At 34.7% G+C, this 72,089-nt stretch overlaps 1 protein-coding gene across 1 annotated transcript; it reads right to left on the bottom strand.

Annotated features, from left to right (window-relative positions):
* Positions 1-29,292: 29,292 nt before the first annotated feature.
* LOC149954646 (Na(+)/citrate cotransporter-like) lies at positions 29,293-58,773 on the bottom strand. The gene is made up of 9 exons (XM_090165280.1): positions 58,594-58,773; positions 58,185-58,300; positions 41,618-41,770; positions 41,436-41,558; positions 40,701-40,775; positions 32,504-32,681; positions 31,888-32,049; positions 30,178-30,315; positions 29,293-30,111 (listed from the first exon to the last, which is right to left on the bottom strand). Exons 1-9 carry the CDS (start codon positions 58,771-58,773, stop codon positions 29,977-29,979), a joined length of 1,260 nt encoding a protein of 419 aa, XP_090021406.1. The 3' UTR covers positions 29,293-29,976.
* Between the last annotated feature and the right edge of the window lie 13,316 nt (positions 58,774-72,089).

The raw sequence follows: 72,089 nt of genomic DNA, 5'->3' as shown, positions 1-72,089 counted from the left end.
TTTTAGATAAACCGACAGATAAGAAGAGATGGTGGGAAAAGTTATATGTTATCCTCCTATAGTGTGTTTTGTAGAAGTTTACAAGAAAACAAGATGATCAAAGACACGATAAAATTCCCGATGAAAATATGATTTTTTGCATGTTATAAAATTGCTGTATCTACACACCTTGACGACGTTTACCTCGCATAGTTTTTGCATTGTATTCTACACAAATTTATCCACGAGATAATTCAAAAATTACGTGCATTCACTTGCACTCTTTTACAAAAAAAGCCATTTTAAAATGCCACATTTTGATGAAATTTGAAGCTTTATATTCAATTTTAAGCGGTTGTATTTATGATAGACTTACCAAACTTTCAAGTAACGTCTATGACCACCCTGAACACAAATTCCGCTAACAAATCCTGAAAAATTCCATAAAGAAAACGTTTGGCCTCCTGATGTCACTTAGAAAAAAATGATAAATGTTTTCAGATTCTACGCACAAAATCACATAAGAATATATAATGTTATGTTACATTTTATCGGTATTTAATTTTGGCCGCAAAAAGTCGATTTTAAAACACTGTGCAGCGTAATGATGCTCACTCTTACGATAAGGGTCCCATGAGCCGGTCTCCTCAAAGTGTTGACCATAGCCTTCCCAATTACTCAACTTCTTAAATGTCGTAAACCCCGGCGACACCAAGACACCGAAGATAACACACACAGAAAATAAAATACAATAAGTATCTCAGAACTTCGAAAATTGGCAATCCTCAATTCGGAATAATTATAAAAATTACGGCAATGAGAGAAGGGGTTAATGGGCCCCCGATGGAATAAACGAATAGGGACGGGCCTCACTCTATCCCAAAAGAAGATACGGCGAAATGAAAGGAGATATAAGATCACGCAGGGGGAACTTGGGCTACCTATTGCCACAAGGTCACCTTTGCCGCACCGAAGATATACGGGAATATCTGGGAAATTACTAAACAAAATTATATTTTAATGAAATTTGTGCTATCATGCAAAATTCTTTAGAGCATACTTTAAATTTTTAGTGGTACTTAGATAAAATTGATTTCGGTTATGATTCCTAAGAGTTCCTAATTTATGAAGATATGGATACCTACGTTGTTAGCTATTATCCCGAGCATCCCAGTCCCGTTATCCGGTCCACCAACTGAACCAACATTTGCCAAGCCTTCCGCAATATTTGAAATATATCTATAAATTATTTCATTAAATAAAAATTACTTAAGGTGTTCTATTTCATTTTTTCTTGAAACATATATAGCTTGTCTTTCAACAAACAGATGGGACACAAATAATTGTAAAACTAATAATCAGCAGATAGGCCTATATCAAAGGCACTTACGAGGAGTGTACCCGAGGTGTAAATCACCGATTTTGATGAAACTCGGGGGGTATGTAGACCTTGGGGTAACATGAATTTCCACCAAGGGAAAAGTTACGCTGGGCTTCCGTTTTGCTATGGCAACCGAAAATGTTTTTGACAACATAAAATGAAAAATCTACATTTAAAAAAGCATGGGATTTTCTCGGTTTCACAGGGGGGTACCCTGTGAAAATTTTGGAAAACCAAAAATAAAAATAAAAATTTAAATTTCAACTAAAATGCTAAATTTGAACAATTTTGGGTGAAATTCATCAAGTAGCCCCCTTGTGAAACCGAGAAAATCCTATGCTTTTTAAATGTAGATTTTTTCATTTTATTTTGTCAAATACATTTTTGGTTGCCATAGCAAAACGGAAGCCCAGCGTAACTTTTCCCTTGGTGAAAATTCATGTTACCCCAAGGTCTACATACGCCCCGAGTTTCATCAAAATCGGTGATTAACACCTCGGGTACACTCCTCGTTAGTCATCGACTACATTTTGATGGCAATAGCTTAGGTAACTGGTGTATACTACTTAGAACGGTGTCAGCAATCTATTCAAGCTACTCAAGCGTAAAGGTGCCTACACTAACGATTCCCGTTAAGCTCCTTAAAGTTAACCGGAACTAAGTTTTATTGAAAGGGGAAACCAAAGAATTCGGGTATAAGCCACTGTAATCAGTGAAGGGAGCGCTTGCAAACTCAACGCAGAATAAAGTTGCTCTACAATTGTTTTCTAATACCACAGCCATAGATCCCTGCTCCTCTAGCTGCTAGGCCAAAGGGCTAAACCTTTCGCCTCAGAGAGGGGGGTGGCCCGCTGGTGATTGAGAATGAAATTCTCAATCACCAGAAGGACACAAAGCTGTAGCTTGGCTCCCGCCGTTCCCCCGTTCCCGCCGTTCACCCGCGCCTCTCCCCCATCTCAATCACCAGAATTTCTAATCACCAGATTCTCCCGTTCCTCCCTTAATCACCAGAATTTCTAATCACCAGAAGGACACAAAGCTGTAGCTTGGCTCCCGCCGTTCCCCCGTTCCCGCCGTTCACCCGCGCCTCTCCCCCATCTCAATCACCAGATTCTCCCGTTCCTCCCTTAATCACCAGAATTTCTAATCACCAGAAGGACACAAAGCTGTAGCTTGGCTCCCGCCATTCCCCCGTTCCCGCCGTTCACCCGCGCCTCTCCCCCATCTCAATCACCAGAATTTCTAATCACCAGATTCTCGTTCACCCGCTCTCCCGTTCCTCCCTTAATCACCAGAATTTCTAATCACCAGATTCTCGTTCACCCGCTCCCCCGTTCCTCCCTTAATCACCAGAATTTCTAATCACCAGATTCTCTCTCTCGTTCACCAGCTCCTTTCCCCCATTGCTATCCCCATTCACTGGCTCCTTTCCCCCTTCCAACCCTCCGCATTCTCCAAAATCAGTTTTCCTCGTGCAGATATTTGGAGATTAGATGTTACCCGTTTGCTTTTCCCCAATCACCAGAAATTATTTCCGCTTCCAAACCCTTTTAATTTCTAGGATATAAGCAATAATAACAAGTTATTTAAATTAAATTACAGTACCCAAAATTGGACCGCCAGTTTATTATTCTTTTTAGGGGAATCTCTATGGGAGTTTAACATTACAATAAAGCTAAAAGGTCCAGTTTGGGGTACATTTGGTCTGAAATGGGGTACATAGGGCCGAAAATGGTGACTTTGGTCGTTTTCAGGGTACATTTGGTAAATTTTGGTCCATTTTTGGGTACATCAGAATTGCAGTTGGAAAGACGAAGAGCCGTAATTTTTTCCACCCTTCCCTAAACTCCATAAATTTATCGCTATAATTCCGAAACTCTATAATTTCTTTATCGCTTCCGAACCCCCTTAATTTCTAGAATATAATTAATAAGGACAAGTTATTTAAATTTAATTTTTTATTTTAGAACTTTTGTTTACATGATTGTGTAAAACAGGTTCTAATATTAGACCGACAATATAAATAACGCGTTTAAATCGTAATTTATCTATATAATTGTAATTAATTCGACATTTAAAGGGTTGAAACGAATTACCTTCAGCAACTTGTATAAATAATTTAATTAAAAGTTCTAACTCACGTATTTGTAGTATCTAACAGCAGTACCATTTATCACAAGAGGGACAGTCACAATCGCCGTCTTCTTCTTCAGGTACAGGTGAGATGTATTTGTCAGCGACCGTAGTTGCTTTTGGCGTCGGTGGAATGTCCCATTCTAGCGAGATGTACTTTTTTTCCGATGGTGAATTATCCCTCGACGGACAGTGTGGAAATAATCTGGCATGTTCCCATTCTGGTACGTCTCCTGATTTCCATCCTTCTAATACGCCATGGCATTTGTAGCATCTGACTGCGTCGTCTTGTTGAATATAGTAGAATCCAGCCTTCGCTAGTTGCTCCTAAGTGACGTGCGGATTTTTCCAGTGACGAAACGTTTCAAGTCGATACACTTCAATGTCCATAGCTGATCTAGACCAAATACGTTCTATAGTTTCAAATGATACATTCTCTAAGCCTACATTTACCCCTAAGTCTACTAAACCTAATTTTATCAATATGGTTAAATTTCTACGCTAAAATTCTCAATATAAACGCTTTTTTCAATATGCAAATTGTTTTAAATATGTCTAAAAATATAGTCTATTACAAAGAAAAAATAGTTACTTACTTTACTGGTATAAATCCTTTGGCGAGCTGTAGAAAAGACTGAGCGATCCGTCAGCAGGTCTTTACTCGTCAATGCGCCGTAGAGAAATGACGCACGGAAGATTAATTTATTCCTATCTTGTTGAGAATAATTCATCACGTGATCTAAACTTCAAATAACCCTCAAATTCTATTGGCTGTCTCTCTCTGACAGTTTAAACTGCCTCTAATGATTGACGGCACATATTAACCCACTTGAGTATTTTGAAAAAACCCTTTGCTACTCGAAGGAGAGTTTTGGAAATACCACGTTGACGATATCAAAATCGAGCTCTCACTTGAAAATGTTTACGGAAAACAATCCTCTTGTAAAATTGAGTTACGTAGAAGATTGCTAAAAAATGGCTAAGTGTTATGTTTTTTTCAATAATGAGTCTTATTTTTTACATTTTAAAGTATTTATTAAGAGTGAAAAATCCCATGACTACACTGACGGCATATCTTAAGTACCGGTGGAAAAAAATCCATTGCTCAAAGTTCAGTTATCTTATTAAACGTGCGCGTGCACAGAAAAATGAACGAGTCACGTGATAGTAACTTAATTTCTACGCTAATCTTACCCCTACTAGGCCTAATTTCTGTCTAATACATTTCCAATATATATATATAAAAGAATGCCTAAAAATTTCATTTTAAATATAATAAAATAGCCTAGCTGATTATTATTATTATAACTTACTTTTCAGCGTGACCTTCAATGACTATTCCCAATGCTAAGACTCTTTATTGAGATAACGAAAACTGTAACTAAGAATTGATTCCCATGACTACCCTGACGGCATATCTTAAGTACCAGTGGAAAAAAATCCATTGCTCAAAGTTCAGTTATCTTATTAATCGGGTGCGCGCGCACAGAAAATGAAAGTCACGTGAGAATTGGTACGTCACTGAAAATAGTGGAAGTGTCATCACTAGAGTTCTTTTATCAATATATTTAATTAAGGATTATTTCAAAGTTTAGATGGCGCCATGGTTCTCAAAGCAGTGATATTAAAAGATCTCAACGGGTGGAATTGGAGAAACGCTAAAAATATTCTCGACATATTCATTCTCCCTGAGTATAAATAAATAAATAAATAAATACATTCTTGGCATAGTAGTAGGATTTTAAGAAAAAAATTAAATACGGAAAATCAATTATTTTATTTTAAAGGTTTTGTGATTTCTCACCAAACAATTTCAACATCTTCAATGTAGGCTATCACATCAGGGGCATCTCAAAAATCTTTTTCCTCTGATCTCCTAGTTTCTGCCTCTGTCTTTAGTATTTATAAATATTTTCCTATCCATAAACCATTTCCTAACTGGTGGACTTTGATAACACTAACATTTTACTTATAATAATATGCTGAAATACATTTTCCAATACGCAAAAAATTAAAGCTAGACCTAAAAACCTGTAAAGTGTAAATAGTTAAGACTAAATTTCTAAGCCTAGCCCATGAAAGTACATTTTCCGTAAATCATATCCTAACATGAATGCATTTGTTATGAATAAATGTTTTTTTTAAATATGCTAATTAATTTCGTAAACAAGCATAAATTTTAGTTCGCCCTTCCTCCAAAATATCTAATAGAGCTAGTACATTCTCGATAAATATACATGTTCTTGGGGATAAGAGACGTTTTTTATCAAAGTAAGCCAAGTTTAAAGCTTATTGTCAATGGTTCCATAACAAAAACCACATTGTAACGTGATAATGGCTGCTCACTAATCCCAATTCCATGTGAAACTCTTTTAGTTTCTTTTGAGTTTCAAAATAGGGTTTTAGAAATAGATTTTTCCTATTTCATTAAATATAAGTATTAAAATTAGAATTGCTTCATTAAATTATGCATTTGTACTGTACTGTACACAATACCTGCATTTGAAATTGTATAACATTAAAACACAGTTTTAAAAAAAAATATATCAAGGTTTTCAATTCAGTTAAAAATAATTATATTAGATGTATTGTGTTTATATTTTTAACTTAATTGCATTGATGTTTTAAAAGCAAACCTCGGGCCTAAGAAACAGGCAAAGTGTAAATTGCTAAGACTAAATTTCTAACTCTAATAATGTGTAAATCAATTATACAATTATCTATTCATAAGTGTTAGAGACTTTATTACAATGAAATAAAACCATGTAGAAATGTATATGATATAAATTTAAGAAAACTCAAACATTCGACAGACATAACTTTTCTGTTTTAAATCAACAATTTTATTATTCTTTCTTATCATTTTTTTATACAACCATTTGTTTTTATATAGATAACCTGAGGACGGCTATAATATGAACATATACCTAAAAAAAATCGGGGATTAAACAAAAACAACCTTAAGTTTACTATTTTTATATATTCACACGTCCTCAATTATGCAAATTTTATATTAACATTTCTACTATACATATTTCATAATTAATATTTATATAAATAATTATTTTTTATATAAAATCGTACAATTCTATCAGAACTTAAACCGGAAGATTCAGGCATATAATTTCCAAAAACACAAACTACATTTGGAGTACTAATATTTATACTCACACAATTATATTTCGTACTAACAATTTCACCATCTTTTAAACTTTCAAATACTGCCAAGTGTTCGTCGCATATTTTTGTACTTCTCAAGGTGTTAAAGAAAAAGTGGTTCACACCAGAGCAAACTTTTTTCAATTGAAAAAGCATTTCACTCCCCGAAACTGTCACTTGCTGACAATGTACAAAATTGGGCTTACGGGATTTCAAGTAATTTAACATCCACGATTTTCCTTCATTTCCATCTTTTCCTATTACAAATATTATTTTTCTGTCTGAGAGAATTAAATGTTCCAATAAACGTTTCTGCCATGGTCTAAGTTCTATATCTTTGTTTATTCGTTTAGGGGTTTTCATTTGTTCCACCCAAGCACTTGTCAAATTTCCAAAGAGATGCGATGGTAGTCCAGATCGAGCAACGGCTTCTGCGCGGACTCGTTGTTTATCAATTTCCGCTTCAACTTTGCCTAAGTTTACTTTGTGTGGGCTTAGACTGCAACGTCTAATATGTCGACTCAGTTGTGATTTAAACGATTTATTGCACGTTGTACACGATGTACGTTTACATTTATGGGTTCTTAATCTATAGCTACGTATTCGTTTCTCGCAACTTGGACACTGAATATATTTGTTTCGACCCAATTTGAATATATTCAAAGGAGACAAACACGTACGTTTTACTCGAACCGAGTTTATTCATAAACTGTTATCGATTTTTGTGGGATCTCCGTCTATAAAGTATAAAATGTGGGTTCTGAGGGTAGAAATAATATTATAATTTTGATTTTCTTCCAAGTTAAGTGTTTCAGATAACGTTTACTTATTCAACACCTTCATTCCATTTTTTTTTACATTAATTTGATATAACCTTGTATCTTCCAACAATTCAGTTTTATGCTATGTACAATTCCCTTATTCATTACATCATTCCAAATTTAGCCTAATTCATACACAGGCGTTGATCTTCTGAAATGGATATTCCAATAAAAACCTTTTCTTATATCATCGCTTCTAATTAATCTGAATGTTGTCAATATAAAAAACATCATATGTTTTATTTAAATATAAAGAATAAACACTGGTAAGGTTAAGTTTAGAGTGAAATGTAATAATTAAGTAAATAAGCATAAATTTTAGATAGCCTTTCCTCCAAAATATCTAATAGCTCTAGTACATTCTCCATAAATATACAAGTTCTTGTGAATAAGAGACGTTTTTTTATCAAATAATCATAGATTTAAAACTTTGCTCAACGAAAAACTAAACGATAAATAATGTACAATTTATTAAATAACGAGAAAATGTCTTATGGTTATAAAAAAATAAAACAAGCAATTAATTAATCATTAAAAGTAAATTATTATCAATTTGATGATTGTTTAAGGATATCGATTATGATCAATGTTTGTACTACAGTGTTCATATCCGAAATGAAGTTAAATGAAATAATTAAGTAAACAAGCATAAATTTTAGATCGCCCTTCCTCCAAAATGTCCAATAGAGCTAGTACATTCTCGATAAATATACATGTTCTTGGGGAATAAGAGACGTTTTTTTTCAAAGTAAGCCAAGTTTAAAGCTTATTGTCATTGGTTCCATAACAAAAACCACATTATAACGTAATAATGGTTACCTCTATCTGTAAACTTATCAAGATAAGAAATGACATATAACTAGATAATTATGTATTAAATTTTTTAATAAGTTAAGAATCATTAATGTTAGTTGGTCTATATATATATATATCTCTCTCTCTAAAAGAAATCTTATTGTAATAAGCTTAAAAATTTAGGAATAAACTTATATTATAGGATGAAGAAAAGTCAATAGACATTTATTTGTAAATTATTCGCATATTTATTTATTTATTTATTTATAAAACGAACTACAGTTCGGTCTCTGGGAGGCTTAGGGTAATGACAGCATCCCATGAAGTCGAACTCCATGCACTCCTCCTGTCGTCGGCTGCTCTTTGACCCTCTTCTTCCACAGTACGTACAACGAAGATGGGGCGGGAAATCCGTTATCAGATGCCCGGGGATGTGTTTGGTATAGACATTACCATGACGAAAAATTACACTCCTTTGATAATGCTCGCACTCTCTGCCCCAGCAAAAGAAGAGTCCTCCGCCTCTTACTCTCAATTCTTCTGTACATTCGCCACAATGAAAGCAAATATACGTGTATTTGGTCTTTTTTATGGTCAAATAGCCCAGTATGGAACTGCCAGATGATAGTCAGACGTTGAGACGCGGGTGGCCCCCGTGCCCCAGCGACCGCGCCCTCGCCGTGATGGTGCCCCGAGCCCCCCCGTCGACGTCTGAAATGTGAAATGGGGCACCGACGGGGCTGGCGCGGACACTGGGGCACGGGCGCCACCCGCGTCTCAACGTCTGACTATCATCTGGCAGTTCCATACTAGGCTATTTGACCATAAAAAGACCAAATACACGTATATTTGAACATTTCCTTGACTACATGACTGAAAAATTGTTTAAAGGTCCATCTACTTGGTTACAAAATTTGTTAAATACTTGGCATTAAGGCCATCTAAATTAAAGTTAGAAGAAGCTAGACAAAGAGAAATTGTTCTGAAAAATAAAATTAAAGATATAAAAACTAACCAATAGTTTTTCGAATACCAAATAATTCGACGTATTTGTTTTTGAAATAACTAAATAGTTTGCATATTTGTCAAAAAAAAACTAAAAAAGTAATTGAAATAACTGTTAATTTTACTTGCAATAGTAAAATACTAAACCAAATGTATAATTTATATTTTATTTTATTTTATTTAATAAATTTAAACTATAATACTAAACTTTTTCAAAAAAACTTTGACAAACAAAATTTAAAATACACATTTTTAAAATTTAACTACACCAGCTCCAAGTCAGCAGTATAATTTATGGTAGAATTAAAAATTAATACCATGAATTTAAATTTGAATTAATTTATGTAAAATTTGCCTTTAGAAAAAAATTTTATTTTTTCTATTTGTATAGTAAATGGACCATATTTCCATATATGTAAAATTTGCCTTTTTTCTATATTTTATTTTTTCTATTTGTATAGTAAATGGACCATATTTCCATAAAATTGGCATCCGGAGAAGAGTACGTCGGTACGACAACCGAATCTATGATTTGCTTTCATTGTGGCGAATGTACAGAAGAATTGAGAGTAAGAGGCGGAGGACTCTTCTTTTGCTGGGGCAGAGAGTGCGAGCATTATCAAAGGAGTGTAATTTTTCGTCATGGTAATGTCTATACCAAACACATCCCCGGGCATCTGATAACGGATTTCCCGCCCCATCTTCGTTGTACGTACTGTGGAAGAAGAGGGTCAAAGAGCAGCCGACGACAGGAGGAGTGCATGGAGTTCGACTTCATGGGATGCTGTCATTACCCTAAGCCTCCCAGAGACCGAACTGTAGTTCGTTTTATAAATAAATAAATAAATAAAATTGCGAATAATTTACAAATAAATGTCTATTGACTTTTCTTCATCCTATAATATAAGTTTATTCCTAAATTTTTAAGCTTATTACAATAAGATTTCTTTAAGAGAGAGAGAGAGATATATATATATAGACCAACTAACATTAATGATTCTTAACTTATTAAAAAATTTAATACATAATTATCTAGTTATATGTCATTTCTTATCTTGATAAGTTTACAGATAGAGGTAACCATTATTACGTTATAATGTGGTTTTTGTTATGGAACCAATGACAATAAGCTTTAAACTTGGCTTACTTTGAAAAAAAACGTCTCTTATTCCCCAAGAACATGTATATTTATCGAGAATGTACTAGCTCTATTGGACATTTTGGAGGAAGGGCGATCTAAAATTTATGCTTGTTTACTTAATTATTTCATTTAACTTCATTTCGGATATGAACACTGTAGAACAAACATTGATCATAATCGATATCCTTAAACAATCATCAAATTGATAATAATTTACTTTTAATGATTAATTAATTGCTTGTTTTATTTTTTTATTACCATAAGACATTTTCTCGTTATTTAATAAATTGTACATTATTTATCGTTATTTAGTTTTTCGTTGAGCAAAGTTTTTAGTCTATGATTATTTGATAAAAAAACGTCTCTTATTCACAAGAACTTGTATATTTATCGAGAATGTACTAGAGCTATTAGATATTTTGGAGGAAAGGCTATCTAAAATTTATGCTTATTTACTTAATTATTACATTTCACTCTAAACTTAACCTTACCAGTGTTTATTCTTTATATTTAAATAAAACATATGATGTTTTTTATATTGACAACATTCAGATTAATTAGAAGCGATGATATAAGAAAAGGTTTTTATTGGAATATCCATTTCAGAAGATCAACGCCTGTGTATGAATTAGGCTAAATTTGGAATGATGTAATGAATAAGGGAATTGTACATAGCATAAAACTGAATTGTTGGAAGATACAAGGTTATATCAAATTAATGTAAAAAAAAATGGAATGAAGGTGTTGAATAAGTAAACGTTATCTGAAACACTTAACTTGGAAGAAAATCAAAATTATAATATTATTTCTACCCTCAGAACCCACATTTTATACTTTATAGACGGAGATCCCACAAAAATCGATAACAGTTTATGAATAAACTCGGTTCGAGTAAAACGTACGTGTTTGTCTCCTTTGAATATATTCAAATTGGGTCGAAACAAATATATTCAGTGTCCAAGTTGCGAGAAACGAATACGTAGCTATAGATTAAGAACCCATAAATGTAAACGTACATCGTGTACAACGTGCAATAAATCGTTTAAATCACAACTGAGTCGACATATTAGACGTTGCAGTCTAAGCCCACACAAAGTAAACTTAGGCAAAGTTGAAGCGGAAATTGATAAACAACGAGTCCGCGCAGAAGCCGTTGCTCGATCTGGACTACCATCGCATCTCTTTGGAAATTTGACAAGTGCTTGGGTGGAACAAATGAAAACCCCTAAACGAATAAACAAAGATATAGAACTTAGACCATGGCAGAAACGTTTATTGGAACATTTAATTCTCTCAGACAGAAAAATAATATTTGTAATAGGAAAAGATGGAAATGAAGGAAAATCGTGGATGTTAAATTACTTGAAATCCCGTAAGCCCAATTTTGTACATTGTCAGCAAGTGACAGTTTCGGGGAGTGAAATGCTTTTTCAATTGAAAAAAGTTTGCTCTGGTGTGAACCACTTTTTCTTTAACACCTTGAGAAGTACAAAAATATGCGACGAACACTTGGCAGTATTTGAAAGTTTAAAAGATGGTGAAATTGTTAGTACGAAATATAATTGTGTGAGTATAAATATTAGTACTCCAAATGTAGTTTGTGTTTTTGGAAATTATATGCCTGAATCTTCCGGTTTAAGTTCTGATAGAATTGTACGATTTTATATAAAAAATAATTATTTATATAAATATTAATTATGAAATATGTATAGTAGAAATGTTAATATAAAATTTGCATAATTGAGGACGTGTGAATATATAAAAATAGTAAACTTAAGGTTGTTTTTGTTTAATCCCCGATTTTTTTTAGGTATATGTTCATATTATAGCCGTCCTCAGGTTATCTATATAAAAACAAATGGTTGTATAAAAAAATGATAAGAAAGAATAATAAAATTGTTGATTTAAAACAGAAAAGTTATGTCTGTCGAATGTTTGAGTTTTCTTAAATTTATATCATATACATTTCTACATGGTTTTATTTCATTGTAATAAAGTCTCTAACACTTATGAATAGATAATTGTATAATTGATTTACACATTATTAGAGTTAGAAATTTAGTCTTAGCAATTTACACTTTGCCTGTTTCTTAGGCCCGAGGTTTGCTTTTAAAACATCAATGCAATTAAGTTAAAAATATAAACACAATACATCTAATATAATTATTTTTAACTGAATTGAAAACCTTGATATATTTTTTTTTAAAACTGTGTTTTAATGTTATACAATTTCAAATGCAGGTATTGTGTACAGTACAGTACAAATGCATAATTTAATGAAGCAATTCTAATTTTAATACTTATATTTAATGAAATAGGAAAAATCTATTTCTAAAACCCTATTTTGAAACTCAAAAGAAACTAAAAGAGTTTCACATGGAATTGGGATTAGTGAGCAGCCATTATCACGTTACAATGTGGTTTTTGTTATGGAACCATTGACAATAAGCTTTAAACTTGGCTTACTTTGATAAAAAACGTCTCTTATCCCCAAGAACATGTATATTTATCGAGAATGTACTAGCTCTATTAGATATTTTGGAGGAAGGGCGAACTAAAATTTATGCTTGTTTACGAAATTAATTAGCATATTTAAAAAAAACATTTATTCATAACAAATGCATTCATGTTAGGATATGATTTACGGAAAATGTACTTTCATGGGCTAGGCTTAGAAATTTAGTCTTAACTATTTACACTTTACAGGTTTTTAGGTCTAGCTTTAATTTTTTGCGTATTGGAAAATGTATTTCAGCATATTATTATAAGTAAAATGTTAGTGTTATCAAAGTCCACCAGTTAGGAAATGGTTTATGGATAGGAAAATATTTATAAATACTAAAGACAGAGGCATAAACTAGGAGATCAGAGGAAAAAGATTTTTGAGATGCCCCTGATGTGATAGCCTACATTGAAGATGTTGAAATTGTTTGGTGAGAAATCACAAAACCTTTAAAATAAAATAATTGATTTTCCGTATTTAATTTTTTTCTTAAAATCCTACTACTACGCCAAGAATGTATTTATTTATTTATTTATTTATACTCAGGGAGAATGAATATGTCGAGAATATTTTTAGCGTTTCTCCAATTCCACCCGTTGAGATCTTTTAATATCACTGCTTTGAGAACCATGGCGCCATCTAAACTTTGAAATAATCCTTAATTAAATATATTGATAAAAGAACTCTAGTGATGACACTTCCACTATTTTCAGTGACGTACCGATTCTCACGTGACTTTCATTTTCTGTGCGCGCGCACCCGATTAATAAGATAACTGAACTTTGAGCAATGGATTTTTTTCCACTGGTACTTAAGATATGCCGTCAGGGTAGTCATGGGAATCAATTCTTAGTTACAGTTTTCGTTATCTCAATAAAGAGTCTTAGCATTGGGAATAGTCATTGAAGGTCACGCTGAAAAGTAAGTTATAATAATAATAATCAGCTAGGCTATTTTATTATATTTAAAATGAAATTTTTAGGCATTCTTTTATATATATATATTGGAAATGTATTAGACAGAAATTAGGCCTAGTAGGGTAAGATTAGCGTAGAAATTAAGTTACTATCACGTGACTCGTTCATTTTTCTGTGCACGCGCACGTTTAATAAGATAACTGATTTTTGAGCAATGGATTTTTTTCCACCGGTACTTAAGATATGCCGTCAGTGTAGTCATGGGATTTTTCACTCTTAATAAATACTTTAAAATGTAAAAAATAAGACTCATTATTGAAAAAAACATAACAATTAGCCATTTTTTAGCAATCTTCTACGAAACTCAATTTTCCAAGAGGATTGTTTTCCGTAAACATTTTCAAGTGAGAGCTCGATTTTGATATCGTCAACGTGGTATTTCCAAAACTCTCCTTCGAGTAGCAAAGGGTTTTTTCCAAATACTCAAGTGGGTTAATATGTGCCGTCAATCATTAGAGGCAGTTTAAACTGTCAGAGAGAGACAGCCAATAGAATTTGAGGGTTATTTGAAGTTTAGATCACGTGATGAATTATTCTCAACAAGATAGGAATAAATTAATCTTCCTTGCGTCATTTCTCTACGGCGCATTGACGAGTAAAGACCTGCTGACGGATCGCTCAGTCTTTTTTACAGCTCGCCAAAGGATTTATACCAGTAAAGTAAGTAACTATTTTTACTTTGTAATAGACTATATTTTTAGACATATTTAAAACAATTTGCATATTGAAAAAAGCGTTTATATTGAGAATTTTAGCGTAGAAATTTAACCATATTGATAAAATTAGGTTTAGTAGACTTAGGGGTAAATGTAGGCTTAGAGAATGTATCATTTGAAACTATAGAACGTATTTGGTCTAGATCAGCTATGGACATTGAAGTGTATCGACTTGAAACGTTTCGTCACTGGAAAAATCCGCACGTCACTAAGGAGCAACTAGCGAAGGTTGGATTCTACTATATTCAACAAGACGACGCAGTCAGATGCTACAAATGTCATGGCGTATTAGAAGGATGGAAATCAGGAGACGTACCAGAATGGGAACATGCCAGATTATTTCCACACTGTCCGTCGAGGGATAATTCACCATCGGAAAAAAAGTACATCTCGCTAGAATGGGACATTCCACCGACGCCAAAAGCAACTACGGTCGCTGACAAATACATCTCACCTGTACCTGAAGAAGAAGACGGCGATTGTGACTGTCCCTCTTGTGATAAATGGTACTGCTGTTAGACACTACAAATACGTGAGTTAGAACTTTTAATTAAATTATTTATACAAGTTGCTGAAGGTAGTTCGTTTCAACCCTTTAAATGTCGAATTAATTACAATTATATAGATAAATTACGATTTAAACGCGTTATTTATATTGTCGGTCTAATATTAGAACCTGTTTTACGCAATCATGTAAACAAAAGTTCTAAAATAAAAAAATTAAATTTAAATAACTTGTCCTTATTAATTATATTCTAGAAATTAAGGGGGTTCGGAAGCGATAAAGAAATTATAGAGTTTCGGAATTATAGCGATAAATATATGGAGATTAGGGAAGGGTGGAAAAAATTACGGCTCTTCGTCTTTCCAACTGCAATTCTGATGTACCCAAAAATGGACCAAAATGGACCAAATGTACCCTGAAAACGACCAAAGTCACCATTTTCGGCCCTATGTACCCCATTTCAGACCAAATGTACCCCAAACTGGACCTTTTAGCTTTATTGTAATGTTAAACTCCCATAGAGATTCCCCTAAAAAGAATAATAAACTGGCGGTCCAATTTTGGGTACTGTTATTTAATTTAAATAACTTGTTATTATTGCTTATATCCTAGAAATTAAAAGGGTTTGGAAGCGAAAATAATTTCTGGTGATTGGGGAAAAGCAAACGGGTAACATCTAATCTCAAAATATCTGCACGAGGAAAACTGATTTTGGAGAATGCGGAGGGTTGGAAGGGGGAAAGGAGCCAGTGAATGGGGATAGCAATGGGGGAAAGGAGCTGGTGAACGAGAGAGAGAATCTGGTGATTAGAAATTCTGGTGATTAAGGGAGGAACGGGGGAGCGGGTGAACGAGAATCTGGTGATTAGAAATTCTGGTGATTAAGGGAGGAACGGGAGAGCAGGTGAACGAGAAGCTGGTGATTAGAAATTCTGGTGATTGAGATGGGGGAGAGGCGCGGGTGAACGGCGGGAGCCAAGCTACAGCTTTGTGTCCTTCTGGTGATTGAGAATGAAATTCTCAATCACCAGCGGGACACCCCCCTCTCTCGCCTCCCCGCTATAAAATAGCGCCCTATTCACTTACCTTCTACATAAAACTATCCGAGGTCCGCAGACGAAACCTAAATAGCTCTCAGACCTTGAGATAGAGAAATACACCAAAAATCAGCTAAGTAAATTCGCAAGGAAACACACCTTCGTAAGTAAATTAGTAACTTGTGAAGCCAATTACCCGTGGCCTGGTTAATTGAGAATGAAGGTCGTGGTATTGTAATTCAACAGCTACCTACCCTTACTATTACCTCAGAAAGTATTAAAGGTGTATGCGCTTACTTGGTTTTAAGACTTGTCAGGGCGGTTTCAATGAACAATTTGAAATGCCCATCCACCGCAATAGGATACTCTTCCTCATAAATTGACCAAAATGGGATCTAAATTTCATACAAAAATTGTTCCATTAGATTTTTGTTTATGCTGCCACGCTATTTGCATTTATATTTTGTTAATTCAAAGATATTTTACGCAAAAATAACGAAGTAAATATAAGATGACGGACAGCGATTAATGTAGGATTCACGAAATATTGCTTTTGGTGTCTTATGACAGAGTACTTCATGAAATAAATTAGGGCAACGTCAAAGTGCTCGGTGTGATGTTGCTTAAGCTGCAACCCAAATTCTTATTGATCATAGTTTTTGAAGATCATGGAAAAATATAGATCAAAACCCTTAAAAGCTATTGTTTATATTGTATAGCATAGGAAACAGGCTTTTTAATAAAAAAAATCATCTTCAATAGCACCGCCAAATTGTTCTTTGAAGTTCACCAAAACATTCTTTAACGTGAAATTTTACAACAACGTAGAGGGAACTAGAGTTTTGGAAGCCAAATAATTTCGGAAAGTAGAACAAACTCGATTTCTACTACAATGAATAACGCTTAGCTTGTTTATTTTCAAATACTACAGCAAATTACGGAAAATGTTCTTACGTCAAATACATTTGGTTATCACATGCTATAGCAAAAAAGAGCAAATTCAGTTTTTCAACGCCAAATACCACAAAGCAAAACAAACGAGGTTAAAGAATGCTAAATGCAATAGAAAAGCAGAGTTAACTCAGTTTTCTGACGAATAATGGTATAATTATGGAATCAGTTTAGATTCACTTTTACGGCCTAGATCAATAATATAATATTCTTAGATATAGCGCTACATAATTCAATAAAGTTAAAGCTAAAGCAAAGCCAATAGCATATGATCTTTAAATTTTTAACAGTTTTAGAATTACTTTAATTTTCGGTAAATTAGACCAATATGCCCGCGGATAATCTGATGTAGCTTAACTAAATAAAATAGATAACGGAATCATAAACGTTACCTCAACTCCAGAGTAGCGAACTGTAAAATTTTTGTCGCTTGAGTTTTCCATTTCTGAAATTTTAAATAACATTTTAAAGTCTTTTTCGAAAATGGGTCTTTCAGACCTTATTTTGCACATAATTTTTAGTTAACCTTTTTATCAATGTTGGTTGTACGTAGTCATTACATTATTTGCCCCTATTCATAGTAAGAATACTGTTTTTCCTTTTAAACTTTATATATTCTAAAACACCAAACGCAAGGTCGATTTTGGTGTACAGATTAAAAAGCTATATGAAGAGATAAAGTTATCAAATTAGTAATAATACACTCAATGAGAAATTGCTATTTCTTATAAAAAGAAATGGCTTTTAAGGCCACGGTTTAAGTTAAGGTTTTTGAGCCGGAAAAAACCACCCAGAAACATAAGATTTTGACGGAATAAGTTAAAGAACTGCCGCTCAACCAACAAACGGTTTTGTAATAAAACAACGCTTTAAATATAAATATTTCGTGACTAATTCTTATGGTTTTATCGCTCTCTGCACGGATAAACATTGTGGGCTTGTGCCAGCTCATTATAAACAATCGGTTGGTTGCTCTTTTAATGGTTTAACATGCAAAAAAGGAAAAATAACTACTAGCCTTTACACAAAATAAAAATTACTTAAACCTCTTATTTAATAACCGCTCTGATATTTTCAACTATAAAAAGGCCAAAAACCTTTGACATATAAACCAATTAATATAAAAGGCAGAACGAACTCGTCGTGCCGTTGAGGTGTACCGCCTTTGTGGGGAGGAGCTCACGGGCATTTACAATAAGCTAGACAACGATTTAGGATATGACTTTTTATTATTATTAAACGGTATTCAGTATAATAGCTGCCAGCTGATCAAGGTCACTGCTGTCACTCTTGTTCTTGGCGGACAGCTATTAATTTCAGGCAGGAAATTTTAATTCTGCCCAAAAAACACTTAAAAATGGAAGAATACCCTGGTCAGGCCTGTAGCCAGGATTTTTCAGTTGAGGGGGCCCGGCAAGTTCCTTAGGGGGCACCCTTAAATATCTATTTCTTCCCTACGACCTATGAGCTGGCTTCTTACATTGGAGCACGTTGTTTAAATAGATGTAAATTAAATTTATATAAAAGGCAAATTGAAGTTGATTTTACAATAACTATTGTTTGGTATTTATTTCTTTGTGTTGTTACCACAAATTTATTTATTTAATTAAAAAAATAATCAGGAGCCGATGACCAGAAGTCCTCAAGAGAGAGCTTTTTGCAGCTCGCTTCGGCAACGAACTACGGGCATTCTCTCTTTAAACTCCCCCCCCCCATGTTGCCTATCAGATTTTCGATCCGAGCCAGAGATGCAATACTGTGGTGGGCGCACTCTCGCGGGAAGAAAAGGAACTATCGCGGAAGGGAAAACCGGTTTTGGACTCTCTCCTGGCCCTAGTTGGAATGCCGAGTTTTTTCAATTTTTCTTTAATATTGTTGCACTTTTGTTCCTGACCACGCACGAGTTTTAGATCATCTCGAATCTTTTATAAATTCATATTTTTAATAATCTTAGCTTGTCATAAATTTGTAATGAAAAGCTACAAGTTATTAAAAACATTGCATCGATTAAGTGAAACTTACACAAATTTAATGAAATTAGAGAAAGTACAATATAATAAATCACTTCCACCCGCGGCCACCAGAGGGCGAAATCGCAGGTGGCTTAGGACTTCGGGAAACTAAGAGAACTCTCCGACCCGCTACTGGGGCGCCTCCGGGACTACCCACATGCCCGGTATTATCTCCGCTGGGTTCCGGCACATGTCGGGGTCCTAAGTAATGAATTGGCGGATCATGCTGCCACCGAATCTACAATTGCCCCTTATGTTTTTGCCCCAGCCGATGGTCTCCAAAGAAGGAGGGTCCTCCGCCACGCCTTAATTATTTCCTGGCAGCTTCACTGGGATCCGCTCTCGGTTGGTCGCTTCTTGTATTCAGTTTATCCGTCACCTTGCTACCCGGTTATCTGGGGACTTTGCTAGCCCATGAAACGCCCCCTTTTTTTGGCTCTCCTCGACCACTTTCCCACCTCAGCGGTATTATATCGCTTTCAACGATTGCCCACTCCTCTATGTCGGAGCTGCGCTACTCTTGGGGATCTCGATCACTTTGTCTTCCACTGTCCTAAGTATAGTATCCTTTGGACAGCACTACTACGTCGACTTCCACCCGCAAATCACTCAGTGGTTCACGCTCTGGCATACAACTCGCTCCCGTCTCGTCTGCGCATGCCGCTTCTGAGACTAATTGTTATACTGTTATTTAAACTTCGCACAAGCTCCTTAATACCTCCATAACTTAGTGTTTGCGTGTACTCATCGTTACTGCGCATCTAAGGATCCCCTAAGATCCGATGCCATTGGTGTTTGTTCTAAAAAAAACCTAGAGAACGACTTGGAAAATTGACAAGTTGGTTTAGGCAAACTACACATGTTAAAAGATTATTTCAACTATCGATCAATTAAACAAACTCAAGTTCGATAATTTTTGGGGAAATCTAGCGGCAAGCATTTATTATTATTTGAGGACGTTCCTCTTGAATTTGAAATCGACGACCTTCCTTTAGTTCAAAGCCGATGTCTTGGTTTCAACATGATGGTGCCCCGCCTCATTATCGCAAGGTCCTCAGATCTTACGACACTGGATTTTTTAATTTTGGGATTTTTCAAAGAAAGCTGATTGGGGACAATTGAACCATTGATGCGACATGCCATTAAGTTAAAAATAAACGAATGTCCAATAAACGATCTGATTAAATATCATTGACATTTTCATTAAATATTGTATGAACTTTCTTTCAACATCATTTATTAAGGTGGCGTTGTCTTAGGAAAAATAAAACAACAAAATCATTAAAAATTCAAATAGAAAAGTAAGATTTTGCTCTTCCGAAAAAGGAGTTTGAAAGAATGATTGTCATTCTTAGTAAGAGCGTAAAATCGAAAAGAATTGAATGTATATTTCGGCTTGCCCAACTTGTCAATTTTTCAAGAAATGTTTTTCAGTGAAAACTGGGTCTGTTTTAAAAGGGGGGTATTACAATCAACGTGTCTGTCTGGGCTGCGTTCGCATTTTCGGAGCAAAGTGTAATCGCTGCGTTCGCAGTTTCTTGGAATTAGGGAAAAGGTTTTTCCAAAAGCGCCCTCTTTGTTCATTGGGTGTATAATATTTTTCTTTTGCGAAATGTGAGTGTACGTGAATATTCTTCTACCGTATCAATTTCCGATCGCATCAGGCGGCATTTGAACCCGAGCCTTCCTGCATGACAGGCGTGTGTTCTACCACAGAACCACCGATACATGTTACGCTTCATTGAAAATTATAAACTCAGCTTAGCGGAAGAGTATATAAATACTTTTTAAAGTCTACATTTTTTACGTATGAAATTTTGATGAAATGGTAGGGTTTTTGGGACTTGTTAATACATTTGGTGTGGATATTAGAATATCTACGATTCCTAATGCAGTCATTGATTTCCTGGGTGTGCGAGTCATTATCTGATATTGGAAATTGGATGGCTATGGTGTTTTTAACGCGGTATGTGTCACAACGTCAACAGAAAGTCTACGAGTTGCCCAATACCAGATGTCAAATATAGCTATTCTACGGTATCTTCATCAAGGGCGAGTGTTGAATTAACATAAGCGTTAAAGATGTGGCAAGTATTTCGTAAGCCTGAGAAATATTAAGTTTTTCTTTGAAATCTAGCATAGTTAAAACAATAATGTGTTTGTTATACTTGGGAATAATAACCATTTTAAGATGATCGTTCCCCCGGCAAGAGTTGGGTGAAAGAAAAACATATCTTAATTCAAATAAATCGTTCTTGGTTTAAATATTATTAAATATCCTTAAAAAACATTAGCATAAAGTTATAACTATTTTATTTTTATTATTTACCTGAATGATTCCTGGTTTTGGTTCGTTTATTGTTCGATCTTTTAAGTCATTTTGGAAAACGTTTCGTTCTTTTATATATTTGCATGAAAATATTATCTCGACACAGACCCATTTCACGTGAATAATTAATTTATTTATCAAGGGAAAATGCAAAATTTTATCAATATAACCGGCTTTAACATGTATTATTAATGTTAGAGACCAAAATTGGAATCTTTATTTTTGAATTTCATAATTGTGGTGGCGAGCAAATTTAAAAGATAAGGCATTCCTATCATTCTTAAATTTAAAATAGTATGTATAATTATTTAATTTTGTTAATTTATTTCTACGTCTTACAAGTTAAAATAGTTACCACGCTTTCTTGGGGGTAACGTTGTCTTAATGAGCTATAGACGTTTAAAATTATGTTTTTCTCTTTACTTGTTAACAATAAACCGTTTATCATGCTTTTTATAGTAACCTCTTGGGCTATTTAAAATATTAGGAGCTTCCATTATCGAACCTTCTTTAACAAAATAATTCGGCTGTATTCAGTAATTAAACTCATGACAACATGAAATTAAAAAATAGATTCCAATTTCGGTTCAAAATACAATGAAACTCACGAAATTTGAAATTGACCGTAAAGTGGTCAAATTGAAATTTCGCGCGGTCGACTGGCCGGAAGTGGTGAGGTATCCTTGCACCGGCTGTACAATAAATTTTGTCTTTCTTAGCCTGCAACTGACTATAGTAAATTATTTCACTGCCTAATTAATTAGAAATTGTCCTAACGTTGTTTCTGAAATAACAGTTTTGGGGTTAAAACAATAATAAATACTGATTTTGAAGATTACAGGATAACTATACCAATACCGATATTAACGTTAAACAGTGTTATCGTTTTTGAGGCTTATCCAAAATTACAATGATTTTGAAGTTTATTTCAAAGCAATACTGAATTTGACCAAAAATTAAAAACAATACGAAATTTTACTAAAATATAAAATTGAAACCAAGTTTTCAGATTTTTCAATTTATCAATTAATATTAACACTTTGCAAGTAAACGGTAATAGTTAATAAAAGGAGCTGTTGGCTCGCGCTTCATGAAGGGCTTGCCATCACCGTCAAACGTATTTCAACCCGGCCATCTGAATTATTAGTATTAAAAGTCCGTCGATGTCTTTGGCCAAAGGATTTGTCTTAGATATAAGCCTTGCTGATAATTGAAAAGATAATCGATATTTAAATGACCTTAGTTAAAATCTGCTTTTAAATAATTGGTAAATAGTCAGGTTTTTGGTACACAAATAATTTACAGAGAGAAGCGATTTGTCGAAACTAAAACTTCAAAATCACTCTTTTGACCAAACAAAAATAAACCTGCCTCACAAACCCAATTTATGAGTTTAAAAAGACGAGAAATAGTTTGTTAAACTACCTGACCCGGAAATTAAAATCTTCCAAGTTTAAGCGAAAGAAATTAAAGTTAGTTTACGAACCTTTGATTCCGTGACTGACTTTTTGAAGTAGCTGAATTAACAGTGACTGCTGCATTATACTGGAAGGTTTCAATTTTAGTCAATTTTATAATTTAATCAACTTAATGACCATTTCCTTTGTTGAATACCTCTACTTAGACGTACAGTATACCTAATATTTCCATGAACACGCGCAAAGCAACTCTTTTGTGAAACTTTATTTAATGGTTCTCATTTCATTTACTGAAGTGCCAGAGAAAAAACCGTTAAGAAAAGCAACTTTAATAATCATTTAAGAGCGTGAGTGAGTTAGCGATTCCATTAAGAGCTTTGAAGTTTTTTTTAATTAAAGGTTATAATGGAATTTTACCTAATGAACCCAGCAAACAATAAGGGGCCGTACACATATTGCGTAGAGAAGAAAGTGTAAGTTGTTAAAAGGTTTACTAATTTCTACGAAAAAAAGCATGTGGAAATAATGGCTTATATATAGTTGATTTAACCCAATTTTATCGATTTAACCCAATTGCTTTCCCCAAAATTTTTATTTTTTATGTTTTTGAAAATGTGAAAGGGCCTTTCAGAACCACGATTTTACCGTGATATTATACGTAGAGAAAGTTTAATTTTAAGTTGTGAAAAACATTTTTGGTTGCCATGACAAAACGAGTGCTTTCAAGGTAAATGAAGGTCAACTTAACCCCCGAGTATGATATAAATCGGGGATATAATAATTATGTTCAAACGATTCTAAGTGTCGCTTACGATTTATCTAAAAAAATAAAATCCGCTAGGTATATCATTTCACAGAAGGAAGGTTTTCGTCATATTTTTGAGTTTTAAATATGTGTTTTTCCTTAACGTTTGATTACAACATCTAAATCCTAAACCCTTCGGAGCTTAAAACATAAACACCCAAATTTGAAACACATCAAAGGCGTTATAGTGCACTTAGAGGCGTGTAATTTTTCCACATCTGCGAAAATAAACGTAATCCGAAACACGCTGTTTAGATTTTAAAACAACTATTTAGGGAGACATACATGTTCAGACTATAACCTTTACCCTCATCTAGCTAAGAACCCCATTTTTATTTTACAATTTAGCAGACCTGGTTTATGTAATAACCTTTTTAAAATCGATTTTAAGGTGAGTATTCTAATATTATTTTTAATTTATATACAATTTAAAAACTTATAAAATTGGTTTTACCAATTTTCCATAAACGCAACCGTAAATGTGTAAAATTGGTAAATTTACTAGACTTAAGAACATGCTGGTGACATTTTCACTTCACCCTTTTCCCTGGCGAAAATACGCATGTTATGTACTCGTATCGTCTTAACTAGTTTAAAAAATATATTTTTGTCTTAAGTTACTTAAAAATTTAAACACGTTTAAAAGTAAAAATAAGTTTAACTTTGTCTCAAAAATTATACACTGTTGAAGCAAAACTTTTTTTCTGAAGGTAGTTTAATTCCCGAACGTTTTATTGCTGGTTTATCCTGACAGTAGCTTTGCCCACGAAGAAAGAAGTTTGTTCAGTGTATTCTATTGCCTCAATTATAAAAAGGCCAACCATTTCAAAATAAATGTTAATGCAAAAGTGAAGAAACAGCACTGCCACACAAAACAATTCTTAGCTTCTCCAAAAAGATAGTAGATTTAAATGGAGTTGGGGAATAAGTATTTTGTAACTGACCTAATTCTGTGTCACGCTTATGTGTATTGTGTTACTTGTGGTTAATAGACACTTCGTGTATTTAAACCCCTTTTTGGTGGTTTATAGACAATGGCTAATACCACCGAAAAAAGGGGTTAATAGCAACGTCCTAAAATAAATAGTTTTTCAGAATGAATTGATGTATTATAAGTACTTAAATATGTAAAATCCTTTAAAGGTAGCTTTTGACCTTACCCAGTAGCTTTGATCGAAGAAGAAATCGTTAGAAACCTTAAATATGTAAATATTTACAGGCCAGAACTTGGCTTAAAATTAATAACTTTATCGGTCACAAAAACACTTGTTTTGGTACCACTTCTTTAAATAACACTTCTTGATTCTCTTAAATTTACTTTTGGGTTAAAGCAAGTTTTGTGTCCAGTCTCAGTAGCAATTGCCTCCAAATTGACTTTGATGTGAGTGTTTCCGATAAGTTTGTCGTTAGCTCTACGGCTTGTTCTGTTGGTTCTCATGAGTTGAAAATGTCATTTATTTTGAAAATAATCAATTCTTTGAAGAAACTTATATCCCTTGTCAGTTGTCTCAGTTCTAAAAGTTCATTAACGAACTTGTGTCACATGTTAGAAATTTAATTGTTTCACTGATAAAAACAACTGATGGTTTTATACAAACAATTTGGTTTAAGAACGAATATCGGTCTTTGATTTTGATAAGCCATAGAACACGCTCTAGAGTTTACGACATACTTATCGGGTACATTCCCCCCCCCCTGTTATATTAGTAACGCGTGTACAAACCTCCGGTCCCTTAGTGTGATACGTCACTAGTAAAGCGCTGAAGTCGTCATCTTTAGTTGTAAAACTGAACATTTGGCGAGAAAAGAGCAGCAATAATATTTTAATTTTATCATTTAATTCCCAATTCCAATTTAATTATAAAATTATGCTTCAAGTTTAAACTCCGGCCCCAATAGATAAAGGGATCCATATTCCAATTATAAAATTGGTCCCTTTATCAGAGTATAATTACTGGACCATCGATGGTAGCGCTGAACTAAAAAATGGTTATTCCGTGTTTTTCTACGTCATGAGTAGTGGCTTCTGGAATGGCCAGAAGGGCCTTGCTGTTAAACCCCACCGAGAAAACTACATTTAATCTTAGTCTCGTGACACCGAAAACAACATATATATTTCAACGTTTATTTTAAATTTATGAAAACACCGATTGACCTAACATAAAAGTTATTAAACCCATTTAAAACAGTAATAATTTATTTAAATAAACAGCTATTAAATTAAAAAAGCATTTAAATATATTTGGACTCTAACAAAAAGTCTAAATTTTGAGAAATTAGGTATAAATAATCCTCAGTAATAATCTTTGATCTCATCGTACTTGTCCATTGATAATGACACTGACGGCGTACCCTCTGGGAAAACAGGAGGTTAACTTGATTTTGACGTGTTTCTGTCCAAGGCCTCCCTCGAGGATCTCGCCACTCCCACCAGTACCGTCGTCCCAGCAATCCAGCACGGACACGGAGTTGATGACCGTCCTTGTACTCTCACCTCCCTGACCTACCGTGCAGGTAATTATCTCGTCTCGGTGCTGGAGAGGCCACGCTCCCACGTCGTGGTAATAGTCCATCAAAACAGTGTCCCCTTTTTGAGTATGACCCACGATCAAGTTAAGATTCCTTTTCGGCCCTCTGTTCGTATCGAAAGCTTGTCTCCAAATGTTGAGTGCGCCCTCGGTTATTTTACCTCCAATATTAAAGACAGTATCCACCTGGCCCTCAAAAACCTCTATTTTATAATATTTCACTAAGTAATTTCGCTTAAAAAGTGCGTTCAGTAATTTTGATCTCCTAAGAGAGATGATTTTTCTGATGAAGGCCGCGATTTATCAACGTCTTTGAACTGAGCTGTAAATACTTTCGAAAGATAGCGCTGATTATTTTATCAGTAAAGGTAGGCTCATTTTATAATTGACTGTCCAACGTGGTTTTAGTTTTATATAATTTTTCATCTACAGGTTGTTTATTCCAAAGTGCACATACTTGTGAAAAACAGTTATAGAAAATGCTAAAAATGGCCACAGATTTAAAGCTTACTTTGTTGGTTCCGAAATTTTCTACACAAAACGAAGATAAGATTTTACATATGATATTAGTTAGTTTGTTATTATCACAATGGCCATCCAAATTATCGGTTTTTGATCATCACTAAGGTGACCCGCGCGAATTGAGTAGTTTTCTAAATATATGAATATTATAAACACAAATATTGTTATTTCACTGCGTACAATTTTTCTTAGAAAAGTTAATCGATAATTGAAAATGTTTCCGCACTTGAATTTGTCCTAAATTTTAAAAGAATATTTAATTTTAACTATAAGTGCTAAATATCTTGAAGCACTTTCAGTCTTTTATAATCTGACAAATGACAACCAACACTTTCGAAAATTATTTCGAGTTTCTACCACAAGAATTCCTCTATGGCATCGTAGAATAGCCATTTAAGTATTTTCAAATAGTGGGTCTAAGATTATATGCAATGAACCAAATTTGAACGATGTAACTTAACATAGAAAAAGCACAATTTCCTAATTTGGCTGATAACAAAACATTTCAAATCTATCTGTATCGTAACTCTGTGTTCAACATATTCTAAAGCATTTTCGGCTTATCTTTCCTTCATTACATTTACTCTGTCATTAAAAATAGTTTCTATAGAGAATATAAAGTACCCTTAGCTTGGACAAGGCTTAAAAATGTAAGTCAAAGTTAAACTACCAGTTGCTAGGTATAGTTCCGATTAATATATATATTTCACTGTACGAGGCTTAAGTCATAATATTACTGAAAGCATTTAGGCTCAAAACGATAAATCGGCCAAGTTCTACATTTTCAACGGGCTACGCAAAATTACATTTCTATAGATTACAATTTCCAACGTCATGATATCCTCATATGTTAGAATATTTTCAAGATAAATATTTAAAGAACAAGATTACATTAATTAGTTCGGGATAGATATTAACCAAATTTGACATGTCATTACTTTGAGCACTTTTGATTAAAAGCCTCATTTAAAGTTTCGGATTTTAATATGAGCATTTATTTAAAAACAATTCTGATCTATACCTTTAAATTGGTGGGAGTAAGAGTTAGAAATCCTTGGTCTTAATTGTATCAATAATATTCTCCGGTAAGTAATGAATATGAATAATATTAAGCACCCCTGGTTTAGGAAGAACCGTGAACGTAATAAGTTTAATAAATAACTTTAGCTTCTGTTTTCGATATTCCGGGAAGATATTTTCCGTTTAAATGGCGAGTGTGTATTTGTCCTTACCCGGAGAATGGCGAAAGGATAACACGATAAGAGTAAGTCAAGTGGTTTTTTTAGGAAAACCGGAGACCTATTTCACCTGTTCACTTTCACACCTTCTTGGTAGTACTTTATGATTTATTCAACGGAGGACCTCGTACGTTCTTGATGAGATCTAAACAAATTCTTGACCTAAGCTATAATCTAGGCGGAAGCACTCCTGCGCCCTTGACCCTAGATTTGTCACGTACTGATTACCCTGTCATTAGCAACTCTTACTCGATTTCCTGGAAACTACTATAGGTTGGGTGTTATAAACTTCAATATCGCCTATCACCTGCTGACGACAAACGATTGCATCGTCAAGCGCAATGATGTATGAACCGAGAAATCAGTTCTTATCATCCCTTCGTCGAAACGTTTCAAAGGCTACTGGCTTCCTGGCCATAAACAAGGTTTTAAAAATCTTAAGAGATCTTTGATCGAATTATTATAATAATTACATTAACTCATGGTTAATAATAATAATATTAAAATTTTTTAAAGCAATATTATTGATATCCCTACACAGTGCAATGACATTAGCCCATTGTTAAAATAGTGATATTCCTTCATAACACCAAGTAAGCTGAAGGATTCTTTTAAGATACCCTGCACATCAGTGGGGTCCTAGTTTACAATTCTAAGGATCACCATTTGAAAGGTTGAGAACAGCATTTTTAAGGTCAAGATTGCACAAACTAATATAGTAGTTTTAAGCACAAGTTTTATTATAAAAATGTGAAGGTCGAGATCACCATTTTCAAGGTCAAGATCGCCCAAATTATTGTAGTAAATTATATAATATACGATTTAGCACATTTTCAATATAAAGAATGTGTAATTAATTATACTTTAAAAAACAAGCATCGAGACATATTACATTATTGATTCGGAAACGTGGTCCTTCTTTAAAGATAACGGTTATTAAAATTTTAAAAAGTGAATGCGGGACTTGAATGCAAGACGTATTCTTAAATTTCTAGATAAAATTATTTAATTAACCATCCGGCAACATATATCCAACATGGCTGCCATTTTACTTCGAATAAGATGAAGTTTATTAAGAAATAAAATATAAAACACGAATTCATGGTGGAACATATTTTGTTTATAGAAGTTTAAATATTGCGAGCTTTCCGGTGAGACAACCCTTGTCAAGTGTACATGATCAACTTAAATGATTAAAGTAACAATAAGTTATTAATATGTATTTTATTTTTTAACTCCCCCAATTGGTTATACATTTCTTACCCTATTCTCTAGTATAATTGGCCTTATTTTAAAAGAAACTTTAAAGAAAGAGGTCTTATAAAAATTAAGGCCAAATAAAAATATAAGGGTAAGAGAGTATATGTTCGGCAGCTTCGTGGAACGCGAAGATTTTTTAGTTGCTAATAATTACCAAATCTACTTGGTTAGTCGTGTGAACGTTTTGTATATATTCCTAGGCCCTTTAGATTTTGAACGATGTTGTGGCCCTTTGGCAGCTTAAGTGGTTTTTACATCATAAACATTTTGATTTCCCCAAGAAGAACATTCCACAACAACAATAATTGTTAGAAGTGAATGGAGTTAGAGTTTTGCATTGGCCTCACTTAGGTCCTTGGGTACGACATTTTCATGGGGACTTTATTATTATTGACCACCCTGGCCGTAGACCATTCAGGGCAATTATTAACATACTTGATGATTTGATTACAGTGTCAATAAAGTAAGGGTTTAAAATCTGAATCAATGAAGAGCGGGTTTGATTATGGGATCAATACAACGAGGGTTTGATTACAAAATCATTGGAATATTGATTTGAAGTTTAGTTACGTAAGTAAAATATTTAAATTAGGTTTAAATATTAATGTTTTAAAATAAGAATATTTCATTTGAATTTAGGGTGCGACCACTTAATCATGAGCGAAGCTTAGAGCGATATGTGTAGAATTAACATAGTCGTGCCGTTCAATTGGCCGCCGTTCAATGGGAAGTTCATGTGACGTTAATGGACTTGAAAGAATTTAGGTGATGGTAGAAATGTTCCTGGTTATCCAAATTGGAACCGTATCAGTATCGAATATAGGTGGTCCCAAAATGACAGCAGCTCCAAAAGAGATGAGACCACAAATGCAATTCAAAATGAAACCAGGTACCATCTATAAATGAAGAAAGAACTTGGTTTGATTTTACACATAAAAGATAACTTATAAGATAACTCTTACCATGTATCTTTTATTCATTGTGGAGTGCGTATACACTAGAGCGTTACTTGCAGTGGCGATTGGCAATACGAAAGCGTAAGAACAAGAAAAAGTTACCGGAATAAGAAAATACAATGGGTTTAAACCAAGGGCTTCGGCCTATAGAAAAAAAAAATGAATGGTAAAAGAATATTGAGGAAAAGATGGCTTATCAACGACTCAAACTGCGAAATGTTTGTCATCATCGAAGGCGTTGTTAACATAAAATGACGTGAACTACCGAGTAATTTCCGTCTGTGATCTGAGATAATCGACGTTAAATTTAATATGATCTCCCATTCGATCGAATCCCATTTAATTTAATTCTAGACCAATTGTGCTAGTTTGAATATTTAGTGCTACATTTTACAATTTTAAACACAGGTCTTAACATAGACTCAACCTAATTTAACCCATTAGAAGTTTAATTTGTAAGTTTGCTATTTTCTCATTGCTAACCTAACCTAATTTATAAATTAAATTTTTCGAATTATCCGATAATCCCCATTGTGCTGTAATCCGGAAAAGTATGAGGGAAATATTCGTTTCAATTGAATTTGGTGGAGAGGGTTTAGATTCACTGATATTACCCAGTGTAGTGTGATCTTCGTCGATACCATTTCGGAAGTGGTACGCGGTCCTTTTTAAAAACCAGCTAGGCTAATACCCAAGGCACCACATAAGGGCTAAGTCATCGACTTTTAAAGCCAATAAGTTAGGTTGCAAACTTAACGTAGAAAGAATGGTTCTGATTTTTCACCCAGTGCCACAAGCTGGGATGGAACTCGGCTCCTCTTGCTGTGAGGCGAAAGTGCTAAGCACTCCACCACCCTTCAACTCAGGAAATATAAATATTTGATTGGTATACGAAATATTGCTGTTGGAAAAAAGCTGACCCTAAGGCTTATTGCGCAGTTCATAACATAAATAATTTTAAAACATTTCTACATTTCCTATCTAAAGGTAATAGCTGATTGCAAATCAAATACCGAAATAAAAGCAGCACGCATAAAAAAGCTAAGGAAACTGAATGCGGGGAAAAGTCATCAGCGACTCTTTCGCTTTCAAAAGAAAGGCTTTTGCGGAGGAATACGACAATGGAACTTTCTGACTATGGCGAGTTCAGGCTTTTTAAAATTTCCAAGTTGTTAATTAAATAACGGATTTGTTGAGAAAAAGTATTTCATTTCGATATATTAAGCACTCTTATATCCTGCAAGTGAATTAAGCCAAGAGTTTAGTTTGGCGTTGAGTTCGCAAGTTCTTTCCCTACTGTTTAAAAGGGTTTTCAACGAGTATTTCAGTATCCCGTTTTCATTTCGATATATTAAGCACTCTTATATCCTGCAAGTGAATATAGCTAAGAGTTTAGTTTGGCGTTGAGTTCGCAAGTTCTTTCCCTACTGTTTAAAAGGGTTTTCAACGAGTATTTCAGTATCCCCTTTTCATTTCAAATTGACTCTGTTATAAGCTAAGGTGATGATTATTATTATTATATTTGATACCCTTCTAGAAGACATTCCCACAACACCAATCTCGGAGCTGTTTGAGATTTCGTAAAACCTGAAAATGTCAATACGAGACTGGTAGAACACTAAAAAATTCAACAAATATTGTCTCACTTCAGACAACAAACTTAATTAACGGGTTGATCCGGCAAAAGAGGTTTCTTAAGTGCAATAATTTACATACCAGTTCTGCTACAACAGGAAGAACAAGTGTTGAAACAACCGTGTTTGAAATCACTTCGGTGAGAAATGTCGTAACAAAAACCAAGATCAAGAGTAACCAGTAAGGCTCCATCACAGGCATCGTTCTCAGAGCATCTTGAACGATGTCGGAGAGACCTGACTCCTGTAAACAGATTTTGTTTTATATTTATTATGAAATCAGAGGTAGGATAACCTAACATCAAACCTATCCTTTTATTTAAGAGATGAATTTATTAAATTTCAGACCATTAAGAAAGTAGTCCAGTTAAATGAAATCTCCAATTATTTTAAATCGCATTTTTATTTTAAAAGCTCGTCTGTTTACAGGTTAAAATAAAATTTTCTTTTTGTAGTTAATGATTTAAAATATTTGCAAGAAGAAATCCCCATTTCGAAGGTATAAAACGTTCTACCTTGCTTCCGCTACCTCAGTTAAGCACTTAATAATAATAATAATCAGCTAAGCTTATACCCAATCAACCACACAGGCCTTAGAAAACTATTGACTTGAATAATCAGCTAGGCTAATACCCAAGCCTTTTATTGGTGACCAGGAGGTCGAGTGCAATTAAAAGAACATTTGACTCGGAACTAACTTTGAAACCGGAGACCAGGGACAACCCTCCTCCGATCAGCAGCAGTAGTCCCCAGGGAATTTTTCTTTCGACGTTGTTCCATTCCAAGATAGGCTTACTGTTTCGGAAATCTCGAAGACGGTCGGGTGTGAAGAAAAACAAGAGAAAAGCGGCGCTTGCTATGGACGCTGAGGTTATTCTGGAAAACAATCACGGGTTTTTATTTTCTTTACTCAAAATGGTCCGCGTCGCACACAAAAGTTTAAAAAAGTGGGAGGTATCTCTCTCGTGATAAAGCAACTGTCGGCTGTATCATGGCCACCTACATGTATATTTTGATAAGGCCTCTGTAATTAGATGCCAATGAATCGATAAAATGACTTTACTCGAGAGTGTAGTGCCATCTATTAATGGCAAAGGGGAAAAAATGAAAAATAAAGAATTAATAACGTCGTCAGAGAACCATTATAGAGTAAATTATAATTAGACAAATTGTACTCTACTTACAATTTAAAAACCGATTTGGTTCAAAACCGACGGGTAAATAAACTATCCTGTAACTTTAAACTAGCTAAAGTGAAAACTTACAATGGGATTTTATTTTGCCAAGGCAACTGAAAATTATTTTGACAACAATGAATAAGAATTTTCCATTTTCAAATAGCACGGGCATTTTACTGATTTTAAGCTTCCCCCTTTTATTCTTTTTGATGATAAATCTAAACTTCAAATTATAACTCTAAGGGTCATTTTAAAGTCTACCTGCACTGTCTCCTATTTTCTCGGTGCATTAAATTGAGCAATTTAAGTAAAATTGGTTAAATTGAATAATTTAAGTAAAATTGGGTAAATTTCTGTGACTTTTCTTAAAGGACATCGCACTTCTTCTATGGGATTTGGCTTTCGACCGAATTTTTTCAAACTGTAACATGTTGTTAAGCTTGTTTAAAGGACGAAAATTGTCCGTTGCCATTTTTCCCTAGCTCCTATAGTTTGTCCAGAATCAGCGGTCAAATGTGGACGAAACTTAGTATAGTCTATTTGTTAAAAGAATTCACGGCCCATCGGTTAGCGTTCTACGATTGCGCGTCGCTAGTCCGGTCTCACTATAAATAGAGTTTTCTTGCCAAGATTCGGGGTGCTTCGTTCTGATCGCGCGATGAACGAAGAAAGTAAATAAAGAGTTAAATATTGAGTTTTAACTGTCGTGTGACCGTGACTATAATCGATAAATAAGTGTTTGATTGGTTATGGTGTGGCTATTTCTTTCCTATCAGCGAGTGTTGAATGTGGGATTTAACGAAACAGTTAATTATATACATTCTGATTTTTTAAGTATTTCTTTTATGGTATGTTTTATTTTATTATTGCTTTTAAAATATTGAATAATAAATAATTCCACGTACGAAAGTTCATTGAATAATTATTTGCAAGAAAAGAAATAATGAATAGTGATTAGTGAACAGAGATGGGCAGAAACCAATTTTCAGAGCTCACACTCCTCTCTTTAGAGTCAGCTGTTGGAGCTCGCACTCGCGCTCTTCTCTTTTTTTTCTCAGAAGCTTGAGCTCGCGCTCGCGCTCTTCTCTTTATATGGCGGAAGCTTGAGCTCTCACTTGCGCTCTTCTCTTTTTATATCCGAAAGTGGAGCTCGCGCTCACGCTCTTCTCTTTTTTCATCCGAGAGTGGCGCTCGCGCTCAAAAATAGTTCTCCCACTCTTTTGTCGTTCTTTGTCAGAGCACGGCCAACTTTGACACTCGCGTAATAGCGGCCAACCCATTCGCCGAAATTCCATGAACAAGGATTTTCCCGTTATAAACTCTCGGCGTTCAGCACTACGCTCGTTTTTATATTAGCTTCAATGCAAAAACTATTCTAAAAATAGTTTTCCGCTAGGGGCGCTCGACACCGAGATATAGTTTTGTTTCGTAGGTGAACATAGAAAATCCAACGAATGGGCTGGCCGCTATTGCGTGAGTTGGCCGTGGTCAGAGAAAGAAAAACCGCCATCATCTCCGACGGTTATATGGTCCGACCTGGCAACCTCTGACTCAGAGGTCGGAGATCGCCCTCTTTTTTTTAAAGAGAACGGAGCTCGTACTCTTCTCTTTTTTATCCGAGAGCTGAACTCGCACTCGCGCTCTTCTCTTTTTAACCGAAAGTGGAGCTCGCGCTTGCACTCTTCTCTTTTTACAACCGAGAGTGGAGCTCGCGCTCGCGCTCTTCTCTTTTAATACCCGAAAGTGGAGCTCGCGCTCACGTTCTTCTCTTTTTATATGCGAGAGTGAGCTCGCGCTCTTCTCTTTTTTCATCCGAGAGGGGCGCTCGCGCTCAAAAATAGCTCTCCCACTCTTTTGAGCTGAGAGTGCGCCCATCTCTGTTAGTGAATAATGAAGTAGAGGTGTAAAAATCTTGGCAAGAAAACTCTATTGATAGTGAGCCCGGACTAGCGACGAGCGAACGTAGAACGCTAACCCATGGGTCCACTTTTGACCAGTGATACTGGACAAGCTATAGGAGCTAGATAAAAATGGCAATGGACAATTTCGCTCCTTTGATCAAGCTTAACAACATGTTTCAATTTGAAAAACATCTGTCGAAAGCCAAATCCTTTTCGTTAAATTGCTCAATGTTATGTATAAAATTAAAGCTTAATGAAGAATATTGATATATGCTAGATACCTAGGATACAATTAGGTTAAACCAATGAAATTGAGTGAATTGGATAAAATATTAATAATAATTGAGTTTTCAGGTTCAAAACCTAAATTTCGATAAAATTATTAAATTTTAAGCACATATTTGGCTAAGGTGAAGTACCATAAGATTATAAAAAAATAATTAATCTGGATTATGTTTTGAAATTTCCGGCATTTGGGTAATTTTTAGAAAAATTGCGGTAAAACCATCAAAATCTGGGAAAATTGGGTCAACTCGTATAGTTCTACACCTTTAATAAAAGCCTGAGATTCCAACTGCAAACCGCTTTTGACCTTTTGGGACTCATAACTACTGGGTAGGAACACTGGCTTTTCTCGGAAATCCGCGCATATCGGTAAATCTTTATATATATATATATATATATATATATATATATATATATATATATATATATATTTGATATTATGTTCACCTTTATTTTTTTTTCAATAAATATTGAGAAATTTTGATCACTGTAGATTAAATTTATTTATGTTAGGTTAAAAAAGTAGGAAATGCACAGTTCACATAAAATGCGAATATATCAGGCGTTTTGGATAAAATGAAGTTGGGCAAATAACGCGAAATTGTACAATCCACTAAAATTTTGGTTAGTCAGTTTTCCTTTGAAGTCAGTTTTCCTTTGAATTCCGAATAAATTGTGGTAAATTTAACCAAATTTCGATTGAGATGGGTAAATTTAACCTACATGCTACATTCGAGTACATTTCGGTTAAAACGATATATCTAGAAGGTGAGATAAATGCTTATAAGTTAAATAGAAATAAAACTATGAGAAAATATGTTGAATTTGCATAATTTCAGTAGTTTAGACCATATTGGATAAAAATTGATATACACTGAAAAATTTTAAGTAAAATTTATATTTAATAAGGTAAAATTTAGAAAATTAAAATAAACAATTACGAAAATTAAAAACATTGCAAATTTCAGTTTTAAAGTTTAAATTGAATTTTTAAAATAAATTTAGGTCTTTTCAAGGAAATTTGCGTAGAATTAAGTCTAATCAGGTAAAATTGCGCCAAAATTAATAAATTCAATAAAATTGGACAACTTTTAAGAAATTAGAAATATCAAAGAAAAATTGTTTTTTATTTTAATAGGAGGAAGTGTATTAAAATGCTTAAAATTTCCTAAAACTATTTAAATTTAAACCTAAAATTAAACCCTAGATATGAGTTCAGCCAATTACTCCAATCACGGACATTTAGGTTCACACAATCCCCCGATGTATTAACTTTATTTTAAATATTTCATTCAAATTTGAACAAATTACCAAATCATCTGGTTTATAGACATAATAAACCCAAGATGAATTTTATCGAAAAATAATTTTTCGAGTTACCTGGTTTTTGAAATAATGTAGCGAAGCGCGTACACTTGTATTTAAATTAAATTTTAAAAAAACTTAATTTTAGAGTTACCTGTTTTTGGCAATAAGGTATCAAAGCGTGAACACTTTAATTTAAATTAACGGGATGAGGGGTCCCGCGAATTGGCCAAAAATTTCACTTGAAATTGAAATTTCGTAATGCAACCGAAAGAAGTTTAGAAATGATCATAACTATCTAAAAATATATTATTCAACCATGTCGCTCCTAATTTAACAAAGTGTGAATATTTTAGGGCGAAAATCGTCAAAAACCACTGAAACGGAAATACTTTTAAATTCTTAGCCTCTGATTTGAAACATTAATATCGGAATACTGAGGCCCGTTAATGTAGCGTCTAACTAATTTTGATTTAAATTTATAACCCAAACTGGTATAGAGTTATGTACGACACGGCGGAATCGTCGCCATTTAACGGCACTGTACGTGAAACCAATCCACACAAATCCTTTGGATTGTGTGTAGCAATTTTACCTATTTTTGGTGGTTTTAACAAAAATTTCCCTAGTTTTTACCCAATATTCTTGAAATATTTAAAATGGTTTAATTTTTATTATAGGAACCTAAATTTCAAAAGTTTATCCAATTTCCCAAATGGGTCAGTGATATAACTTACATAACTTTATTTTACCTACAATGCAAGAAATATTTACATTTTTATTAAAAGATAAATAACCGAGAAAGGCCAATTATATGATTAAACACAAATTTCCCAAACTTTGATGTATTTTACGCAAAATGCTTGAAATATTCGCAATTAATTTGATTTTGTTAACTTTTCTAAGGTTAAACGAAATTTTCAACGTATTCCCAATTTGTTCCAATTTCGTAAATGTCTTAGCTCTTTTATAGAGGCCTGCGCCGCCGCTAAACGCCGCCGCCGCCGATAATTTTGAACGCGCCAATCGCGCCGCCGCCGATTGTTCGGAAATCGGCGCACGCCGCCGCCGCCGCCGATAATAAGAACGTCGCGCCGCCGTTTTTTTTTTCTTTATAGACTTTTTTTGGTATATTAAGCTTGGTTTTCATTTACGCGAAAATAACTACATTGGAACACGACGTCGAACGTCAAATTTTGGTTTTCGGATTTCGGTCGACGCAGAGTAATAGCATTTTCACTTCGCGTCAATAGATTCCAGCATTGCTATCTTGGCTATAGAGAGAGTCACTAATATAACCAAGGCTTATCCACATTTTAATTATCTTTAAATTTAAATGTTGCTTGGTTTATCGATATGTTTTCTAAAATTGCATTATAATAATCAGTGGCGGACTGGGTCTAATATTTTTTGGTTGCTAGGAAACTAAGGGTCCCAGCTTTAACAACTATAACGCTACCATGTTTACGGAGGCCCACTTCGTGAACGGTCCATGGGATCCACGACATCGTGCAGGTTACCTCTATGGAAAATCCGAGACTGATAATAATTTTTTACTTGAAATTCAATAAATGAAGCATTTGATATACTGCATTTTAGACGTCCAATACGTTTATAAAATCACATCATAATATCTTAAATTCTATTTAAATGGAAAATAACAAATCAAAATAGCAATATGTTTGTTCACCGTGCGATGATAACCTTCGGCAGCAAAAATAATATTATTCGTAACTCGGATTTATTTCTGATTGGAAGGCTCAGAGCGTCAGTGGCGTATCCAGAATTTCGTCAAAGGGGGTTCAAGAATGTTAATATTAAGATGGGTGTCGAGAAGGGGGTGTCAATTTAGTATAGTCAAGGTAGGCCCAGGGGGTTGACATTAAACCCTCCTTGTCTACGCCACTGCAGAGCGTTATCGTGGAGCAAGACCAAAAATATAAAAAGCCAATATCGAGCCTTCAACCGAATTTCGACCCGGCATAACTGCGAATAATTTTGGAGGTCGTTTGGCGTCAGGCAAGTGGTCTACCTCGGAAGGACCATGGACTAATTAATGTACTTCACACATTAAAACAAACGTTTTACAAATTAAGCCAGTCCCACGTGTTTTTCAGCTGCTGAGCTACATTTGTATTTTCCCTCCCCTCACCAATTTTCCTTTTTCCCCGGTTATCATTAGTTTGTTAGTTCCTAACTCCGCCGCTAGAGCGCATATTTAACAATCGCCCGAAACAAATATTCGGGAAAGGGGCGTCTCTGTGCGAAGTACATAAATTAGTCCATGGAAGGACTAGTACGAGTTGGTATTTGCCCTTGCCCTTCTGGTCGTGTGTTTTTTAAACTGGACATGCATCAGATTTATAGCCCGGTGTACCGGTAAGATTTAAATCACACCACCGGAGGTCCGTCATCAAATGCCCTACGCCAGCGTCCACACTCCCGGACATTTGACAAAACCAACATGGGTAGCAGAACCCTACTACTGACGGTAGCACCTTCGACGCAAGCCGCTCAACCCAGCAGAAGGTGCAGCAATGGGCCGACCAACGCGCCACTTCGCACACAGCAGTGGGAATAAAAGCGGATGCTCTGGCAACGCCAGCCGACACCCTACCTAGAAAGGTAGAGAGCCTAGCCCATTGGAAAGAGCGCCTAAAGGGGAACGGCGGGCACACGGCAGACCGCATAACCTGGCACAGCTGGCACCGGATATCCCCGTGGAACCCCAAAAGGCCGGGAGATGGGCGCCGTGCCCTCATACGGAGGCCCGCAGCCCCACAGCAGGCAACGCAATCCGCCGAGACGGCCAGTTTGCCCGGCCCCTCTCCGTTAGCCTGGGCCGAAGCCCAGTTACCAGCCCACACCGGACCGAAGTCGGAGGTGGAGATAGGACCATTTGGACGAAGCTAACATCTGCCAGTGCGCCACCGCCCGTGCTGGGTTACAAGAGCCGGACCCCGACTCCCCGGTAAAGCCACCAGTTATTGCACACTCCGACCCCTCGTGGGCCGTGTTTTTTAAACTGTCGCTACAAGAAATAGCTCTAAAATTTATACAAACGCCGGCGTACGCCACCGCCGCTGGTCATTTTGGCCTCGCCGAAGACGCCGCCGCCGTAGGCCTAAACGCCGGCGTAAGCCGCCGCCGCCGGTATATTTTGGGTCAAACGCCGCCGCCGACCTATATCAGATCGGCGCAGGCCTCTACTCTTTTACCTAGCATAACTAAATTTTACCTACAGTGTTTGATATTTCTCAATATTTTTCAGAAAAGCACTAACCGTGAATTAACTAATTTAACCAGAATTTGATGGTTTTAAATTTATCTTGATTTAACGAATTTAACCTGAACACCCCGAAATCGTAAAATATTTGAAATTTGATGCAAATATAATTACTTCTTATTAGGAGCTCCGAAAATTTGGTTGAGATCAATTACCATGAACAAAATAAATAGTAAAACGTACAGTACAACCGCCCACTCTTGAAATCTAAATGAAATCACAAAAGTAAATTGTTATTGTTGCTTGACTCAAATACTTTAATACCTCAGACACTGCTTAAGTAATATTGTCTGCGCAAGCATATCGAATGACGCGCCATCTACCGTCGGAAAATATAAATGCCATTAGTAACATCATAACACCAAGCATCAATAATTTGAAGAATTTTCTCCGAACTGATTTTCAGAGTCATTGCGTAGTGAAGGTTCAAATCAACAGAGCTTCTGGGTTTAAAATATGCCCGAGTAGAAAATATACTTCTACCTAGGCCGATAATATTATACTCAGTTCGGCAAAAAGTTCAAATCGATGTGGCGTTATACTCTTTACAGACGTGGCTTATAAACCCGGGGTTAGATCCCGTTTTTGAAACCAGAGCTTATTTAGCTATACTGAAATGCGCTATAAAAATTTAACTTTGGTTTACTGATCCCAGTTTTATTAGCCTCGTCTGAATAGGGTATTAGAGTGTTAGTGTTTAAAAAAAAATTTGGCAGAAATTTATAACTAAAAGAAGGGAAAGTGTCATATTTATTATTTTGTTACTAATGATTTTACGTATTTAATTCTCTCTTTAATCCCTTTACCCATTACTGGATATTTGAAAAAATCAACATTCGGGAAATTAGCGTAGATGGCACGACATTAAATACTAAAGTGGTCTATGGGCATCAAAATATCCGGAGCAATAAAGCTCTATTGGTCGATTCAATATACCTACTTGAAACTCCCAAGAGCCTTGTATTTCTTCTCGACCAAAATTCTGATTTTCTCGTCCTGATTTGGGAAATTGTTCCTGCAAATTCGTTAAGAATAAGTTCTAACAGGTCATTGTTTGTATTTGCTTTTAGAAAAAAAAAGCTTCGTTAATTAGGAAATTTAATTTCTTTTAATTTAAATAATCGAGATGTTGCTCTTTTAGTAATTAAAACCGTGGAAGGCAGATTTAGTCAATTGTGTTGTGAAGCGACCTCTTTCGTCGAAAAACATTCTAGGTCATTTGTCATTATTTCTGCTCAGATAAATATTCCGATGATCCAAATAAATCTGGCAAATGTCAGAATATCGTTTATGGCCACGAATCAGTTTCCATATAAGTTAGTAATTATATTCCATAAGTATATCAGTTAGATTAAATGATTTTCGACAGCTTTCTATGTGACGTATAATTGCCGTCAAAACCAAAAAAGATGAGTTCCCCTTGAGATAAATTCGCAAACCTTATTCAATTTAAGTGTTTTAGGTGGTGGCGCATTAACCACTCCTTAAACCAGACACGATATTCAAAAATCATTACAATCGCCACTTTCGTCACCCCTGCTTTAAACAACACACTACGCAATACAGTGAGCACTAACATTTACCACTCATAAAATATTTTGACGCCCCTCTTCCTCAAAAAAGGGACATTAAATTAATATAAATTTAATCCATTAAGAATTAGGTGTATTCTTACGGCAACTTATTTAGGTGTATTCTTTCGAGAATTATCCAAATACTGCAACAACTGAGTATCAAACAGGGAATTGAGAAAAGAAGCCATTTCGAAAAAGTCAAGTCATTTGATTCTGGGTACAACCTAAAATATAAAAATTACAAATTAGTTGGGACACTTTCCTAAGAACCGAAAACGTTAACCTTGCCATGACTCCAAGAAGCACCAGAGTAGGAGTAGTGCCAATTAGTGTCGCGGTTCCTCCAACGTTGGCAGACATCGAAATTGACAAGTACAGAACATTCTTCAGATTTTTAAAGTAGTAACTGCTACACTCATTAGTTATTATTGGTCGCCTAAAAAATGGAAAAAAAAATGAATTATTTTTTGCGAACTTACGAAATAAGTTCATAAAACGAACAATAATGGTGTTTCAAAATTGTAAGTAGCAGTTGCGCTAAAAGATTATCTTTAGTCAAATATACAACTGCGCGTGACTATATACCAGAGTGTCTGAACAAAATTCTATTGTATTACCGAGACAACGAGTAAAAAGGATTCTTAATTTTTTTAAACGAATTGCTACGTTCGGCTATTTTTCGACGACATATATCTGCAAGTGCTTTATATTCATTTTCTATTTAAACATATATATTTTAATTTTTCTTTTACATATTTCAAACAGTAAATTCTGCATTCCTTTACACTAGAAATAAATTATCCCTTACATGTTTACGAATCGTTTGGTTTAGCATAATATTCTTCAACCGAATCACCTTTCGCTAAGCCTTTGCTTATGGCAAATACATGTATTTTGATATCAAAAACTCGACTTTTTAATGCTTTTAATAAAATCAAAAACGGTTAGGCTTCCTGTCAGTTTATTAAAATAGTAACCTTTCTCTTGAGAATAGTAAAATGGCGAAAAATGTAGTAACGTAATACATAACCTTTTAGCTTTTACTCCATTTACGTCTTCTGATTCAAGAAGAAGCACATTTCCAGTATCTAAAAATACTTATCATTGTAATAAAATATATCACTGTATTGAAATAAAAGTAAACCAGGAACTGATGAAAGTGAACAATGAAGTGCAAGAGTCAAAGTCGCCAATTACCAAGTGTTCGGCCATCTAATATTTGCGATTTTTTTCAAACAAATACAAAATACTGAAATTTGAGGTTTAAAAGATATTATCCCAAGTGTACGTCAGTAGTATAGCCCCCTCTTTCTGGATACGCGTGGGGGGCGCAGCGTGCTTTCCCCCACGCGTATCCAGCTGCGTGACGGGGGGGAATGAAGCGGGGAATCGCGATTCCGCCCCCCCTCGGGCGCGTGTCACGCGTGCACTCGTGCGTAACGAGCACAGGTGTTAATTAATTAGCCTAGTTAGTCGACCTGTTCAAGGTCAAAAGGGTGAATATTAATGAGCGTGGTATTGTTTTACCGTTAGGGGTCATTGACCTGTTAGATAGTAACATGTGTTTAGGATCATCAAGTAGTTATATTATATGTTTGAATATTAATTTTTGGCGGGAAAGTGTAAGCGTCGATCAACAAGTGGTTAAACTCTATAGGTCTATTACATGTTTGACATGATTTTGGCGGGGAAACGGGTAAAGTTTGTACCTTTAAAATAAACCGTTAGGGTATTTGACCTGGTAGCTATATGGTTGAACTGTTAAAGTTTTGGCGGGGATTTAACATGCGTTTATGATGATGTAAGCGCGAAAATGAACAAGTGGAGGAGGGTAAAGTTTGTATTTAATAGTATAAAAGTTTGCATGGTTTAATTACCTGACAACGGTTAGGAAACGTCTTTGGGATTATGGACCCGAACAAGTGATCTCTTTTAGTGGATGTTATATGGTTGAACTCTTAGCCATTTGGCGGCTAAATCAGTATATTTGTTTATAACCGTTAGGTAACGTCTTGGGGTTAATCAACAAGTGGTCTTAAGTAGTAAATATTAAAGAGTTTTATAAGCTGTGTTTTAACGTTAGGAAGCGCGGTAAAAAAGACTTAACAGAACGGGGTAAAGTTTGGAGGCTGGTCTCTCTTTTAACGGTTGTTATATGAACTCTTAGTAATTTTGGTTGGAAATTCACGTGTTTTGGCAGCCATCTTTAATGATTCATATTTAAACGGGTTCTGTGTATTGAAAAGGGTGTCCATGTCTGTTATTTTTAGGAAATTTGCCATATATACTTTAGTTCAAGTTTGTGTTTAACAAGTTGTTGCTAACATATTTTTTATATATATTAACCTAAAACGTCGAATTTAAAGTCGCTAGATGGCTTGGGCCTAGCTGATTATTATTATGACAATGCATCAAAAACTATATATTACCGTCATTTAACCTTTAATAAGGACGCGGGGGTAAAGTTTGTAGGTAGCCTGGCCATCGTTAATAATAAGCCTAAAATTTATGAAATGTAAACTGTGTATTCAAGGTTATTTTGGGGTGAAGAAATTAGGGAGTTTTTTATTGGATATTTCAAGTTTTTAACATAGTCAATACGATAATAACGGGGTAAAGATAGTATATCCTGTCGTCCGTTAGGAAGGGTCTTTGGGGTCATCTCACGTAAACATGTGTTGAAAATGGGGAATTACATAATGCCAAAAGATATTTCAAGAACACGTTTTCCCTAGATAGTTCGATCAAAAAGCCGCGTTACGTGATCATCTGATTTACGGTTATTGAAAGGGGTCTTCCATAAATTAAATTATTATAATCATGCAATGCTGCCATTTTTCGCCACTAGGCTGGTATATATGGATTCGGGTACATGTTTTCAAATATAAGTCACCCCTAATAGGGGTCCCTTTTAAAGATTTTATAGGTTATTAATCTAACATTGTCTTTAAGCACATAATTCATTTTGTCTTACACAGTGTATTAAAGGGTATTTTTGGGGTGAAGAAATTAACTAGGGAGTTAAAGTTTTTAGTGGCCATCTTGGATATTTCAAGTTTTTAACATAGTCAATGCGTTAATGGCATCTTACCAAACGGGGTAAAATTTGTATTACTTGTCGAGCGTGGTCATCGTGAATAATATTTTTAATAAGCCTTAGAAAACTAAGTTCAATGTTAAATTCGTTAACCTCGCAGTTTGAAACAAGTTGTCCCTATATTAAGAATAAGCTTGGTCTTATTAACAACATCCGCAGCTCTGGCCTTATAAATGTTTCATTGTATACAATGTCTTTACGCACATCGTGTACATTTCCTTCAAAAATATTAGTTTACGTATATCCGTAACATATAACCTTTTAGTTTTACCAATCGGACATGTTTTAGTTATGGGACAATGATAGGAAACTATCGTCTTTAATCATATAATAAACTAAGTATTTACTCTTAGGATTAGCGCGGGTTGAAGTACCAGACTTTTGTTATTATCTGGATATGTTACTATTGAAACATTAACGATTCTTCTAAATATAATGCATTTATAAGTTCGCGTATTGAATACATAATAGTATTAAGAACTTATGAATACGTGGCCACTATACGAAATATTTACATAACAAGGTCGGTTCGCACTCACAATAAACGTTAAAAAATCCTCTAATCTATCGTATATTATTATTCCGTGTTAACCAAGCGGCGCGAGTAATGTTTCCGCAGCGGTTTAATAGACTTTAACATGTACGGTTCGTTAATTTTCGTAAGTGGCAGCCATATTTAGAACCTTATTGTATTTAATTGCCATTTTTCACCACTAGGAGATTCATCCTTTTAATAGCATTAACATAATTTCTAAATGCAGAGCTATTTAGAGGGTGATTTGTTATCTTTTTAAACTTATAGGTGTTATGGTCAGTTATTGAGATTTTCACTCCTATACGGTTCAACGGGAATTATTATTAATCGATATTGTCAATTATATTAAGATTTCAAATAGAGTTGCAATTTATTCCGAGAGGGGGTAATGTAGTTTTAAATTATGACATACTTTATATAGTATATCAACTTATATATTATACGAACAATAAAAAGTACAGCTAGATAAATGGCCAAAGACTATTTTCTTACATAAGAGCTTCTTTAAAAAATTTACATAACAGAAATACTACACAGACATTTAATAACTATTTTATTTAGATTATAATATTACACTCAGTTAATCAAGTTAATTTTTAACGAAATTGGCAAAAAACGTAGCAGCCTATCGATTTGATATTTTAGTTAATATTGCTGGCAATTAAACTTTAGGTTCATTTCGCAGAAAATCATGTGTAGTTTTACAACAACTTAAACACAAGTTTTTTGTTTGATACCTGCTTAATGTAAAAGTCGCTTCACGATTTGGTGGCGCTTTGGGTTTTAGCCTGGCTATTATTTAATAGACTAGTTTCTTAATCTTTCAGGACTTTTTTGTTAGGAGATTTCAATATCGCCAAAAGAATACGTTTCTTAGTATAAAAAGCGAATAAGATAAAAAAAAAAATCGTTGTGTTTTACAACTACCTAATTTTTTAATCTATGTGTCTGTAATCAAATTATTACAACGAAATTTAATAGCACATTGAATATTTTTAATGGCAATGGAAAGAAAATCTAAAAGTACATGGTTGATATAGAACATTACGTGAAGTTTTTCAACTTTAAGACAAGTTACTATCTAGCTTTGAAGTTTTTGAAACTTGAGATATAAAATATGAATTCAATCCAATCTCAATAACTGACCAAAATAGCTCTCATTAATTGTTTTTGAAAGTTCATATTCTACCAGAAATATTAATAAAATATTTTATTAGAAATTTAGGTAGTTTACGGTTATCAGATATTTACAAAGTTTTAAATCTGTTTAGGTCTACGATTTGTATTACTTTTTGTTGTACGAGTTGATAATCGGCTATTTTGTATACTAAACCAATCGCGATTTTTTATTACCAACACCTACTAAGTTTTATTTATAAAAAGAATAAAAATCCGAAATGAGATATTCAGATCACGTTTTTCATGAGCTGTTATTCCTCCGGATGTCATGGACATTTAAGTACAATCCCCCCGATGTTAAAACCAATGCTCTAATTGTATTGGAGTTTATATAACGGTTGTGAGATATTTTAATAAAAACGTTTTTTTCCCCGTAGAATGAGGAATGTGTGTTTTGAATAACTTCACCGCGTGCGTAACGCCTCCCTCTGTCTTTCCTCTCGCCAAACCGCCAGCGCCGAGATATCCTGCTGGCTTAGACAGGGCGGATGGAGAGCGTTCGTTTAACGTATAGAGCTAGAACGGCAACAACTTTCGCTTTTTACACGCCAGCTTGTCCCAGCCTTTTGATCAAGGTCTTTTTAAGAGAAACTAATCATTTTCGACACTATTCAGCGGCCCCATTTTTCGAAATGAATCAATTTTTATAGGTACATTTTAATTTATTAAAAAACACAAATAATTTATACAATTAAAATATTTTTATTTACATTCAAATTTATTGAAGGCATCGTCATTTTAAGTTCAATGTTAAATTCGTTAACCTCGCAGTTTAAAACAAGTTGTCCTTATATTTAGAATAAGCTTGGTACGTCAGGTATTATTAACAACGTTTGCAGATCTTGCCTTATAAATGTTTCACAGATGGTTGTTAGTAAAAACCACCTATGGACTATAATACAGTGAAATGACCGAAAAGGTAGAAACGGTCATAATAAAAAGGGGCAAAATGCTAACAAATTTAAAGATATTACACTTCAAGAATATAACTCGGACCAAAGAGTCAAAAAGCTATAACTATTATTGAAAACATTAACAGTTACTCTTTGTTATAATTAGAGTATTATAATTCACCCATTTAACGCATACTATTATTATTTTATCGTCACAAGATTGACTTAGTTAAATATAAAATGGTCGTTGGTATTTCATAACGTCATTCTTCATGGAATAATTTACTGGCAGGTGTTTCAATTTTTAAAAAGCGTCGTTTTTACCCGAGAGGTAATGGAAATGGTTGAAGGGAAATATTTAAGTTGCGGAAAGTCGATAAGTATGACCAAAGTCAAAAAGCTATAACTACTATAATCATTAACAGTTACACTTTCTGTTATAATTAGAGTTTACAAAAATCTTAAAGTAGAATTGTTAGTTTATCTCCCGTGTTTTTAATGTAAACATCCTATATAAAAAATAATTGCTTGACAAAGTCTTCGGATAATTTAGAGGGGTAGGTGTAAAAAACCGTTACAAATTATTACACATGTGTTATAGAAGTGCTTAACGGGTCCCGCTAGGGGATTTTAGTTTATTATGAAAATTTACACATGTATTAATAAAAAAGCGCTAGATAAATTAGCATGTGTTATAGAGTTTCCTAAGCGTCCCGCTAGGGGACTTTGTAAATATAAATAGAGGCGCGCGTTGATTAGCATTTATTGCTCAACTTGCATTCGACGCGAAGAAATTGTAAGTACATTTTAAAATTTGGGGAATTACATTTTTTAAATGACCGTTTATTGTTATTATTCTGGCACGATCAGGCCCGTCTTAAGACCTTTTAGGGCCCTGGGCTAAATTATTTTTAACACTTTTGCGATCCCCAACGGTAAGCCTTTGTATGTCCGTTGTCTAAATTCAACTACACAATAATCAAACCGAAACTTTACAAAAGTATAAGATAAGACTACTGAAAATAAGATTTTTACTGACAGTGACTCGCTGCTAGGTTTTAGAAATTGTAGGTACCGTATGATACGCGATGTGGCGATGAGTCAAATTACTTTAGACGTAACTAAAAGATACATAATATTAAATGAGCATAAATAATATTTACCAACTAAACCCTTATCCCTAGCCGGGGCCCCAAATTTGCCTGGGGGCCCTGGGCTGTAGCCCATTTAGCCGATGCCTTAAGACGGCCCTGGGCACGATGGAAGTTGAACGAAGAGTAATAGATTATTCAGTCTATTTTTATTGAATTTTAGAAAAAGTTCGTGCATTGCACCGAAACACCCAACTGTTCACCAATAAGGTCAAACGTGGTCTCGAATATAAAGGCGAAAAGCTTTTCTACAAGAAGACTTATTATGCCACGCGGTTCTCGACAACTCATCTAAACAATCACCATTCAAACCAGTTGAGCCGCACCCAAAAGCACCCCATCCAAGTCAGGTCCATCTAAGCAAGTAGACGGCGGCTGGAAGGATATAGTCGGGATAAAAATTGCCAGTATAACAAGTTGGCAAGCCAAAATAGAACTCTCCTCGGAAGAGTTCACTGAAGCGTAACTGTATCCGTGGTTCTGCGGTAGAACGCTCACCTGTCGTGCAAGAGACGTCTATAAAAATCGTGGACTTACGAAAAACTATTAAACTTGCAGAATTCCGGCGAAGTTTACGACAACGATTCAAACCGTATTAAATATTTACGCAGGACTTTAAAAACACCATGGCCCTCGATCTTAGCACCCGTTTCAACCCTAAAAATTTTTACTCGATAGATAAAATCATTGCCAGTTCTTCTCGAAAGTATAGGTGTAAATCTATGCTATTCGAGTGTAATTTTAAAAATTTAGACCAATTAAACCACGCCGATATCAGTAACCAACTGACCCGTATTTTCCAATCAATATTAGATAGAATTACGGCTGATAATTTAGGCTACACGCGCGTCAGGGTGGTGGTAATTTCCGATGAGCTGCAAGATCCGATAAATTTCCAATTAATGAATATTAATGAGTTGACAGCTGAGAGAATTTTAACGGGGATTGAAAAGGTAGCGCAGTCCGTAAAAACCATTTATCTAGATTCACCCCTCCGATTTGACCTAATATTTCTTCAAGATACCCCTATGAGAGGTCCGCCTCGCAGCGTTAGAACAAGAAGTTATGGATGTCTAGATCAGTATATCAACCAGGGTAACACATTTATTCCCATTAGAAATACGGACAATTTATGTTTTACGAGAGCCCTGGCGGTGGGAAGAGTTTTGGCCGACTATCAGCATTTGAAAAGTTTAGGACAGGGTACTAATTTTAACGAATACCAATTAAAGACAATTAGAAACGGGGAAAAGCCCGAACAAGAAATTGAAGCTAAAAAATTACACGCCCAAGCGGTGGTTCCCGAAGGCCCCGTAGAAATAATAGACATTAACCGATTCCAAAATATATTACCCGACTACCAAATTATATTAATCTCGGCGGACGATAATTTCGATAAAGTGTTTATTGGGCCCTTCAAAGAAAAACAAATTTTCCTCTTAAAAATTAAAGACCACACCCACGTCGTACGATCTTATTCGGCCATGTTTGGGGCAAAATATTATTGTAAATTTTGTCTTACCCTGTTATATAAAGACAAACAGAAAAAAAGTCACGACTGCGGACCCAATCTTAAATGTCGGCGCTGTCGCGGCCCAGAGTTCCACCCCAGTATAGAACAGGCTACCCGTTGTAATGACTGTAATAGGTATTTTGCCGGACCAAATTGTTTCTCCCAACACGTAGAACTAGGAATCTGTCAGGTTTTAAGGCGCTGTTTAAATTGCGGGAAAGACTATGAAGGCCATCATAATTGCGACAACAAATGCGCTTTTTGCAAAATTGAGCATCCCAAAAACGAGTGTCACGTCCGCCCATTAGAAATAAAATCAAATGAGAAACGACTATGCTATTTTGATTTTGAGACCATAACGACTGACACTGCAATTAGACCAATTTTAATCATTTCCGCGATGCAAGAAGCGCCATTTTCGACCAATTATGATTACCGAAAATTTCACGGCTTTGATTGCGTTCAAAATTTCCTAGATTATTTATTAGCATGCCTGGTGACAGTTAATGGTCGGAAAAGAGATACGCGGCCTCTCTTTGAAAACGTCATATTAATTAGCCATTTCGGGAGTGGTTTCGATACGTTGCTTATTCTTAACGGTCTATTAAAACGAAAGATTAAACCCGAGATAATTTATACCGGTTCCAAAGCCCTGGGTATGTTTCTCACCCAATTTAAAATAGCCTTTATCGATAGTTTCATGTTCCTACCTACAGCCCTTCGAAATTTCTCGAAAACTTTTAAGATTGTCCAAAAGAAAGGTTATTTTTGTTATTCATTCGCTACGGAAAACAATTTAGATTACATCGGCGCCCTCCCCGAGAAAGAATATTTTGGTATCGACAAATTTACGGACGAGGAAATCGTGGAATTTAATCAATGGTACGATTCCCAACGTTACGTCGTTTTTGATCTAAATAAAGTTTTAACCGAATACGCGATCGATGACGTTAAACTTTTACAGAAAGGATTCGATAGTTTTAGAAATTTATTTTTAAAAACCGTTGATTTTGATTTGTTAGGGTCAAACGCCATAACGTTGCCGGGAGCCGTCACAAATTTATTCCTTAGTAGATTTGTCGAACCAAACACTATCGCGATTATTCCGGCGACGGGTTATAGGAAACGGCATAGTGTCAAGGCCCTAAAATGGTTAGCTTATTTGGAAAAAAAACTCAACGTGAAATTTCAAACGGCGCGATCGCTAGGTGGAGAACATGTCATTTATCCCTATCGATTAGACGGTTATTGTTCCTCGCCCGAAATAATTGCCGAATTTTACGGCTGCCATTACCATAAATGCCCACTGCACACTGACCACCAGGCTTACGATAAACAGTTAAAAGATTCAAATTTAAATATTTATCTCAAAACCCTCGACCGCGAAAATTTTTTAAAAAAGGAAAGGCCTAATGCACAGTTTATTAGTTTATGGGAACACGAGTATGATCAGTTAGTAGAAGACCCAGCAATTGCGAGTTTCTGCGATTCCCTACCCTTTACCAAACCGATAGGAGCGAGAGACGCCATTCGTGGGGGGAGGGTCGAAAACTTTGTAATTTACGCCGAAGCCACTCCCGATCGACCAATCAAAGTCGTGGATTTCAATAGTATGTACCCGTCGGTCCAGATGAGTTCCTATAAATATCCCAAATCAAGCCCCGAAATTATAACTTGTAACTTTAATTTTTCCGTTAACTCTTATTTTGGTCTTATTAAAGCTACGGTGCTGCCACCTACCAATTTAAACCTCCCAATTCTCTCAGCTAAAATTAATAGTAAAATTTATTATACTCTCTGCTACAAATGTGCAGCTGAACAATGTTTCGAATGTACCCATACTGATCGAGAGCGTAGTATAACCGACGTGTGGACGACCCCCGAGTTTTATCTAGCGATAGAGTACGGTTACAAAATCATTACAATTCACGAAGTACATCATTACCGAGAGACATTCGATAAAGATTGTCCGCTATTCGATGACTATATTCGGCTTTTTTACAAAATCAAAGTTCAAAATTCGTCGTATCCAAAAGACATAATTACATTAGAACAAAAACTTAATTATTTACGAGACTTTAATGAAATTGACGGGTTAGATTTAAATTTAGACGATATAACCGATAATCCCGCTTTAAAAGCTATTGGCAAACTTAGTCTAAACAGTCTGTGGGGCAAAAATTCCATTAATTTAAATCGAGGCCAAAGTGTTTTTATTAATTCTTATAAGGAATTAGTCGAAATTTTGGCCGATAAAACCAAAGAATTAACGGATTTTAAACTACTAGACGATGATATAGCCTTAGTCACCACTCGTTTTCGGGAAGACTACGTTCCAACTTATCGGAAAGGGTCACCAACGATAGGCGCGTTTGTAGCCAGTTACGGCCGTATTAAATTATACAAATTAATGGCTCAAATTGGTTCTAATTTAAATTACGTCGATACTGATTCTGCTTTTCTTTATATGAGTAAAGACTTAAATATTCCGCTAGGGACTACCCTAGGTACATTAGCTGACCAGTATCCCAATGAAAATATAAAAGCCTTTGTTTCCTTGGGATGTAAAGCTTATTCAATTTTATTCGAATCTGGAAAGATTGTTACTAAACTTAAGGGCATTACATTGACTAAAAAAAATCAGTCAATTGTCAACTTTGAAGCTTTGAAGGACCTCGCTACACGCAACCAACAATTGAAATACAGCGTCGAAGTCCCATTTAACGTGAAACGTTTAAAAACGGGGCAGCTATTCCAAAAACCAGCTGAAAAACTCGTTGGATTTACGTCTAACAAGCGAATCTTCAAGAGCGAGGGTACCAGTATTCCCTTCGGCTACAAAAATATCATTTAAAATTAATTGTATCTATAAAAATATGCATTGAGTTTTTCAATAAATTTGAATGTAAATAAAAATATTTTAATTGTATAAATTATTTGTGTTTTTTAATAAATTAAAATGTACCTATAAAAATTGATTCATTTAGAAAAATGGCGCCGCTGAATAGTGTCGAAAATGATTAGTTTCTCTTAAAAAGACCTTGATCAAAAGGCTGGGACAAGCTGGCGTGTAAAAAGCGAAAGTTGTTGCCGTTCTAGCTCTATACGTTAAACGAACGCTCTCCATCCGCCCTGTCTAAGCCAGCAGGATATCTCGGCGCTGGCGGTTTGGCGAGAGGAAAGACAGAGGGAGGCGTTACGCACGCGGTGAAGTTATTCAAAACAAACATTCCTCATTCTACGGGGAAAAAAACGTTTTTATTAAAATATCTCACAACCGTTATATAAACTCCAATACAATTAGAGCATTGGTTTTAACATCGGGGGGATTGTACTTAAATGTCCATGACATCCGGAGGAATAACAGCTCATGAAAAACGTGATCTGAATATCTCATTTCGGATTTTTATTCTTTTTATAAATAAAACTTAGTAGGTGTTGGTAATAAAAAATCGCGATTGGTTTAGTATACAAAATAGCCGATTATCAACTCGTACAACAAAAAGTAATACAAATCGTAGACCTAAACAGATTTAAAACTTTGTAAATATGTGATAACCGTAAACTACCTAAATTTCTAATAAAATATTTTATTAATATTTCTGGTAGAATATGAACTTTCAAAAACAATTAATGAGAGCTATTTTGGTCAGTTATTGAGATTGGATTGAATTCATATTTTATATCTCAAGTTTCAAAAACTTCAAAGCTAGATAGTAACTTGTCTTAAAGTTGAAAAACTTCACGTAATGTTCTATATCAACCATGTACTTTTAGATTTTCTTTCCATTGCCATTAAAAATATTCAATGTGCTATTAAATTTCGTTGTAATAATTTGATTACAGACACATAGATTAAAAAATTAGGTAGTTGTAAAACACAACGATTTTTTTTTATCTTATTCGCTTTTTATACTAAGAAACGTATTCTTTGTGCCGATATTGAAATCTCCTAACAAAAAAGTCCTGAAAGATTAAGAAACTAGTCTATTAAATAATAGCCAGGCTAAAACCCAAAGCGCCACCAAATCGTGAAGCGACTTTTACATTAAGCAGGTATCAAACAAAAAACTTGTGTTTAAGTTGTTGTAAAACTACACATGATTTTCTGCGAAATGAACCTAAAGTTTAATTGCCAGCAATATTAACTAAAATATCAAATCGATAGGCTGCTACGTTTTTTGCCAATTTCGTTAAAAATTAACTTGATTAACTGAGTGTAATATTATAATCTAAATAAAATAGTTATTAAATGTCTGTGTAGTATTTCTGTTATGTAAATTTTTTAAAGAAGCTCTTATGTAAGAAAATAGTCTTTGGCCATTTATCTAGCTGTACTTTTTATTGTTCGTATAATATATAAGTTGATATACTATATAAAGTATGTCATAATTTAAAACTACATTACCCCCTCTCGGAATAAATTGCAACTCTATTTGAAATCTTAATATAATTGACAATATCGATTAATAATAATTCCCATTGAACCGTATAGGAGTGAAAATCTCAATAACTGACCATAACACCTATAAGTTTAAAAAGATAACAAATCACCCTCTAAATAGCTCTGCATTTAGAAATTATGTTAATGCTATTAAAAGGATGAATCTCCTAGTGGTGAAAAATGGCAATTAAATACAATAAGGTTCTAAATATGGCTGCCACTTACGAAAATTAACGAACCGTACATGTTAAAGTCTATTAAACCGCTGCGGAAACATTACTCGCGCCGCTTGGTTAACACGGAATAATAATATACGATAGATTAGAGGATTTTTTAACGTTTATTGTGAGTGCGAACCGACCTTGTTATATAAATATTTCGTATAGTGGCCACGTATTCATAAGTTCTTAATACTATTATGTATTCAATACGCGAACTTATAAATGCATTATATTTAGAAGAATCGTTAATGTTTCAATAGTAACATATCCAGATAATAACAAAAGTCTGGTACTTCAACCCGCGCTAATCCTAAGAGTAAATACTTAGTTTATTATATGATTAAAGACGATAGTTTCCTATCATTGTCCCATAACTAAAACATGTCCGATTGGTAAAACTAAAAGGTTATATGTTACGGATATACGTAAACTAATATTTTTGAAGGAAATGTACACGATGTGCGTAAAGACATTGTATACAATGAAACATTTATAAGGCCAGAGCTGCGGATGTTGTTAATAAGACCAAGCTTATTCTTAATATAGGGACAACTTGTTTCAAACTGCGAGGTTAACGAATTTAACATTGAACTTAGTTTTCTAAGGCTTATTAAAAATATTATTCACGATGACCACGCTCGACAAGTAATACAAATTTTACCCCGTTTGGTAAGATGCCATTAACGCATTGACTATGTTAAAAACTTGAAATATCCAAGATGGCCACTAAAAACTTTAACTCCCTAGTTAATTTCTTCACCCCAAAAATACCCTTGAATACACTGTGTAAGACAAAATGAATTATGTGCTTAAAGACAATGTTAGATTAATAACCTATAAAATCTTTAAAAGGGACCCCTATTAGGGGTGACTTATATTTGAAAACATGTACCCGAATCCATATATACCAGCCTAGTGGCGAAAAATGGCAGCATTGCATGATTATAATAATTTAATTTATGGAAGACCCCTTTCAATAACCGTAAATCAGATGATCACGTAACGCGGCTTTTTGATCGAACTATCTAGGGAAAACGTGTTCTTGAAATATCTTTTGGCATTATGTAATTCCCCATTTTCAACACATGTTTACGTGAGATGACCCCAAAGACCCTTCCTAACGGACGACAGGATATACTATCTTTACCCCGTTATTATCGTATTGACTATGTTAAAAACTTGAAATATCCAATAAAAAACTCCCTAATTTCTTCACCCCAAAATAACCTTGAATACACAGTTTACATTTCATAAATTTTAGGCTTATTATTAACGATGGCCAGGCTACCTACAAACTTTACCCCCGCGTCCTTATTAAAGGTTAAATGACGGTAATATATAGTTTTTGATGCATTGTCATAATAATAATCAGCTAGGCCCAAGCCATCTAGCGACTTTAAATTCGACGTTTTAGGTTAATATATATAAAAAATATGTTAGCAACAACTTGTTAAACACAAACTTGATCTAAAGTATATATGGCAAATTTCCTAAAAATAACAGACATGGACACCCTTTTCAATACACAGAACCCGTTTAAATATGAATCATTAAAGATGGCTGCCAAAACACGTGAATTTCCAACCAAAATTACTAAGAGTTCATATAACAACCGTTAAAAGAGAGACCAGCCTCCAAACTTTACCCCGTTCTGTTAAGTCTTTTTTACCGCGCTTCCTAACGTTAAAACACAGCTTATAAAACTCTTTAATATTTACTACTTAAGACCACTTGTTGATTAACCCCAAGACGTTACCTAACGGTTATAAACAAATATACTGATTTAGCCGCCAAATGGCTAAGAGTTCAACCATATAACATCCACTAAAAGAGATCACTTGTTCGGGTCCATAATCCCAAAGACGTTTCCTAACCGTTGTCAGGTAATTAAACCATGCAAACTTTTATACTATTAAATACAAACTTTACCCTCCTCCACTTGTTCATTTTCGCGCTTACATCATCATAAACGCATGTTAAATCCCCGCCAAAACTTTAACAGTTCAACCATATAGCTACCAGGTCAAATACCCTAACGGTTTATTTTAAAGGTACAAACTTTACCCGTTTCCCCGCCAAAATCATGTCAAACATGTAATAGACCTATAGAGTTTAACCACTTGTTGATCGACGCTTACACTTTCCCGCCAAAAATTAATATTCAAACATATAATATAACTACTTGATGATCCTAAACACATGTTACTATCTAACAGGTCAATGACCCCTAACGGTAAAACAATACCACGCTCATTAATATTCACCCTTTTGACCTTGAACAGGTCGACTAACTAGGCTAATTAATTAACACCTGTGCTCGTTACGCACGAGTGCACGCGTGACACGCGCCCGAGGGGGGGCGGAATCGCGATTCCCCGCTTCATTCCCCCCCGTCACGCAGCTGGATACGCGTGGGGGAAAGCACGCTGCGCCCCCCACGCGTATCCAGAAGAGGGGGCTATACTACTTACGTCTCCTTGCCAGAGACACCAAGACGTGTTCTATAAAAAAAATTAACCCCAGAGACTATGTTGTTTCCAAGACTTAAACCGATTTTTCTATAGTGATATAATTGTCTCCAGATTCAGATATAAGGGATCAAATTGGAAGATCGGATAAGGGGGCAGGGAAATTAAATGCATATTCCAAAGAATAGAAAATGAATCCTTTGGGCCTGAAAACTAGAACACCTTCCCTCACATTGTTCATTTTGTTGTCTTATCATTCTTAATTTAAACAAACCAACCAGATCGGGGTCTTGGTGGAAGATCGACTTTGCGAAGCGCTTTCTTGGGCCTATACAACCCCAGACAACTACATCTTCAAACACAACATTGTCTCAACTGTTTTTTAATTGTCAATGAGCTTAAATACACAGGTATTGCTTCAAACGGCCATTTTTTCCGGTTATTCCGATGGTTTTTTCGTTTATATGAAGATAATCCGTTATTCAAACCAGGTTTATGTTTTACATTCTCCCTACTCAGCGATCTATTATAAATTTGTATCTGACTCAATATCCCCATTAACTAATTTGAACATATCTGCTATAATTTAAATCATGATTTTTACACATTTAGTAGAAATATAATTTTGTAAAAGCAAATACAAATAAACAATTATTGAAATTAAAAAAAAAACTAATATGGGGATGTGCAAAATAGATAACTGTGCGTTTGAAATTTCTTAACATTCAGTCTTGCTTACAATGAATTTCGATTAGTTTCTGGTGTAAACTATGTGGTTTGCATTTTGGCCCATTTCAACGGATCTTAATATATCTGAACGGTAAGACAAATTATCTCATAACTGATTTATTTAAATTAATTTAAAAATTTGGAATACTAAAATGTTTTTAGCACCAAACAAATGTGTCTGTAGAAACAAACTGTTACCTCGGGAAGTGTTTTTTTAGGTTCGTATCTGTTATTATGGGAGATATAAATTAAACAACTCCCGAAGGCGATTCTATGTTTTGTATTAATTTTGAGTAATGGATACTTAAGACCAACAATCTCTATTGAATAACTTACCAAATTCGCTCGTGATAAAGTTATCGGCGTTACAAATGACGTCGATTATCGGTAACATAAGAGTGGTCGTCGCTGTGTTACTGATCCACATCGACAATAATGACGTCGTTATAACGAAACTTAAAAGAAGTCTACGATTGGAAAGTTAAACCTTATTTACAATTCGTTCAATAACTATTTAAGAAGTACGATATTGTTGATTATTCAGTTTTGTACTTGATTTAATCGTATAGATTTTTCATATCAAAACTTATCCTTTCATAATAAATTTAACTAATTGATACCTTCTTGGCTTAGTTCCGATAAGTAGGAGGATCTTGTAGGCAATTCTTTGGTCTAATCCAGATTCTTGAAATGCGACCGAGATTCCGATAGAAGCAAACAGTAACATTGTAGTACTCTGAAACATAATATAAAATATAAATAATTAAAAAAAAGTTATTTTATAAAAATCCCATAAAATTGAAAGTTTCTGCGATGATAATATTAACAGATTACACTTTCACAGATTAGTGCATTGCGTATGTTTTATTGTGTGGTTATCACTTTTTATTTTAACATGGACCTTGCTTAAAATTAAGGGTACATTTCTTTTTCTAAGAATTAAACACTAAACAGGTATTTCACCAATCTTTAGCAATCTAAACATTAATTTTGCAAATTTGTTAATGGAATGAAGAAGAAAATTCTCACACTGGTGAATTGCGACGAAACCTTTTCAGTGCTGAGGATTCCGAGAAGAGGATAGAGGATTAATGGAATGAGAGATGTTACGGCCAATGGAATAATCTCGGTACTCCAATATATCATCATCAACAAGCAAACGAAGGCGCATTTTCCTTCTCCCTGCACAGAATTAAACTTATGGTTCATGTTTTTAATGTAGCTGCTACTTCATGATACTAAATATTTTAACATTGATACCGTTCTTAAGCTCTAGTATTTCTGCATACAGCACAATTGGATATTTAGAAAAATCTGATGCATCAGTATTGATAAGGAGGACATATGTTTAGCTGCTGGTTCGAAAATATGTTATAATAATATTACTCTTAATTAATTTTCGAAAGTCTCCTATTTTGTTTTTGGGGAAAATACTTAACTTTATTCTTTGTTAAAGGATGAAGAAAGTTAATATGAAATTAAAATTATTATTTTGGTATTAACGTATTTAAAAACTTTTTTCAGAGCATACCGATATCTGTAGAGCAAAGAGAAGGTTGATGTAGAACTACAATTTCAACCGTTTTGGAGAAATCTAGCGTTAGTTACTGTTCGTTAAATAATAACACATTAGCATTGTGAATAATTGTCCTCGCTTGCTCAGATACTTAATTTGAGCTGATAATATGTTTTATATAAAAAAAGATTTGTTTCAAAACTTACCTCCAAATTCCAGAAAAACACGGGCAAGCATGCCAGGGGAATAACAAGCGCAATTGCTTGCTTTATGAAGGATTTCATAGCCTAAAAAAACATTGAATGAATCGGTTAGTTTTTCACACTTTGATTAGGTTAAAAACGAGTTAATAAAAATTATCTTTGAAAATTAGTGTACCATCTTTAATGGTGTTATATCAAAACTGAGAGAGATCGACACAAGAAATCTTTGAAATATAATTGAAGACCTTTGCTTTTGTATTAAATAATTATCGACGTACGCTTTTATTGCGGGTACTTAAGGTTTATTGAGGTACACTAATTGAGGATGCCTGTACAATTCAGTAATGTATAAAGTAAGCGATATTCTTATTGATAATTAAATAATTTAACGCGTCATCAACTAAACAAATGGTCCATAAAATAAGTAACACGATTGGAAACTCCACGCGTTAGAAACAGACGTTCCAATTACTTGCTAAGTTCTTAAAAATTAAAATAAATGGCTTTTCGCCAAATACAAATAACAATTAGTGGAGAGGTAGGTTTCTACAAGCGTTACTTAATGTTACGTGGAGAGGTTGCTGAAATTTGACGTTACAATATCTTATTCTATGCAAGAACCGTAATTATCAAAATATTTAATTAAGGATATAAGTGTAATAATTGTTTTCCTCATTTAAAATAGTTTGTTAAGTTTTCTAGAGGTAAAATATTAAAAAATTTGCAAATTTTCTAGGTAACTATATAGCAAGGAATAAATTAATTTTTATATAAGTAGAATGACAATTTTGGAACAAATAATTAATGGCCTTAAGTGGATGATCTCGAAATCGATTGAAATACACGCCGGTTACGTATTTCCTTCCCGCTCTCAAACCAGGGAAAAAATTTTAAAAGTAAAAAAAATATTATTGATATGACTATGTATCATTTATTTATTTTGTAAAGTTTATTTAAGACATCGAAAAAGCTGTAATAAACTGCAATTTGAAAGCCTTCTATCTTCTGCAGACTTCTAAAAATATTCGTAGAAAGTCTATTGATATCTTTGCTGGTAAAAGCTGAAATTAATATTACATACATTATTCCCTACCATAAACATTTTAAACCAGCCACGGTAACTTCGTTGCTTCAAAAAACAATTTCAGAAATATTGCCACGTATATTTCCAGTTGTCTAAGCAATATTCTGTAATATTAAGCTACGGGCTGCAATCTAATACTTAAACATTTTACGACCCTGGACATTCACAAATAATTCAACAAAACAATTACCAGTTAAATAATTAAGAACTTTTTTTGAGGAAATAGAAAACTCATTTAATAACAGTTGCAGCACCTGAGCTTGCTAAATTTAATTAATTTAATTTAAATCAAATTGTGGTTAAAGTTTATTGAATTTGCAAAACTCATTGTTTTTATTTGAATGCATTTTAATGCGACCTGGAAAACCTGGAAAAGTCAGGGAATTTGAAAATGTTTCCTAAAGGTCAGGGAAAAGTCAGGGAATTTTAAAATGACCCCAAAAAAAACCCGGCAAATAAATTTTTGAAAGATGTATTAAAAATATATAATCAATATTTTTCAAGATTTAACCTCAATACATTAATTGATTCTACAAAAATGGTCAGGGAAATTTCTCAATTTGGTCAGGGAAAACCTGGAAATGTCAGGGAATTTAATTCCGGAAATTTTGTACGAACCCTGACAAAGCAAATATAAGGAAAAATAAAAAACGCAATTAAATTTTAGTAAGGATTTCATAAAATTTTTACTAATAAAATCAAAAGAGTCAGCCCAATGTCAAAATAACTTACGGTACGAAGTACTTAGCAACCTTCCAGATGCAAACGCTTTCAATGAAGAACAGAGTTGGTATAATACCAAATATTTACCACACAAAGTATCAGGTTCGAGGGATATCACCTGTAACTAGACACACTGAACCATCACGAACTTTAACAATTGACACATTTATGATAATCACATAGCCTTAATTTCCGGCATGTGTTGTCCAGGTGTACAATTTGGCTGCCCGTTAATGATTAACAATGATTCCATTTAAAATGGAAAACCGACGCGCAATTACATAAATAAATATTCTGTCCATTGTAAAATTATATTTTTTTGAAGAAAAAATGGGTTTCCACGCTCCATTAAACATATGTTATTACGAATGATGACGATTATTTTTAGTTGTTAAAGATGAAATTTTTGCTATGCCCTTTAAAGTTTGTGGATAATGTTGGTGTCAGACCCTATCTTTAATAAAATAATGTTTTTAGAAAATGAGATTAATGGCATAATTAAGAGATATACGAGTTTGGATGTATCAATGCACAGATATTAATATTGTTTCATATTTAAAAAAGAGTTTTAAGAAAATATTTAACTAATTTAAAAGCAGTACGATTAATCGAACTTTAATATATTTCTCATAATTTATAAATAATTGGCAGTGGTTTTCGCAAATGGATGTACATGTTTATCAGTCGGAATTGTATATGTTTTATAACCTTTTTCCTACAATTAAGTCTTGAAACTGTTTCTGGAAAAAGGTATTTCTTCTCGTTTTATGTACGAAAATAAGTTTTGTAAAGGATGGTTATGGACGAATGCTAATAATGAAAATCCAGAGGTTAGGTTTGTTGGCCGCCGCGGGCGTTAGCTAGGCAGATAGCATTTTTGTATTTTAGCCGAACGGCCGAGAAGCTACGTTTCGCTATTCGACTTGAAATTTATTCTGAAAATAGTAATTCGAAGAACGATATCTCAGCGCAAATGGAAACCGTGCATAAGGACCAAAATCGTCGAAATCAATGACTATAGTGGGGTTTCATTTATAACAATTTCTTAAAGAAAGTTAGCAAGCAATTGACATTCAATATAAATGACAGGAGCTTTGGTTGTTGGATTCGCTTCGGAAAAATATTTTTATTATTTTATTATCAGAAAATCTTTAGTGAATTTTATATAATTAATAAAATAACCTTGTTAACTGATATCTCTTAAATTACTTACAACATTAAAAAATAATGTATGAACAATTTGAATTCAATATCATTTTTAAGATTTTTTGTTTTTCAAATAGAAGAACCACCAACCAAAAGCGCTCATCTCTTAATATGGTAAAATATTAAAATGTAAAAGAGAGCGGGTCTACGTCCAGGAATTATATTCGTAAAAACTAGTGTGATTTTCACTCAAGGTGTCGTATGCTACACTGTTGAAACTATATATAAGAGTTATTCTGCATATTTAATAGAAATTAAAAGCGGCTCTTGGCCACAATTAAAAATTCGTCACTGAGAGAAGAACCGCTTTACCGGTTTTTCCCCCGCCTTCTTCGCCTGATTGTAGGAGTGGGAGTGAGTGGCGTAACCATGGATGAAGGAATATGACAGGGACACGGGGTACAGTCATAAGGATGAGCATCTCAATAGGAAATTTGGCAGACTAAAATACGCTAGCGCCACCTGCGCGCGGGCGCTCGTACTGCAAAAATAAATTAAATTTATATTTTTATTTCCGGCGGGACGGAGCTTTCAAAATGGAGTGTTTTAGCAAATCGTCGAAGTGGAATAGACAAAATTGTGCGGCCGATAGTTGTGTAAATTCGAGAGCTAATAACCCAGATTTATATTTTTTTCGTTTCCCTAAGAATTCTTTAAGGTAATTACTACTCTTTACGTTGTTAAAACATTTCTTACGCCTATTATCCAACTACTACTTTTTAAGCCTTGTCACGTCACTTTATTATTATTAAGATGTTCCCAATGGATTGAGAATTCTGGGAGGATGGATTTATTTGGACGAGAGGCGGAGTTATTTAAAGCTGGGGTTGTTCTGTGTGCTAATCACTTTGAAGCACACTCTCTTTATGATATCTCCAAGAGGTTAGATATGCAATTATTCTTTAATGTCTTTAAAGAAACAACCTGGTAAAAAATGAATTGTTTTGGGGGTGAACTTTACTACTATGTGACTCTAAACCATGAAATTTATATATCATAATTACAGAAACCCTGGATGTAATTTATCAACTGAAAACAATATAGAAGGAGTCCATAGTAGTGATTATACTTGAGTATATTAAAATAAACTATTGAAGGCCAGCTATATAATAAAAAACGAAAACATTCACTAGTGGTACCATTATGATGTTATATTTTCTAGTAGAATTAACAAGCATATTCATTTTATAGGTCAATTCTGAAAGTCAGTGAATGAAAATTCCCATCCCCTTATAAAGTGAACAGTCACTTCACCTACATTATAATGTTGTCTTACTCATAGGAAAGTCAAAGGGAAATTGTCTTTGCAGTGTTAAGACATAAGTGAATTCCCTTCTCCTGAATTTTGGAATTGACCTATTAAGTCGCAAGACGACTTGGCTCTTGTACCCCCATGGTACCAATATCATAGGTAAATAAAAAAAAATTATTTGAAATTTTAATTTAACTGGAGAGCTAAAATACATTTTTAATAGGAAAACTGAAGTTTTAAAATAAATAATCATGAATGGATGACAGATTCAGGCCCAAATCAAATCTTCCACCTCCAAAGCTGTTTTGATAAGCTACTACAGATTACAGATAAACAAAATCTCTTGGAAATCACAATATTATTCATATACATGTATTAAGAAAAATAATAAACTTTTTATTTACTATGGTATAATTGTAATGATTAAAAAATATTTAGTACTACCAAATACCAAATCAAATAATCGGTTCGCCAAATCAAATAGTGCTTAAAACGATTTGTCAAATATTTTATTTGTTGACCAAAATTTTATATTTGAAAATAGCTATAAACATATTTGATAATATCAAATCATTTGGTATTTGGTCAAATAGTTCCAAATCAAATAAACCTTTCGTAGTGTTTTCCTTAATTTTATCGCTTAATTTTAACCATTTATTAATTTGCAAACCAAATATGCATATCATTTGACCCTAACACCGCTAATACTAGGGATATCCTCTATATTACTGTTAAATGTTAAATTTGGGCTGGTTTCCATCACTACATTTAAGTTTTCTACATCTTTGATACTTAGATTTGATGGTTCTAATTCACTTTGTGGTACATCTTCAAACAGTACAATTTCAGGTAATAAATAGAAATATTGTTGGAAATGCATTTTTTACCAGGCTGTTTCTTTAAAGACATTAAATTCAGTAAAAGAGAGATTATAAAGAATAATTACATATCTAACCTCTTGGCGATATCATAAAAAAGTGTGCTTCAAAGTGATTAGCACACAGAACAACCTCAGCTTTAAATAACTCCGCCTCTCGTCCAAATAAATCAATCCTCCCAGAATTCTCAATGCATTGGGAACATCTTAATAATAATTAAGTGACGTGACAAGGCTTAGTGGTAGTAGTTGGATAATAGGCGTAAGAAATGTTTTAATTACGTAAAGAGTAGTAATTACCTTAAAGAATTCTTAGGGAAACGAAAAAATTATAAATCTGGGTTATTAGCTCTCGAATTTACACAACTATGGGCCGCACAATTTTGTCTATTCCACTTCGACGATTTGCTAAAACACTCCATTTTGAAAGCTCCGTCCCGCCGGAATTAAAAATATAAATTTAATTTATTTTTGCAGTACGGTTAGTAGTGGGCTCTAATAATAAATATCTAATTCTCCCAAAACTGCTTATTTGACACCAAAGCTATGAAGTCTCCATTTAATTTTAGATAATTATAATTTGAATAATCGGTGCTTAATTTTAAGGAACGACGTCTTCTACCACAAATTGGCGTAGGGAGAGTACCCACAGTTGTCAGTACTACGTTTAATAACGTTCTCTACCTTTCTATATAATTGAGTTTAAATATTAGTACACACACCCTTCAAACATCGTTACACGTAGGGTCATATTAAATTTAAGAGCTACATGAAATCACGCGTCAAAATATTTAGAGCAACACGGGAATTTTAAATAAGAGTAATTAATGCCGGTTTTAGAATTGTTTAAATTAAAACGTTGTCAGGTATCCTTTGTACCTCGAAATTCTAATATAATATTGAAACACCTTCTAAAAGCCATTGATGTTCTATAACTCCTTAGCACTGGGCCTCCAGTAGTCTTAAATTCGGCATGGCCTATTATGTATGTTTATGGTACAAACACATTCACTCACTTGTGTGAGAGTACGTTGTGCGCATGCACGATTGTGTATTTTGAAGGCGCTTCGGCTGAATCCATGCGTATTCTCTACAGAAAACGTTCAAATGGACAAGTTCGTAGTGAGGCTGAAAAGAAGAAACGAGTTGAGCGTAGATGATGCTAGAACTTTATAGAGGACTTTGTTGAGTCAGCTGACCGTGAAAATCGTGACAGTAAGTAACCTTGTTCTGAACCCTTGTCGATATGTTACTCATGTATGACCCAGGTCGACCCTTTAGTTTTATTGTTATATGTTATCGTGATTTTGTAACTAAGACGTTTGGATTTCCGTAACCCGGCACATTTAAAAAAAAATTGTTTTAAATTAAAACCACTTATATAACACGTGTATATAAAACATACCCTTGATTGTGTATTTATGCCAAAAAATATATTCAATTTCTCTTTAATTTTTTCTAGAGCCTACTCTGAGTAAATCTTCAGTACCGGTTAAAAACTGGGCAAAAGACAATCCATGGCTTCAAATTAATAGAATTAACAAAGCGATTTGCACTATCTGCACTGAAGCGTGTGAGTGGAAGTTAATATACAAATTAGACTCGCGTGTTATCGCATCGAAGGAAGCCTGGGTTGATGAGGGATTCTCAAACTGGAAGCATGGACATGAGCGGATAAAGTCTCACGCCAAAAGTTCTTTTCATATCGACTGCACCGAAGCGTTAAAAAACGTTGATAATATCAACGTGGTGCAATCTATATCAACGGCTCATTTAAAACAGATGATGGATAACCGTACAGCGTTGATGAAAATATTCGTTGAAGGCATTGGCGAGACAAGGTCTTCCTGTGAGAGGAGCCAACAACGATGAAAATTCAAATTTCATGACATTTTTAAAAACTCGAGCTGAAGATGTGACCGAACTGAAACAATGGCTGCAAAGAGATAGTTACAGATGGCTTCATCATGACTGTCAGAATGAAATTCTTGATTTGATGGCCACTACAGTGATGTCGGAAATCATGGAAGAAATAAGAGCAGCGGAATTTTTTTTCTATTTCAGTAGATATTTCCAGAACTGAACAAGTGTCCGTTTGCGTGAGAATCGTTTCCGGAGATTTCATGGCAAGTGTATATTTTATTGGATTCTTTTCCACTGTGAACACCAAGGCAGAAACTTTATTCGATCTGGTCATTGACATTTTCGCCAAGTACAAGTTACCACTCTCAAAACTCAGAGCCCAGTGCTACGATGGGGCTTCTAATGTTTCTGGGAAAATAACGGGATTACAGTCACGAATACGCAAGGAAGAGCCTCGGGCTTTATTTGTGCACTGTAATGCTCATAACCTCAATCTTGTAGTACAGGATGGAATTGAGAGAGTTATAACATCGAGAAAATTTATTGGAACAATAAAAGATTTAATAAACTTCGTGCGAGACTCGCGGAAACGACTTGGACAGTTTAAGGAACTGCAAATCGGTACAGAAAAAGGAACTTATGATTATTTGCCTTCTCTTGCAGCCTATTGTCCGACAAGGTATTTATAAACATTAAAAATTTCATTAAAATCTTTTAAATTATGGTTTTTCATTTCCATACATATTTATTGATATTTTACAGATGGTTAATGAGAATCAAATCTCTTAAATCAGTAAGAGCAAATTATCAGCAGCTAATGCAATTTTTATACGATCGATCTGTAGACAGAGAAGTAGATAGCGCTATCGCTGCTAAAGCTTCTGGATTTTATTCTTATACGGAATCCTTTGAGTGCATTTTCTATTTAACAATGATGATAGAAAATTTGATCGCTTAGAAATTTTGAATGCAGATCTACAGAAATCGAATCTATGTGTTATTTAATCGTATGAAAAGATAGAAGCAGTCACACATGTTTTGTATTGTTCTCGAGATTCAAAATTCGAAGAAATTTGGCGGAAGAGTGTCCAGTCAGGTACTGATTTGGAACTCAACGAACCAGAAGTTCCACGTCAACGCAAAATTCCCAAGCGCCTTGACCAAGGTAAGAGCGATAATCTCCGATTTGAAACACCTCAAGTTCTTTTCCAAAAATCTTACTATGAAGTTTATGATCAAGTGCTCATGTCATAAAAGAGTCGATTCGACAACGATTCCACCCACTTCTTCAAATCGTTAGAACGATTCGCTTTGGGACAGCCCACAAATGTTGAAAAAAATATAAATTTCTATAAACATGAATTTGACCAAGAAAGATTGCTCAGTGATAGAAACATGTTTTTGCAACTTTTGAAAAGGCAAGGTGAGAAGGCCAAAAATTTGAGAAAGGGTTGTAGATTTTTTACAAAAGTACGAATGGAGTAGAGGACTCATACTAGAGTTTGTGCGCTTCGTCCGACTACTATTTCTGGGTCGTCGTGTTCGAATGAAGTTTTTCGGTCTTACGCCGACTCAAGACTTACCTAAGATCGACAATGTTGCAAGATCGACTGAATACCATTAAAATATTACATGTATATAATAACCTCACTGATGAACTTTATTTAGAAAAATTATTGAATCAGTTAATTTGCAAAAATGCAAAGCGCACTACAGTTTTTGCATTGCGCAATTAATATATGCAAATAATGCAATAATAAATTTGAATAATACTATTTTTTTGTAGTTTTTACCTCTATCAATTTCTCTTATGAATTTCTTCGCATAATTAGTATTATATTGGTTTATCTTTTTATGTAGGATAACCCAATAACTTCGACCCCCCTCCCCCACTTTCGTCTGACTACCCACCCGAGATTAACACGATCCGCCGGCCCTGGTCACATCGGTGGATTTGCGAAATCGGATTAGTGTGGGTTTCTTGTATCTCAGTTTATTCATCTCTACTATTCGCGGTAACTTGATTTGCTACTTTTCCCTAAGGCATTGAACGGTGATGACACAAAAGAGGAAACGGATTGAACTATTCTACAGTCCCATATTGGCTTGGAGGTCTTAGGTGTTTTTGTAGGAAGGTCATGAGCAGTGGCGGCGGAAGCAAATTTTTGGGGGGGGGGATACAAACCAGCTAACCCTTAACACTTAGCTTATGGGGGGGGGGGAAGGCCAAAGATAGTGCAACTTTCTTATTAAAATTTTTCTTCGAGCGTTTTCATGCAAAAAAATAATATTGTTTTTTGGAAAACTTTACAACATTTTTAAAAGTTTCTGAGAAGTTAAATGTAAAACTTTGCCATATTATACATAATTCCCTAACAATTTCGCAACTACAACACTTGTAGTTTGTAAAAAAAATGTCCGGTCAGGGATAATTGTTAAGCAGTTTGGCTGTCCGTCCACGTCAAATAATTTCGGGAATTCAGCCGCGCTTCGCACTTGGCACGGTCATCAACAAGTTTTAAGTTTACTGAAATTTAACCCTATAGTGTGTTTGGTTAAACCTTTGTACCCACGACCTCTTCAATAAAATGTTGGCCTGGATTTATTGGCTTTAGTTCTAATCTGTTACTGATTACTGTTATTTCTTTCTTCGTGTGTTCAGTGTTAACCAAAAAAAGTAAAAATAATTTGTCAATTTCAAATAGACGTTTGTAACTACGCAATACGAAGTTCGTATAAAGCTTGTTCAATGATTACGCTTACGCCAAGTAATAATACACGGAGCTACCTAGTACCTAAACTCCTACAGATCTGTTTTGTGTTTCCTTCTTAACCAATTTTTTATCAAATTATATTGCATTTAGAGAATTATAGAATTAAATGTTATTTATGGAATCTTTCGGAGTGAAATTTGGGGGGTACAATGTACCCCTGTACCCCCTTATTCCGCCGCCACTTGTCATGAGAGTGTTATTATACCGGGGAATATCGACGTACATAGTAATACCTCGGGAACTATGGTTGGTGCAGCAGAACTCTGAATATACACTGTTCAGCTCGTCCAGGTATCGCCCACCGTTATAATTTTTTTTAAAGGAACTTTGATTGCTCTCGACGCGACGAGCCAAGATGATCAAATTCTAACTACCGTTTTGGTAATTATTCGTTTTTTATTCATGCTATATTAAGTCTGCTATTCCAGTTCATTGATACACTCAAACGTGTAACCATTGTTCGACGTTAGCCTTGCTGGTTCTAAAATAAATATTGTTTTTTTGAAATTGAACTAATGTTCCTGTTCTTTCGAAATTCTTTTGGTCACGTTTACATTTTGGTTCGTCGAGCCGGATTTTTGCAGCAGTTGAAGTAGCACCTCAACTGACGATTCCAGCTTCTTGTCCGTGGGATACTTAAAGAACGTCGTTCTAGGGACAAGCGCCCATTCCGTCTTAGCGTCGATTCAAGTCATAGATGCCCTATTGACGAAGCGCAAGCATAGACCACCAAGATCGAAACAGCGATTCTTCAAGCACCGGACCTCATAAGCCGGGCTCCATTGGCAAATGCAGCAGTAGTTCTTTACGACGAGAAAGTCAAGAAGCTAGCCGTCGACTTGGACTCCGTACAGGACATCATTTACATCAAGTGTAAAACAGATGATTTTGAGGATCAAGTGGGGAAATATGACGGGCTCGTCAGGAGTATCGAGGACCTACAGGTCCGGCTGCAGATCGTTGCAGTGGCAGCTAATATTCTGCCGGCAGTGTCCCTATCGTCAGATTTCCCTCTACCGCCGATTGATCAGTCCAAGTTTGGAGACAACCGAATTGAATGGTTTCCGTTTCATGATCTGTTTTTGGCCACGGTCCATAACAATGCTACGTAATCCGGAGCTCAGAAACTTAATTACATCAAGAATGCCACGTATGGTGATGCAGGATGACTAGTCCATTCCTTGCGGCCCACGAAGGGACGGAGTGTGCAATAACTGGTGGCTTTACCGGGGAGTCGGGGTCCGGCTCTTGTAACCCAGCACGGGCGTTGGCGCACTGGGAGATGTTAGCTACGTACAAATGGTCCTATCTCCACCTCCGACTTCGGTCCGGTGTGGGCTGGTAACTGGGCTTCGGCCCAGGCTAACGGAGAGGGGCCGGGCAAACTGGCCGTCTCGGCGGATTGAGTTGCCTGCTGTGGGGCTGCGGGCCTCCGTCACACCGGGCTATAACTATGATGTATGTCCAGTCCATTCCTTGCAGCTGACGAATACACTGAGAGAAAAAACCATAGATTCTACAGGGAAAAATATACATGATGTCTTACGTATTTTGTAAATACAGGAAAAAATTTAATTTATACAGGCATATTTTACATGACCTATACTGCATTTTAGAAATACAGAAAATTATGTCAATTCTACAAGCATATTTTACGTGGTATCTTTTGTATTTTATAAATACAAAATTGTCTGATAATTTTTCAATCTTCAGGTAATTATACAGTTTTAAAATACATGGCTATTCAGTAATATTTACTGTAGGTGAGTATTTTTTTCAGTTGAACGCTTGAATTTGAGTACTTTAAAATTGCCTGTAATATTTCAAGGCAATTTATTAAATTGTACCAACACGTTCCATATTTTATGCCATTGAATATAGTACATTCTATGAGTTGGTTAGTTATATTTATTACAATGAAATCTTCATGGCAGTGGCGTACTCAGAAATTTATCAAGGGGGGTCAAGTATGTGAATATTAGGAAGGGTATTACGACACTATAACTTTCAGAGGGATTTGGGGATTCGTGGAGCTCAGTAAGGAGAAAATATTCAAATACTTCCAATGGTAACCTTAAGAATCTGACCCACGCACTAAACTCGAGGGAAATTAAATATACTTATTTCCCCGTGACGTATGAATCGAGATTATTTGTTCGGGATCCTTAGAGTCGTTATCGTCACGGAGAAGGTAAATGAAATCAATTTAAATTATGAAAAATTGAACTCTTTATTATTGTACTTACTTGTTAGTAATATCATCATTACTTCGGATAATTATACAAAATTTGGTTACATCTTATTACTAACTTAATTCTTTACTACCTCGTGGATATGGCGGGCCTTAGGGTAAGGAGCAAAATTATTTATATGAAAAAATAGAGTGTCTTGGGTTGGCCGAATACGTTAAATTAAATTAAATTAAAAACAAGATGATCACTCCCGAAAGTTAACCTTGTTCGTCCTCGAACATAAAATAAATTTACTTGAGGGGTATACTGATATATTGAATAAACCCTGTAGTTTTTTAATACTGATAACGAGAAACAACAAAAAAGTAATTGCACTGTACATGATTTTAATACTGAAGAGTTATTTCACTTGTCCCTCTTTGTACTTTGGGTCAGTATAAGGGTTTCGACTGTTTACTGTTTGCGTCTGTACTGAATAGGATGCTGCGGATTTTGGGATGATTAGTAATTGTGTACAGTCTTGGAATGGATGAAAAAAAAACACCTCATACTTTACATCTGCTCTCCCAATATTGGGGACTCGTGTGGAGAGATCCCTGGTGGGAACGGTGGAAGTTCAAAATTTTTGGTGTTTGGGTGGAGATTCCTACTTCTTTGCGAGGGGCAGGTCACTTCCTTGATTAACGACGCACCCGTCAAAAGATTAAATCAGATTTAATCGTGATTATTTTGATTAAATTCACTTTAATCACGATTAAGTTGATTAAATCACGTTTAATCATGATTAGAATGCTTAAATCTGCTTAAAATGATTAAATCCTGATCAGTATGATTA

This window comes from Leiobunum rupestre, chromosome 2, assembly GCF_980474605.1.
Source record: "Leiobunum rupestre chromosome 2, qqLeiRupe1.1.hap1, whole genome shotgun sequence".
Classification (NCBI taxonomy): Eukaryota; Metazoa; Arthropoda; class Arachnida; order Opiliones; family Sclerosomatidae; genus Leiobunum; species Leiobunum rupestre.
This window is presented reverse-complemented; position numbering and strand designations above follow the sequence as displayed.

Coding starts and splice junctions, on each gene's coding strand:
- LOC149954646 (XM_090165280.1), bottom strand. CDS start 58,773: ATGAACCATAAGTTTAATTCTGTGCAGGGAGAAGGAAAATGCGCCTTC. Junction 41,559..41,617: donor CTTCTTGGAGTCATGGCAAG/GTTAACGTTTTC, acceptor TTTATATTTTAG/GTTGTACCCAGAATCAAATG. Junction 32,682..40,700: donor AAGGCTCTTGGGAGTTTCAA/GTAGGTATATTG, acceptor ATTGTTTTCCAG/AATAACCTCAGCGTCCATAG.